Source organism: Emys orbicularis, chromosome 6, assembly GCF_028017835.1.
Source record: "Emys orbicularis isolate rEmyOrb1 chromosome 6, rEmyOrb1.hap1, whole genome shotgun sequence".
NCBI classification, from domain to species: domain Eukaryota; kingdom Metazoa; phylum Chordata; order Testudines; family Emydidae; genus Emys; species Emys orbicularis.
Genome location: NC_088688.1, coordinates 107,087,367 through 107,159,455, shown reverse-complemented (window position 1 = coordinate 107,159,455; position 72,089 = coordinate 107,087,367). Strand labels below are relative to the sequence as shown.

General features: G+C 40.4%; 2 protein-coding genes across 2 annotated transcripts; one reads left to right on the top strand and one right to left on the bottom strand.

Annotated features, from left to right (window-relative positions):
• The first annotated feature begins 5,082 nt into the window (after positions 1-5,082).
• LOC135879957 (bone morphogenetic protein 2-like) lies at positions 5,083-15,020 on the top strand. The gene is made up of 4 exons (XM_065406001.1): positions 5,083-5,350; positions 11,504-12,101; positions 13,430-13,510; positions 14,894-15,020. Exons 1-4 carry the CDS (start codon positions 5,083-5,085, stop codon positions 15,018-15,020), a joined length of 1,074 nt encoding a protein of 357 aa, XP_065262073.1.
• Positions 15,021-29,793: 14,773 nt separating this feature from the next.
• TTC39B (tetratricopeptide repeat domain 39B) lies at positions 29,794-66,994 on the bottom strand. The gene is made up of 16 exons (XM_065406315.1): positions 66,863-66,994; positions 64,861-64,937; positions 62,024-62,091; positions 59,754-59,818; positions 59,494-59,599; positions 56,153-56,218; positions 54,136-54,244; positions 52,958-53,025; positions 52,804-52,863; positions 52,229-52,390; positions 51,281-51,372; positions 50,592-50,712; positions 49,523-49,634; positions 39,441-39,558; positions 31,063-31,179; positions 29,794-29,890 (listed from the first exon to the last, which is right to left on the bottom strand). The coding sequence occupies exons 1-16, from the start codon at positions 66,979-66,981 to the stop codon at positions 29,794-29,796; spliced, it is 1,557 nt and encodes a 518-aa protein (XP_065262387.1). The 5' UTR covers positions 66,982-66,994.
• Positions 66,995-72,089: the final 5,095 nt, after the last annotated feature.

The following is a 72,089-nucleotide window of genomic DNA, read 5'->3' as shown; positions in this document are numbered from 1 at the left end:
GAACCCATATGTGGTATCAAATAACTACAACCCATACTTAATGGAGACCACATCCTGAAAGAAATATTTCCTGAACCCCCACTTCTGGCCTTTGAACAACCCTCAAGCCTCTTCAAGCTCATCATCAGAAGCAAGCTCCCCACAGATTAGGACACAACAACTCAAAGCAGCACCAGACCCTGCCAGAACAGATACAAAACCTGCAGACGTATCTCCACTACTACAATGATCAACACCCCTCACAACACGCTTTTCAAGATCCATGGATCCTACACATGCCTATCACAATATTTGGTGTACCTCATCCAGTATACTAAATGCCCCAACAACAACTATATGAGTAAAACCAAACAATCACTATGGTCTGAAATGAACTCACACAGGAAAATGATAAAAGACAAAAACACCCTGTTACCTGTGAGTGAACACTTTTCATACATCAGTCCCTCTATATCTGATCTATCAGTCCTCATCCTCAAAGGAAACCTGCAGAACGCTTTCAAAAGTTGAACCTGGGAGCTTAAATTCATAACTCAGCTAGACACTAAAAATCGTGGACTGATCAGAGACACTGGATTTATGGCTTATTACAACAATCTGTAACCCACTAACCCAGAAGTAGTCAATTCTTTTTTGTCAAGGTCCACATTTCTTGGTCAAGGTATTGTCAAGGTCTGGACTCCAGAGAAAATAAAATAATAATAATAGTGATAATAAAATAATAATAAGTAAATAACAAAAATTTGGGATCCATTCAAAAGCGCCTGGTGGTCTGGATTTGGCCCATGGTCCATCTACAGACTACCCTTACAATAACCCTTTCTTTCTGGCCTATAACTGCAGAGATGTTAAAAGGCCACTCTACCTTGAATGGTCCCTTAGAAATATGTCCTAAGTACTTATGCTAAACAATCTGTTCCACCTTGTATTTAACTGTGATGCTCAGAGTAACTTTACCAGACTTGAAGAAGAGCTCTGTGTGGCTTGAAAGCTTGTCTCTCTCTCCCAACAGAAGTTGGTCCAATAAAATATATTACCTCACCCACCTTGTCCCTCTAATATTCTGGGATCAACACAACTACAACTACACTGCATTGTATAAAAGTTTCATTTGCCTGTGTTTGAGATTGTCCTACATAATTCACTTGAGACTTTACCACAGGAGTATTATATCCATTCTAAACTCATACTGATCAGACCTTTATACCACACCAGAAGATATTCTCTCTATACATAGACACAAATGTACACTAGACAAAAATATGTAGATCTATTTGAAAATATTAATATACATTTATTTTTATGGATCAGTAAAGTTTTCAAATGTTAGAGTCTATCTGAGTGACTGTCCATCATTCCCTCTCCTGCTTCCAGTCAGGAGTAGATAGCTGGGCAGCAGCAGTTCACTGGCAAATATTCAGCATTTCCCCAAATTACCAGCATGTGTGAAGGTGAATCTAATATTTAGCCCTGGGCTCAGAACCCAGTGGCACTGCTGAGCTGGTTCAAAAGACTATTTGCATCACCGCCTTTCCCCTCTCCCCCCAGCAATGAGCACCCAGCAGCAGACATTGGACTGCCACTTGGTTTTTGAAAAGTCTATTGCCTAGTAATATACTCTGTTAGCAGTGGCCAATATCTGTGATCCATGAAATTTACAGTATATAAAGAACGCAGAACACACCTTTCTAAGTGAAAGTGATGCTTCAGGATGGAATGGAACCTGGGACCTCTGGATCTAAACATGGGGTTCTCTATTGCCTGATCTGAAAGTCCCAGCTTTATTAGCTCAAAGGCTGTATACAGGCAGATTCATGAACCTCTGCGGTGTCCAGACGGCCACCCAAGTGAATGCATAGGAAGGTGCATTATATGTTTGGCAGATATAAAATCCAGATTTGACTTAAGCAAAATAAAAATAGAAATGTTTTTAACAATAAATAATTTGTATTAGTAAAAGATGCTGTGGATGGAATACAGAACTCAGTCCAAGTTACTAGGACTACTTGATATTTTTAGCTCAAACAGACATGATTAGCCACACAGAATCTGATGGCAATTTCACACCACCTTCCACGCACACAGTATTATTTCTGCCTTATGCTTAGTTTCCCCAAACCTTTCCCTCAAATTCTTTCTTTCCCCTGCAAACAATATTTACCAATTTCTTTATTAGTTTTGTCAGTTAACAGCCTGTGTAAGTTGCAAACAGAATGTGGCTTTGGTTCTTCTTACATTCGATTAGCACATGTACAGCATCTATTCATATTCTGTTCTCTTTGGGAGCAAGCCAGTTTGTGAAAGTTCAGCATGTGCCTGCTTCTCCTTTCTTTGCTGTAAGGGCTTTCATATGCCTCCCTTCCTCTTAGTGTTCTTAAAGGAACCCTTTATCCCACCCTTACTGAACAGGCCTTTCCCATGTTTAAGCTGAAATTGTAGATTGCACCCTTGATTTGGGTGAAATCTACAGCTGGATTTGTAGAGGTCCTGCTCAAGGCCACCTGTTCCATCTGAGCCCTGTGGTGAGCCTGGGTGCTATGTATACTACTTGGCTGCACACTAGGTCCTTCACGCCCCCTACATAGATGGAGGGCTCCATGTTATCTCAGAATAGATCAGTGCAGAAGGGATAATGTGGGTCAGAGTCAAATGGGACCACAGGATCTGCATGTACATGAAACAAGTAGACCAAAACACTGTCACAGGGAGTGCAAATGGACAGTGGCTAGTGCACAGACTGGAAGAATGGTTGTAGCCAAGTTACTATTGAGTTACTCCCAGCCAAACAGGATTTACTCCTACTGTAAGAGCTGATATACCTACTGCTTGGTACCCTGTTTGCAATGGTTTATTAAGGCCCTGTTTACTGAAAATCTGTCTGAGAAATCCTATTAAGATCAGCCCCTAATCTAATAGCAGTGGTCTTTAAAATACTGTAGTCAGTGCTAAGTAATTAAATAGATTTGTACACAGTGTAATTATTTGGTTTTTTTCCTGGTGGGCTAAATCAAGGAAAAGTATATTTTGTTTCTAAAGTGCATTTACAAACAATCTAAAATTGGAAGTAATTTGTCATCGAATGTTCTATAAAAACAGGCACTTCTCCAGCTGGTCTAGTGCTTCATTACATCATAATTTTTGCAGGCCATTTTTTTATTTCTTCTTTCTAAAACAACTTTGCTAATTCCCTTCAATCTTGTAGGAGGCAGCCAGATGCAGTGCACAGAGTAGTTGTCCTAGAGTCAAGACAGCCAAATTCTTTTCTTGCTCCTACCATTGATTCACTCTATCACTATGGTCAAGTCACTTAAAGACAAATTTTCCAAAGTAGCCCCTAATTCTGAGTCCTGTTTTTGGGTCCCCAACTTGAAACACCTAAGGGTTGATTTTCAGAGGTACTTGCACATTCAGCTCCCTATTTTGAGGTCTCAAGTGGGACTTACGTGGTACAGACCCTCTCCACAGGGGGTGAATTTCACTCTCCATGTGTCCTACTTCAAGCTACCCCTAAATGGCCATATTCTAAATAGAGATGGATCCTAACTGTGGTCATTCTGCAAAAGGCCTGCAAAGTACTTAACCTTATTTTTACTACTGTTAAAATGGCTAACCTACAAGAGCAAGGTGAATGCTTCAAAAAAAGTCAGTGAAATTGAAATTTGAATTTTTAGTCATAGAGGTTTTCACTGTGTTCCCTTCTCTTCCATGTTTGCATTTCACAAAGATTCAGGAATGATCACATAAGCAGCCAATTTTAAGTCAATGTTGCAGACTATTAATAAAAAGCTAACGCTAGTTTTGTAGATGCAAATATTTGCACCAGACGTCCCATTCTAAATTATGGCCATCCAGTCAAAGAGCAGAAGTGTATCACATGTCCTAGACATCTAATCAAAACAGCTCAGTTTGAATTTCAGATATGGAATATTTACAGACCAAGCCACAGACCAAGAATTTGTTTCAGAAATTATTTGGCAAATTACTTTGAAGAGCAAATAACTTTGAAATAATGAAGAAAATCATGGACAATTTGTAAACAGAAAAAGTCACAAAATGCATCTGTTTGATTTATCGCTCCGGCTCCAGGAGATGCCCCAAGGTGTGTGTGCTGACTTACTGTTTGTGAACAAGCCGCACAAATTGTGAAAAGTGAAATTCTCATTTAAAAAAATCCTCTTAAATGTTTAATCTAGGTTGTTAGCAAAACAATTAAATACATGTGGTTTGATGAAGTTTATTGTTCAAAATTCTTTGGCCCCTCCTTCCCCCCTACTCCCCCTCCCACCAAAAAAGCCTGAGAGAAAAGTTATGTTATACTGAAACTAGAGGAGAGTAAATAGGGAATGGAATGGCTCAGGGGCTAAGTCAAGGGCCTTTTACTCTTGGGACAATAATTCGAGTACCCGCTCTAGTGCAAAGTGAAATCGATTGAGTGGTCTGAGGTTCTGACCCCCAGTGGGTAGCAGCTAGCTGTACAAACAATGCATAATATTCTGGAAGGATTTAGGACAACTGGCAGTTTGTGCTCACTAAAGACATAGGACTGAGGTGGAATGCAGAATAAACCACTTCTTATGTGTGCAGCGGGTGGTCTTCCCAAGTCAAGGTTAATGTCATTTGTGCAGGGAGTGTGGGAAAGCATGCATTACTGCTACCGTTGCCACAAACGGCCTGTGAATAGATTAAGGGACTTCCGTTTCCATAACAACAAGTCACTTAATCTAAATGAACAAAACTGTATTTAAAAAACAGAAACAAAAATTCTATACATCATCTTCACAACATACAAAATGCCTTTGTCCCAAGAACAAACCAGGGAGAAAGAAAGAGAGGTAATGTGTGTGTGTGTGTGTGTAGTAAATACACATCCTCCGAATGAAGTCTTCTAGGGCTTTCTGTTTACCAGTAATTAGTTTTCAGGACAGTGCCAATGGCACCAAGTCCTTGCAACTAATTAACTGCAGTTTTCTGTCTGAGTATTATTACCCCTCTGCAATTATAGCTAGAAGACAAAACACCAGGAGCCAGCAAAAGGCTACATTCTGTTTTTTCTCTAAAACTTTGTTTACTCACAGACCCACCATGAGCATTGTTTCTCTGTTTTTAGGACTCATCTGTGGATTGCTGTTGATGTTTTGTTCTCACTGCCCAGGGGCAGGGAAATGCCAGCTTATCTGGGGAACAGATGAACAGTTAAGCAAGGCCATCCTGGAAATGCTACATATCAATAAGTTATCCATACCTCTCAGGACCAAGCCTCATCACTACATGAAGTTAGTCTATCATCTACGAAACCCACCAGCCTTAAACAGCGAAGGGACTCTTGTGCAGAGTTTCAGGAGCATCCAAGGTAGGAAACTGACCACTATTTATTTGTGATTTACATCATATCTTGAATAACTTTAAACATTACCATGATAAACAATTCCTAAGGGGAAAAAAATATTGCCAGTTTGAAATGTTTTCCTTTTAAAAACAGGTTATCCAATAGATTTTCTTTTTTTTTTCTCTTATCATTAATGACATTGCTTTTATAAACCTATTACTTTACCGTTTCAATATCTGCTTTATACATTTTATAACACACAGCATTTGTTTTGAGAGATCTCTATGCAGTCTCCTAGGCCAGCGTTAAATAAAAAGGATCAGTTTCTTTCAAGTGACTGCTTTGAGGACAGAGCAGTTTAGAAATGAGAAGCTACCTTAACTCCCAACCAACTAAACTTCAGTCACCAGTTGAAACTACCTGCACATGTCAGTCTTATGGAGACTATCGCCAAGACAAACCACATCAAAAAAAGTCCTTACTCACATTACTAATAACAGTTGATATTTTTAAAAATGAGTTTTTAAAAATCTAATTTGTCACCATTTATCCAGTCTGTTTACGTTATGCTTGTCATGCTGCTTGGGCAGTGAAACCAGAATGGCCTGTGTATATTTATAATATAACTATTAAGGCTGATGGTTCAGAAGTCTGGAGATTTCATGCAAGTGACTTAACACCCTAATTTGCACACTTGGTGACTATATCTAATCTTGTTACATGAAAGACAGCAAATAGCATGATTACCAGACAGAAGTCTGGCAAGGTTGCAGCATTAAAAAAAAGTTTCAGGAATACAGGAATTGCCTCAGAGTGGTTCTGGCATCTCCCTGGGTCCGTGTCTAGATAATTCTGGGGCTTATTTGGCTGCTCCTTGTCCTGGTCCAAGTAAAGGTCTGTGGTTGGGGTTACCACTACTCCTTGGTACTGGCTGCTGCTTGCCCTGTGCTGGGAAGGGGAACTAGATGCTTCCTGCCATCAACTGGGGGATGCTCTGGTTGGGATGCTGGCCCTTAGCTGAGTCTCGCTCTGGCTGCTCCTTGTCCCTTGCTTCCAACCTATAGGGCGTGGAGGGTGGCTTAACCCCCGGCTGTGGCTCCTGCTTCCTGTTACAGCTTACAGGCCCCTGTACACGGAGATACTGTGCAGTGCTCTACCCATCTATCACTCTAGCTATAAGTCTATAGCCATGGTGGATTATGCTGTAGGCTAAGTTTCTAGGGTTAGAGTCCTGGAGGACTCCAGGCAGAAATCCTATGCAGAGAAGCCCTAACCACAGAGACACGGCTGAGAGTGTCTCCTAGGGTCGCTAAATTAGGATTGATCTCCTGGGCTAAACAGAAACATAGCGCTACCTTGAACGGGTAGGCTGGAGTGGGGCTAGCTCCCACACTACAAGTGCCAATGTCCTAAAAGGGCACGGACATCTAGCATGGAGGTGGGGGTAGGCTCCAGGTCTCCTGCACACATGTTGTTGTCAGCAGTGGGTGGCAGGAGACAGCAAGCACTGCTCCATTTTAGAGCAGCTGTTAAAAGCACCGCTGAGCATCCTGTGCCTCATTGTTCTGGGGTATTGTGCCCTGAACCCAGGGCCGGCTCTGGCTTTTTTGCCGCCCCAGGCAAAAAAGCCTCCGGCCACCCCCCCCCACCCCGTGGGGGGGGGGCGAAGCGGGGGGGGGGGCGGCGAGCCCCGGCGGGGGGGGGGGAGGGCGCCGGAGGGGAGGGCGGCCGGAGCCCTGGGAGGAGGGCGACGAGCCCCGGCGGGGGCTCGGCTCTCCCCCCCCCCGGCGGCCAGAGCGCCGGGGGCAGGGCGGCGAGCCCCGGCGGGGGCAGGGCGGTGAGCCCCGGCGGGGGCTTGGCTCTCCCCCCGGCGGCCAGAGCGCAGGGCGCGGGGGGGGGGGAGGGCGGCGAGCCCGGCTGTGGCCCCGCTCTCCCCGGCGGCCCGAGCGCCGCGCCGCCCCCCTCCAGGTGCCGCCCCAAGCACCAGCTTGGTTGCCTGGTGCCTGGAGCCGGCCCTGCCTGAACCGGTAAGGGGCCTCAGGCACCCTCTGCAGCATTTATTTACCTAGATGAGGTCTGGGTGAATAATCGAAGACAGGTGGGAACCAGCTGAACTTTACCTGAGTTATCACATACCTGGGGAAAGAGAAATGGGATATTTACAGTGCCACGTCTTGGGCCTCCGCATGGATGGGTGAATGACATGGATGAGAGCAAAAGGTGCATTATCTGGCAAGGAGAGTCACACATCAGCCACAGTCTTCCACATAGTGATTGGTGTGGGCCCTCTTCAGTTTTGGACCTGGCCAAACCAACTAGTCTGGGTCCAGATAGTGCATCGGTCCTAGAAACTGGGTGGGCTTCTTCTAATCTGTGGTATTAGACTGGTGACCTATAAAAGGACATCCTTTGTGCTGGATGAGGCTGAACATAGTGTCTACAGTGTAAGGCTAAGGTCCTGTCCACACCAGGAGCAGAACTGGGCTCTGAAGCTATTTATTTCCCACAAAATCTCTTCCATTTCTGCTGTTGTATCCTAGAAGTTAACTAACTAACACTCCAACAGTCCATCCCCATCCTGATCAGGGTCCAGTACACTGGTCAGTCCTGGGAGAATGCATTTTGAGTAGGGCTGTCAAGCGATTAAAAAAATTAATCGCGATTAAAAAAAATTAATTGTGACTAATCACACTGTTAAACAACAATAGAATACCATTTATTTTAAATATTTTGATGTTTACTAGATTTTCAAATATATTAATTTCAATTACAACACAGAATACAAAGTGTACAGTGCTCATTTTATATTTATTTTTGATTACAAATATTTGCCGGCAATTGATAGCCTGCTGGGCGGCTGCTGCACAGGGAACTTAGGGAGCGGGGAGCTGATGGGGGGGCTGCTGGTCCACCCTCATTCCAAGCACCCACCAGCTAGCTCCAACGGGCTGCTCTTCCTGCAAGCAGTGGACAAAGCAGGTGGCTGCCAAACAACGTTATAAGGGAGCATTGCACAACTTTAAATGAGCACGTTCTCTAATTGATCAGCAACGTAGCAACGAAACAACGTTAACCTTGATGACTTTAAGTGAGGAGTTACTTGTATGAGGTGAACTGAAAAATACTTTTGTTTATCATTTTTACATACATATATTTCTAATAAAAAATAATAATATAAAGTGAGCACTGTGCACTTTGTATTCTGTGTTGTAATTGAAATAAATATTGAAAATATAGAAAAACATCCACAAATATTTAATAAATTTCAATTAGTATTCTATTATTATAAGTGCGATTAATCATGATTATTTTTTTGAGTTAATCACATGAGATTAATTGCGATTAATTGACAGTCCTAATTTTAAACAATGTGTCTTTTGACTTTCCATGTCCAACTACCAATAAGCTGCCTACTTATTTAATGTTGATAAATGCAAAGTAATGCACATTGGAAAGCATAATCCCAACTATACATATAAAATGATGGGGTCTAAATTAGCTGTTACCACTCAAGAAAGAGATCTTGTATGAGGTGAACTGAAAAATACTTTTGTTTATCATTTTTACATACATATATTTCTAATAAAAAATAATAATATAAAGTGAGCACTGTGCACTTTGTATTCTGTGTTGTAATTGAAATAAATATTGAAAATATAGAAAAACATCCACAAATATTTAATAAATTTCAATTAGTATTCTATTATTATAAGTGCGATTAATCATGATTATTTTTTTTGAGTTAATCACATGAGATTAATTGCGATTAATTGACAGTCCTAATTTTAAACAATGTGTCTTTTGACTTTCCATGTCCAACTACCAATAAGCTGCCTACTTATTTAATGTTGATAAATGCAAAGTAATGCACATTGGAAAGCATAATCCCAACTATACATATAAAATGATGGGGTCTAAATTAGCTGTTACCACTCAAGAAAGAGATCTTGGCATCATTGTGGATAGTTCTCTGAAAACATGCACTCAATGTGCAGCAGCAGTCAAAAAAGCAAACAGAATGCTGTGAATAATTAAGAAAGGGATAGATAATAGGACAGAAAATATCATGTTGCCTCTATATAAATCCATGGTACGCCCACATCTTGAATACTGTGTACAGATGTGGTTGCTCCATCTCAAAAAAGATATATTGGAATTGGAAAAGGTTCAGGAAAGGAGAGATTAATAAGACTGGGACTTTTCAGCTTGGAAAAGAGACGGCTAAGGGGAGATATGATTGAGGTCTATAAAATCATGACTGGTGTAGAAAAAGTAGATAAGGAAGTGTTGTTTACTACTTCTCAGAACACAAGAACTAGGGGTCACCAAATGAAATTAATAGGCAACAGGTTTAAAACAAATACAAGGAAGTATTTCTTCACACAATGCACAGTTAATCTGTGGAACTCCTTGCCATAGGATGTTGTGAAGGCTAAGAGTATAACAGAGTCAAAAAAGAACTAGATACATTCATGGAGGATAGGTCCATCAATGGCTATTAGCCAGGATAGGCAGGAATGGTGTCCCCAGCCTCTGTTTGCCAGAAGCTGGGAATGAGAAACAGGGGATGGATCACTTGATGATTACCTGTTCTGTTCATTCCCTCTGGGGCACCTGACACTGGATATTGTCGGAAGACAGGATACTGGGCTAGATGGATCTTTGGTCTGACCTTAGGGACATTCTTATGTTATGTACTTTTAATTGGCAATCAGATAAGAAACAAATATTCTCCCCCATCTAGGATGATTTATTTAGTGCCAAACTCAGCCTGCAGATGTGTGTGCCAGTTGTATTGATCTTGATGGAGCTGGTGTGCACATAGTTGAGTGTGGAATCTGGTTCTCAGGAACCTAAGGCACAGATCCCATAACATCCAGTTTGTAAGCAACAAGATCATCTTAGCTTATCTTAAACAAATAAGCGTATGAAATAAAACAGAGAAGAAAAACTATTAGCAAGCAAGAGAGTTGCAGGGAAAATAGACAGAAGAGTTTAGTGAAACCCACTAGGGACCTTAGACCTTGGCTGACATCCAAAGTACTGTCTTAAATGAAATAAAAATTAGGCATACATGGTTGGACATGGTTGGAAATCTCTGTTAAAAAAATAATAAAAGAAGCCAAACCTGAGCTGGCAGCAAAACCTGGCTGCACATCTCCCTCCAGAAAGGTTGAACCAGTGAGATCATTAACAAGGTAAGATCACTACAGCAATGCCATCTTTCATTAAAGGCCTGTAAACATTTCTGTTTTATCAATTGAGTGTCAGGGAGGTACAATTCAACCATTAAAAACAACAAAATATGCTCCAAGTTGAAACTTAAGCCCATGCAAACAAATTTGTGTCTTCAAACCATTCTTTTAATAGATGTGTTTACAAATATTCACAAAGGTCATACTAAAGTTACTAAAAAGAAATAAAATATCCTCTGGAAATTTACTGATTTCAAGGTCACAGTATGTTTCTAACTAAATACAGATTTCTTATTTCAAGTTACATCTTGCATCAATATTTTTAAAGTTTTACAAGGGTAAGGCCAGATTCAGTGGTACACCCTGACTTTAAGCCACTCCAGTGCCTTAAAACAGGTTTGTGGTGACTTACTGTCATGAGAACAGTGCAAATCAACCAGAGTATACTGGGGTACCTGGCCCTTGGATTTCATAATATAGTTTTATGCTGTTCCAGCACCCTTCAATAATTAATTGGTTCTGTAAAATGCACCTATTGAGAACTTCTAGGTACACACACAGAAAGAAAATCACAGTTTAAAGTAACTGAACTGACACAATGTCAACAAAAAAACCCCAAAACTCATGATACAACAAAAGTCAGTCCTCTCTCCCTTAAACCAGAAACTCATCTCCCCTCCCTGCTCTTTCCCAAAAGCGCCTCTTTCAGCAAATCAGCCTCCTAGTGAGGCAAAACATAAATGGGTCTTTCACAATGCCCTGAATATCAACAAACTTGGGTTCTGTTGAACTATTGAGGAAAGAAAATTCCAGAGCCAAAGGCCCTCATCCTCTCCTTCATCTCCCTCCTTGCCCTCCCATCTACCCACCCTCTCTGCTTCACTGAAACCGTGATCACAACCACTGCCTCAGTTTCCCCTTCAGGTTCCTTGTCTACATGTTCCATGCCTGAAATAAAATTGTACATTAATTGTTCTCCTAGATCCAGATTTTGGCATTCCAGGATGGCTGTGGTTTAATATTTCTTACCTGAAACCTTCCATGAGGCTTGCAGAATTAGTTCTTCTCAGGAAGACTCTACACCCAGAATCGCTGACAGTAAATGTTACTGTGCACAGCATCTCCGTGGTCCAGGGAAATATCACAGAAAGCGAAGCCTTAGATGAGAAAGTGCTGACGTTAGATGAGCTACCACCATCTGGTTATGATGTCTTTAACATTTCAGCCATTTTGAATGAGACCACCTCAGATGTAATAGGCTTTCAGCTACGATTCACGGACGACAGTGGCAGCTTGGTTCTCCATGAAGCTCTGACTAAGAGCCTGTACTGTTTGAACAGATGCACCCGGAGTGAGCCCTTACTGGTGGCTTATCGCTTCCTGGTGACTGAGCTATATGGTGGAAGTAAACAGCAGGACACTAGAGAATGCCAACACTGCGCTACAGAGAGAAGGAGAAACTTGCCAGAAGATTCCAGGCTACAACAGTGCAGCCTTCACCAACACTATGTGAACTTTCAGACAATGCAACTGAGCCACTGGATTCTGGAGCCTCCTGGCTTCTTCACAAGTTTTTGCAAGTAGCTACTTTTTAAATCTCTTCCATGATGTAGGAATGTGCAAGAGTTCTAGTAACAGTTGGCTCTGGGAAGTTCATTCAAATGATTGGAAAGTCAGTTTGTACCAGGTATGTCCAGCAGCACATTTGCTGGATATACCTGCTACTTTTTGGCATTTAGAGTAGGAATTGGGGGTTAAAATATTACATCTTTTCACCTTGAGAGAACTGGGTTCAGATTTGGTTTATGTCACAATAATTCAGTAATTTGCTCTCAGTGTGGTGCCAAATGTGCAAATATAGATATCTTAATGAACCCACTATTTAGTAGGGTTGTCAGTGTTTAGAAACCAAACACTGGAACGGCATGGGTGCGACAGCAGTGAAGTTCTGATACGGCTTTAGGAAAGCATCCACCTACGGTACTAGCTGAAACACAAATACAGTACATGGTATGATTTACTCAAATGGCATAATTTCTGAGATATACTGTGGTTAATGTAGCCACAAAGTGACCTGTTTTATAGAGTGGCTGGACATACCAGTCTTGTCTTTGCTTTTCTGCAGTAAATCTGTTAAAACTCTTCCCTAGGCACATGCATTGTCCTGCAGCAGCAAAAGGGATCAATGAGGCCTAATACTAATCCTGTTCATTGTACTCGCAGAAGTATATTGGAAGATAAGAAAAGCAGAAGCTGCCCCTCAGATTTAAAAAGAGTATCACAGACTATGCTTAAGCACCTAAATGTAGTCAGATGTCCCATTTTATCTGTCCTTAGTCAAAAGACCAAGTGGGTTCACTTCTGTTAACTCAGAATGATTTAGCTGTTCTTATGTATCTAATCCTAGGCCAATATATGAGCAATGTAGCATAGTTTGTCATAACTGACACACAGCTGATGTATATTCTTGTGAGGCAAATTCTTCCACTTCAAGGCAGCTGGGGAGAGGGAGGGGGGGTATGAGGTACGAGTCACTGGTCAGTCCAATGGAAAGAATTTGACTTTAGGGATGAATGGTACTTGAGCCTTTATTCTACACTTTCAAAAAGTTATTCTCTTACACTTACAAATGCTATTTATAAGATTACTTCAGTAAGACAATAATGTCCTCTATTTGGTATATTGGCTAAAACCCTTGAATCATATTATTGAATCTCATTTTATAAAAATACATTCAGTTGCAGCAGAATCTAATATTTTTAAATATTACTTTTAAAAAACCAGCTATGTATTTGTGGATAATCTAAGCACTACACCCAGATGTACAGACACTTTCCCCCCCAACCTATGTATTATATAATTATTTTAAACATTAGCTTTAATAACATTTTTAACTCTTTTCTTTAAGAGGAGAATGCTCCGACGAAGAATCTGGAGAGCTCTCTGAAGTACAGCGGGGTGTAATAAATAAAACAGAAAACAGGATGAGGTAATATATTAAATAGGACATAGATACCTATATCCTTAATAAAAACAACACAGAGCCCAGTTCTACAGCTGCTGTGTGGAAGCAAGTCTCACTGAAATTAAGAATTGGGCTTATGACATTTACAAATACCAGTCTGCTTGAATACAGTAGCACAACACAGGGAGCAAAAGTGTTAACTGGCCTCAGAAATAGCTTTTACCTCCAGCTGGGATTTTCAAAGGGGCCCAAGACAGACAAGTGCCCAGCTATTGAAAGTTAATTGAAATTGGACACCTAACACCCATAGTTTCTTTTCAAAAACCCAGGCTTCAATATTGATCATTCAGAAAATACTTGACATGTTCAGACAAACATTACTGAGAGCTGGAAAGAACCAGCAATGCAACTGGATTTTTTTTTTTTATAAAGTAGTGAGAAACATATTTGAGCTATCCTTAAGTGAAGTGCCATTCACAGTAGAAATGGGCACAAACTTCTGAAAGTTTGGGGAGGCTCAGACCACATTTTGGGGTGTGTGGATCTGGGGGGGTTTGTTCAGGTCCAGTTCTAATTCACACATAGGAGCCGACTTCCTGATTTCCTGGGGGGGTGGTGCTCTGTCCTAGACCCCACCCCCATTCCACCCTTTCCCCCAAGGCCCCACCTCTTCCCGCCCCCTCTTCCGAGGGTGCCCCATAGAGAACTGGTGCCTCCCCATACTGGGAGGGACATGATCTAAAGAGGAAGTCATGTGTTCCCCCCCACACACACACGTTCCACCACTCTCCCTGGCAGGAGGGGCCACCATGCTCTCCCCGCCACATGTTACCTGCGGGGGAGGTGGCGCTCTGTCCTCGCGCTGTGCCTGCCCACCCACGCCACTCTCCCTGGCAGGGGAGAGCCATTTCTAATGCCGGCCCTTCCCGGTTGCTCTGTAGCCCAGCAGCTGCCTGAGAGAGCTGGGATGGGGAGGTGGCTTTCACTCCCTGCCCAGGCTCAGCTGCCAGGGACCGCAGCTGAGCAAGCCAGAAACCTGCCGGGGGAGGGAGGGGGTTCTGACTCGCCAGCCTGTGATTTGGGGGTTTTTTGGGGGGGGGGGGGGGAGCGGGGGAACAATTCATAACTTTCCTTGCTTCTCCAACTGGCAGACCTTATTTTTTTTAAAATAGGTCCTGTACAGTAATGTGTGCACCTGAAGTATCTCAGGCCAGCTCCTTAGCAGGTGTAACTGGCATAGCGCCACTGATGGAGTTACACCAATTTAGAGGCCAGATTTTTAGCTGGTGTAATTGCTTGTTTCAGCTCTATAATTTGATATGGCAAATTTGGATCAATATAGTATTTTGAGATTATTTCCTCCCCAAATAAAACTAATTTCAGATTTGTTTGGTTTTTTGCTTGCAGTTCCCACTGTGTGCCCCAGAAGCGATCCTCCATTAATGTGATGTACTTATCTCATTCAGAAGATCTTGTGATTGAAAGGCTGAAGGATCTGCAAGTAGAAAGTTGTGCATGTAATCAGATGTTTTGATAAAGTCTAGGTCTCTAGTCATCCCTAAAGATTTGAAGTCTTTGTCACTACAGAACGGGAACTTTATAGATTATACGGTTACATTTTTGCACCCTGAATCTTTGAGATGCCCTGTTCCACGGTAAAGAGCCAGTTAGATGTGTAGATATCACAGTCTGTACAGCAGATGATAACCAACAAACCAAATGTATCAAAGAATGGCTTGAGGTTGCATATAAATTACAGCTAAATGGTTTAACCAAGGAGATCTTCAAACTCACAATACAACATTGTCGCTACATCATATTCAGATTACCTTTTGCCTGGATTACTGTGGTATGCAATTGAGAATAAATATATTCCTGGTTACCTTCATCAGTATTTTTTCCAGGTGGAAGAAAAGGAGAATGTTCAGGGTTTTTCCACATTACATTTGAAAACCTCATTATGTATGGGGAAGCAACCACTATCCCATGAATAATTGAAAGATGCCAGGGTACAGCATGTTTTAATATAAAGTGTCATTGTTAAAGTACATCCTTATCACAGGGCCCCCTTTGCAGTGTTGTGCCTTACAGCAGCCACTTAGCTTCAGTTTCCCAGCTGAGCTGCTGCTGCACCCAGCCGAGCCGACAACACCTTCTGCAGCAGAAAGGCTGAGCCCTGAAGCAAGATCACTTACAGTTCTACCCCTTCTGGCAAACAAGCATGAGCAACACAAACTTTTAAACTCTTCCTGTTTCTCCAGGGGAATCTGCTAAACACTATTCTCCCCTGTCCCTAGTCCACCTTCTCTCCCACAGCAAACGCAGCAGCCACCTCCCTTCCCTCCTACCTTCTAGCCCTAACTACTCTCCTCTGCTACAGGTGCCTCAATTTAGGCTGATTGAGCCTTTAGTAGGCCATTAATTCTGTCCAGTGATTTACATGTATAGATTCCCCAGACTATAGGGCCCAAAACTGCATCATTTAACACACTGGGAACTCTTCCTAAGAATTGAGTCTATTCCTTGATAGGTAACTAGTTATTAACTCAGTTGGCAACACTGCTTTTCTCATGGTTGATTTTCATAATTAAACTGTGACATGTCCTAGATGTGCTAACAACGTATACTGTGTATCAGACTTTGTTTAGATAAAATACCTTAAAGTGTTAAGAAAAAGGAGTGGATTTTTTTTGGTGGGGGGTGTCACTTAACTATCAGGATAATATTCCTATTCATTCTAGAGTTCACTATAATCCTTTGTAACTAGTTACACATGATATTTTTACAAAAACAGGAAAGAAACCTGGGGACAATGTGGCTGTTGTTTTTCCTTTGTCATACCTGTAGCTCCTCTGAGAATAGAAAGGTATTTTTTAAATTAAAGGTTGATTTAGAAAACAAATATCGTCTGATTGGTGTCTGTGCAAGACTGCAAATGACATTTTAGAGATCTGAATGCTGAAGAACCCAGGCAGACTTTTTTTTTTTTAAAAAAAACATTCAACTTGTAAATCAGAAGTTAATCATTTTCAGGAGTATAAGGAGATGGTTAAAATGAATGCAGCCATAATAAAATAATTTTATATTTATATAGTGCCTTTCATCCTAAAGGATTCACTAACAGTTTACAAACTATGGGTCTTAAGCACACAAGTAATTTTACTCACATGTGCAATATCATTGAGGTCAATTGACCAAACAACAACAATCTTACAGAAAAGACAAAAGGGTCCCCCTCCTTTGTTAGATGCTGTAAGCAAATTTAAAAAACATGAAAACTCATTCACACTGACCTATAAATAAAATGCATGCCCGGCTATAAAACTTTTGGCTATCCAATATATTGCTGCAGATTATAACTCCTTTGTTCTGTACAAATGAAAAAACCTGAATGTTTACATTTATAGAGAGATATGGTTTACAATAACAACATTCAAACAAAATATTGCTTTTTGGGATGGAGACAATTTATTATATGTTAAACTTTAAAAATACAATGTACTGTAATTACATCAGTTTGTATAGGTGTATTCAAGTTAAAAATAAAAGCTACTAGAGACTAGAATAAAAATTAAATGTCAAGACCCAAATAAGTATTTCTTTACAGATGACAGATACAATTTAACACAAAATGAGTTTGAAGTATTGTGGATATAAACAACATAATAAATGTAAAACATGGCTAATGTTTTATACTACTATTTGTAGGAGAGACTTATTTGATTGTTGAACTGATAGAATATTCTAACATCAACCTTTCTCTAGTTTTTGCTACTGGATTAAGAGATTTTTCTATTTAAATTGCTGCTAGTGACATCAATATACTAAAACATATATGTATTTTAAAATATCTAAATGGCGTTAATTTTTCTAGCCGTTCTGTTTAATTCTGCAAACCTATATTCATTTTTTGGGAAGAGGGTGGAGCATAAAAAGGGGAAAGCACAGGATAAGATGTTTAACATTCCATGACTGTCTTACAAAGGCCACTTTCTAAGGGGCCATTTACACTGGAGAGATGTATACTGACTGCAGTTGGTGTTTATAAAATCACATCGATTAGGCCTGCTCTGAGCAGGGTTACATGATAATGTTAAAAATGCTAGTTGCAGCCAGCAGCCCATCCACATTAAGACTTCCAGTATAGCTAACACCAGTGAAGCTGAACCAATGTTAGCAGGTGGGAAATTTTATCCACTGTAGATGGCCCCTACTTGCAGATCTAAATTTTACAGAGAGGGTGACAGGCAAGTGATAGGGAGGGGCTTACTGTGTACATTAATCTGCATGCATAGGTCCCAATCCACAGCCTGAACTAAACAAGGTATCTTTTTAAAAACAAACATGCCAATTCCTGCCAAAAATATAATCAAGTTACCAACAAATCGTGAAGAAAATTGTTTTTAAATTAAATTTTCATTTTAATTAGAGAAAAACTAAGATCATTTCTAATTATACTTTTCTTAAAGTATTTTTCTGAAAGAGGAACCGTCTCTTTCTGCAAGCTCTTCCTCTTTGTGCTCTGGGTGGCTTAGTGCAAAGTCTCCTCACCTTGTAGGGTCTTTAGAGTTCCTTGTGCTCAGATGAGTTTAGGGAACCTTTAATGGCCCGTCACACGTTTAGCCCTGATTTTACAAGGAGGTCCACACAGGCACAGAAGTCTCCTCAGGCTGAACTCCTTGCAGGCCTTAGAGGGACAATAAAATAGCCCTTCAGGAAATCCTAGTTGGAAATGCCCCTAGAGAAGGGGCAGGCTTACCTATCTATCACCAACAAAGCCCCACTAGCCTTTCCCCACAGTTGTCAAGAGACAACTCTCAAAACAAGTTAGGGATCTGTGGGCTTTTAGAGTCCAGAACACATTTTGGTCGCTTCTAGATTATTTAGATGGCTATAAGTACCACAGCAGCTGTTCTTGCTTTCCTTTCATTTGTCCCATATAGAAGCACAATCCTGTTATTCACAACCCCCTCCCTGTACCAACAGGCCATGGCTTCCCCAATCTAGCTATGTTGGTAGAAGACCTACTTTCATCTGCTGTTTTTAAGAGGCAGGAGGTAGATACCTGCTTTCCTCTTTGAATTGCATCTTTTCCTCTTGCCCAGAAATACCCACTACTCTCCTCTCTCATTTCTCTTTTATGTCCCCTTCTCCTTCCCTTTTGAGGTTTTTCCCATCCTTTGTCACTGTTCTCTTTGGCCCCATGTGCTGAGGTTCTACCAGCTCTCACTTCCTGACATCAATACCTGGGTGTTACAGTAATATCTACCCAAATATTTGCGCCCTTCTGTTTCTGCCCTCTCATTTCTCTCTACTTCCACCCCACTTCCTTTCACCACTGTGTCCTCATTTTCTCCCTTTTTCTTTTTGCCCCCTCCACGGTGTTCCCTTTCTTCCCTCCTAAATTGGGCTATCTGCTGCAACTGGCAAGGGCCAAAGGACGGTTCCCTCTGCCACTGCAGTGAGGCATAGGAACCAACAGTGGACAGTGAGAGCTAGGAAGAGGATGAGACATCTTCTGAAGCCTCCAGTACAGCCTTGTAAGCAGACACATAAATTCTGAATACTCAAAGAGGCAGATAACTGGGACTCTGTCAAAACTCAGGAGAGGTCCAGCCAAATTGAGGCAGGTAGCAAATATGCTTCTCTGGAGAAGGGAACTCAGGTGATGGCCATTTCTTTCCCTGCTATCCCTGAGCCACTTGGCCAAAAAGCTCAGTGGCAACTAATTTATTTCCACTGACTTTTAACTCTCCTGGGGAGAGCCAACAATGGGTTGTTTATCTCGCCTCTCATCCCTTTTCTTGGGCAGCAGGTTTAGAACTCAGGTACTGAATCAGGGAGAGCAAGGACAGCGCTGGTGGTCTCCACAGCTGTCTGGAGCATTCCCTATTGTTCTCAATGGAGTATCAAAAGTATCTCAAGAGCAGCTTTTGTGAACAGAGTGGTTAAAATCACGCATTCAGTGGATATCCGGTAGAAGAAATATATTTTAGGAGTGGAGGAAGAAACTCAAAGAAATTTTGAATGGGTTTGGAGTCATTTTAAGGAAATAAGTACATTACATTTGCATATATTCAAAATCTACAAAGCACTACCAGGCTATGATTGACCCAGGCTTTGTATTGGGACACCAGGGCATTCTCTAGAGGCAAATGACTCTTAACCATGCAACTCAAGAAGGAGGCAGGCAAACATGGACCAAACACAGAATGGAGCAAGGTAGCCTTTTAAGCTTTGTCTGCATGAGGAAATGTTACCCTAAAAAAATTACTACTAGCAGTTGAACTGGTGTTAACAGCTGCACACAGCCTTAGACTCTCCTTTTGTATCTGAAATATATCTAAAGCATCACTTAAATGTGCAGGCAGGCCTCCCTTCAAAATCAATGGGAGCTGTGTACATACATCCAAAGGCAGGGGCGGCTCTATGTTTTTTGCCGTCCCAAGCATGGCAGTCAGGCGGCCTTCGGCGGCATGCCTGCGGGCGGTCCGCGGATTCAGTGGCGTTTCTGCGGGTGATCTGCCGGTCCCGCGGCTTCGGCGGACCCGCCGCCGAATTGCCGCTGAAACCGCGGGACCGGCAGACCTCCCGCAGGCACGCCGCCGAAGGCCGCCTGACTGCTGCCCTCACAGCAACCAGCAGGCCGCCCCCCGCAGCTTGCTGCCCCAGGCACACGCTTGCTGCGCTGGTGCCTGGAGCCGCCCCACTGTCCAAAGGCAGGAGAGGTAATTGGCATAATTGCTGTGGTGTCAGCATTGAGCAGAAAGGATTTGAGGTCTATTATAGAGTGAACATGAAAACATTAACATCAGTATCACATGCTCTGCTACAAGACATATATCAAATAGTTCTTAAAATAAATCACAGGTTTAATTCAGGTTGGTTTGAAAAAAGTGCATTCTTTACACAAAAATATAAAAGTCAGAATAAACGGACACTTTCACCTAAAAATTTACCTAAAGCATCACAGTTGGTATGTGCACGGAGTGTGATGACACATGGCCAGATTCTGATCAAAATTAGATTGACATGGATCCAGAAATGCCACTTATTTCAATGCAGCTATTCCTCATTTACACAAATGTAACTGAGATGTGAAGCCAGTCTATTTATTGTTAGAAATATCCTGAGTCTTTATGTCACTAACTTCTCTTCCAAGGAGAAGACCTCCGAAGTCTCTGCTGTTCAGCAACAATACTCACTATACCTGTTATAAATTCTTCTGTTCACAAATAAACATCAATGAATAAATAGATTTTTAGCAAATTTGTTTTCCTGTCTCCCCAAGTAAATTGACTAGAAGGTTAATTATAAAATCTCAGTAATAGATAATTGCATAATACAGTCTTTCATTGCTTGTTTCTCCATCCACTTTGTCTAAAATCTGCTAAAGTATTTGAATTGCCATTAAGAATCAAGTCAGAAAGTATACTATTTATTAGTATATTAAATAGTGCCCTGTTTTACAAATTACTATCAATTGTAGATATTGCCCCATTAATCCCATTACAAATATAACTTCATTCAGCCTTCCTCTCTCCACATAACTCTGATTAAGAATCCAGTTTAAAACACCTACTGTACGGAAGACTAGCAACAAAAGCCCCTTATTTTATGAGAATAATGCTATATTATTATTAATTCAACAATTGTGCAAGTGACGTTTATATAGAGGCAAACCCCAAAACTACAGAATCCTTGTGAAATATAAAAGTGAAAAGAGAACTTGCTTGGAAAATGGAAAACTTAATAGGCTGTCGGCAAAATACAAGGGAAACCACTTTCCCCTATGGCTTTCACAGGAATCAGTACCTGAACTTTATTTGCATGTCAATTTGTATTCTACGCATAGAGATCAAATGTAAATAATTTTTAAATTCCCTGTCTGACCAAACCTATGGAATAATGGATGCTTCATGAAAAATAAAACCCCTGAAATCTATTTCTGAAGTGAAGAGTGGCAAGGGGAAAAGGAAGTTTTTAATATTATCACATACAAAAAGAATGCAAATTGATCTGAAGTGACCTGGAATTGAATTAGAAAAAAGTTTGGAAAAGGCCTTTTACAACAACTGTTCTGGATATAGAATTTTTACATAAGCTACTTTAAACCATGTGTAGGCACCTCTGCACTAGGATGAATGTTATCCATAGAAAATAGCATATTTTTAACTGAAGCTGGGGTCTGCACATACCAATGAATGATCATTGCACTGAAATGTTTATCTTGTTTTTAAGAGAACATTCCCTTTAAAAAATTTTGAAACCTTTTTTTGGCTAGGGGAGACATGCAGCAGCTCATCTTTTTAAAAATATGAATGTGTTAAAGAAAAACTGCAATTGTATGACTAATAATTCGTTACTCTTCTATAGCACCTTTAATTCCTAGCATCTCACAGTGCTTTAAAAACATCACTCAATTAAGCCTCAACAAGCAAATTCAACCCCATTTTACAGACAGGAACTATCTGACTCCCATCCCAAGGCATCTGAGCATCTTACAATCTTTAATGTATTTATTCTCACAACATCCCTGTGTAATAGGGAAATGCTATTATCCCTATTTTACAGATGAGAAGCTGAGGCACAGAGAGACTCAGTGATTTGGCCAAGGTGACATAGGAAGTCTGTGGCAAAGCAATGACTTATAAATAAATAGCTTCCAAGAGTATGAGGGATCATTGTGATCTAGTCTGACCTTCTGTATAACACAGGCCACAGAACTTCCTCAGAATAATTCCTGCAGTATATCTTTTAGAAAAACATCCAATCTTGATTTTAAAATTGCCAGTGATGGAGAATCCGATCAATCCTTGCTAAACTGTTCCAATGGTTAACTACCCTCACTGTTAAAAATGTATTCCTTATTTCCAGTCTGAATTTGTCTAGCTCCAACCTACAGCCATTGCATCATGTTATACTTTTCTCTGCTAGACTGAAGAGTTCATTATTAAATATTTGTTCCCTACATAGGTATTTATAGACTATTAAGCAAGTCACCCCTTAACCTTCTCTTTGTTAGTCTAAATTGATTGAGCTCCTTGAGTCTATTACTATAAGCTGTGTTATCTAATCGTTTAATCATTCTTGTGGCTCTTCTCTGAGCCCTCTCAAATTTATTAACATCCATCTTGAACCAGTATTGGTGCACCAGTGCTAAATACAGAGGTAAAATAATCTATTTGTACTTAAGAATCCCATTTATGCATCCAAAGATAGCACTGCTCATTTGCCCACAGCATTGCATTGGGAGTTAATGTTTAGCTGATTATCCATCATAACTGCCACCTCTTTTTTCAGAGTCACTGTTTCCCAGGATAGAGTTCCCCATCCTGTAAATATGGCCTACATTCTTTGTTCCTAGATGTATACATTTACATTTAGCTGTATTGTTTGCTTGTGCCCAGTTTATCAAGTGATCCAGATCCCTTGCTCTGAATCAGTGACCTGTCCTCTTCATTATTTACCATCTCCCAATTTTATGTCATCTGCAACCTATATTACTGATGTTTTTATGTTTTCTTCCAGGTCATTGATAAATATTGTAAAAGTGCAGGGCCAAGAACTAATCCCTGTGGTACTCCACTTGAAACACATCCGCTCACTAATTCCCCATTTATGATTACATGTTGAGATCTATCAGTTAGCCAGCTTTTAGTCCTTTTAATGTGTGCTATGTAGGTCTGTCAAGCAATTAAAAACATTAATTGCTATTAATTGCACGATTAAACAATTAATCACGATTAATCGTGCTGTTAAACAATAATATAATACCATTTATTTAAATATTTTTCTATGTTTTCTATATTTTCAAATATATTGATTTCAATTACAACACAGACCACAAAGTGTACAGTGCTCAATTTGTATTTATTTTTGATTACAAATATTTGCACTATAAAAAACAAAAAAAATAGTATTTTTCAGTTCATCTAATACAAGTACTGCAGTGCAATCTCTTTATCATGAAAGTTGAATTTACAAATGTAGAATTATGTACAAAAATAACTGCACTAAAAAATAAAACAATGTAAAACTTTAGAGCCTACAAGTCCACTAAGTCCTATTTCTTGGTCAGCCAATCGCTCAAACAAGTTTGCATACATTTGCAGGAGATCATACTGCCCGCTTCCTGTTTATAATGTCATCTGAAAGTGAGAACAGGAGTTTGCATGGCACTGTTGTAGCCAGCGTTGCAAGATATTTATGTGCCAGATGTGCTAAAGATTGATATGTTCCTTCATGCTTCAATCACTATTCCAGAGTACATGCGGCCATGCTGATGGGTTCTGCTCGATAACAATCCAAAGCAGTGCAGACCAACACATGTTCATTTTCATTATCGGAGTCAGATGCCACCAGCAGATGGCTGATTTCTTTTGGGGCGGTTCAGGTTCTGTAGTTTCCACATCAGAGTGTTGCTCTTTTATGACTTCTGAAAACATGCTCCACACCTTGCCCCTCTCAGATTTTGGAAGATACTTCAGATGCTTAAAACTTGGGTCGACTGCTGTAGCTATCTTTAGAATCTCACATTGGTACCTTCTTTGAGATTTGTCAAATCTGCAGTGAAAGTGTTCTTAAAACGAACAACATGTGCTGGATCATCATCCAAGACTTCTATAACATGAAATATATGGCAGAATGTGGGTAAAACAGAGCAGAAGACATACAATTCTCCGTCAAGGAGTTTAGTCACAAATTTAATTAATAGAATATTTTTTAACAAGCGTCATCAGTATGGAAGCATGTCCTCTGAAATGGTGGCCGAAGCATGAAGGGACATACAAATGTATAGCATATCTGGCACGTAAATACCTTGCAATGCCGGCTATAAACGTGCCATGCAAATGCCTGTTCTCACTTTCAGGAGACACTGTAAATAAGAAGCAGCAGCATTATCTCCCATAAATGTAATCAAACTTGTTTGTCTTAGCGATTGGCTGAAAAAGAAGCAGGACGAAATTTGCTCTAAAGTTTTACATTGTTTTGTTTTTGAGTGCAACTATGTAACAAAATAAATCTACATTTGTAAGTTGCACTTTCACAATAAAGAGATTGCATTACAGTACTTGTATGCGGTGAATTGAAAAATACAATTTCTTTTGTTTACCATTTTTACAGTGCAAATATTTGTAATAAAAAATATAAAGTGAGCACTGTACATTTTATATTCTGTAATTGAAATCAATATATTTGAAAATGTAGAAGAACATACACAAATATTTAATAAATTTCAGTTCGTATTCTATTAACAGTGCGATTAAAACTGATTAATCACAATTAATTTTTTTAATCGTGATTAATTTTTGAGTTGAGTTAACTGCGATTAATCGACAGCCCTAGTGCTATTTTAATTTTATATAGTTCTAGTTTTTTAATCAAAATGGGTTGTGCAGTACCTAAGTATATTACATCAACACTAATATTTTTATCAACCAAACTAGTCATCTAATCAAAAAAGATACCAAGTTGGTTTTGCAGGATCTATTTTCATAAATCCATGTTGATTGACATTAATTATATTACCCTAGTTTAATTCTTTATTAACTGAGTCCTGTATCAGCTGCTCCATTATCTTGCCAAGGATCAGTGTAGCATTAAAAGGCTTATAATTACCCGATCATCCTGTTTATCTTTTTTTAAGTTTTGGCACAACATTAGCTTTCTTCCAGTCTTCTGGAGCTTCCCCAGTGTTCTAAGAGTTATTGAAAAAGAATATCCTCAGCCAGCTCTTTTAACACTCTTGGACCTGTTGATTTTAAAAAGTCTAACTTTAGTAGCTACTGTTTAACATCATCCTGAGATACTAGTGTATTGGAAAGTGTGTTTATAATCATCATAGGATATGACTACATCATTTCCCCCCCCCAAATATAGACCCAAATGGAGGTGTCCTGAGTCTCAGGTTAGTGCCCTAACCATTGGACCATCCTTCCTCCCACTGAGACACAGTATGCTTAGATGCTGCAATGACTGATGCTCTATCAATGAAAACAGATTAGAGAGATACATATGACATCAGTTGCATTTGTGGCAAAGCTAGAAAGTAAACCCAGATCTGATTCCTAATTTTTATGCCTTCAACATTCTATGATGCTTCCTCTCTTCCTTTCAATGTACGGTAATATAAAAGATATTGTAATTACAAGGAGTAAATCATAACAAAAATATCTTAAACATAATAAGGAACATATAACAGTAGCTGCCATCTTGACACTCTGCTAAGTTAACTAACAAAAATTCTGAAAACTAATAGAACTTACTGGTCTGAAAGTCTCCTGCCTTTCTCTTGCATCCAGATACTGAGTAACATTTCCTATGACTCAAACCATGCCATCAGGGACTACCTGCTAGGAAGTATCATTAAAATCACAGCTGTCACTGAAACACCAGCATTTTGCATAGTTATGGAGATAATGAATCACATTAGGTATAATTTAAAACTTTTGAACATTTATTTTTCTAAAAATATATATTGTTGAAGCCAAATTCTGATTCCATATCTGTGAAAAAGGTACAATTTGGCTATTGTTTGATAAGGCAGGGTTCTAAACGAGTCAGGTGCCTAAATTATGTAGCTATCTAAACTATCATCATTAATCAGTAAAGTTTTCCCTTAATTGCACGTTTCACAGGTATTCTTTGAAATCTAAATCTACAGCAACTGACAGATTAATTCTTTTTAAAGAAGCACTTTGGTTTTTTTACATTCAATATCTCCTCTCCTAAACATGTTTTTTCTCTAGAACATGCACGTTAGTAAGTGGTATTGGTAAGTAGGAGTCGTGAGCCTGAATTGGTGTTTTAATTTTTCAGTGCTGTCTCTGTTCACCAATTTTCTATATTGCTAATGCTCAGCTGTTAGTTTCTAATGCACAACTAATGTCCTGGGCCAAATTCTGCTCTCAGTTGCATCAGTATGAATCTGGAATAACTCCACTGAAGTCAGAATCTGACCTACTATGTCAGTGTGAATTAGTCTATTTCTATATACTTTCAATATCAAAGATACTTCACTGTCTTTCAACATCTTGAACATGTGCAAACCCCAATATTTTCAAAAGCAAATAAATAGCACCACCAGTGCAAATATAAACAATCTTTGTTGAACTATGAAGTATAAGAGTTTACAGAAACAAAGTACATTAACAGTCAAGACCAGTAGAAAAATAGATGCACAGCGTAAGTTGGATTTCTGTTACATATATAGGAAGTGATCATTTTTATCTTTATGCTTGGGTTGGCAAAATGTTCTGAAAACATACAACAAAATCTAATTTTTATATATTCTTCTGGCCATGAGGTATAAATACAGTTGCTGCCGACATACATTACAGCAACATATATAAACATAATTCCTTAATAAGCTTTCTGCTAAAATGTATTTTCTCTTCTTATAGTTTCCATTTAAAAAGTGCTTAAAATTATAATGCAATATATATATAAACAACCCTTCACCGACAGAATGAACACTCAAACAGTAAGTGTAAACACAGTATTTTTACTAATAATTTCAATGCCGAACATTTCCTACTGAAGTGAAACTTTACCTTATTATTTTGTTCATGCTGATTAACTCTCTCTCCTTTAAAAAAATCACACATCTGCTGTCACTTTAAGGATGAAGATTACTTTATTCACAATGCTTCCATTAATGTTGAGCCTAATTGTGTTCTTGGATGTGAGTATATATCTCCTACTAATGTGAATGGAAGCTGTGTCTTTGGAGTACATGGTCAATTTTGCTCAGAGACATTAAGGTCCCAAATCACTATTCAAGAATACCATTGACATGGGCAATTGAGGTGAAGAGCTTGAAAATAATGAGACTAAAACAGTATTATAATGAAGGCCCTACACAGGCTTTTCATCATGATTCTCTTATCAATGAACCTCATAGCCTAACTTGGGGATAATGTACTAAATAACAATGGAATCTCAATAGGCTGCATCGTGCCAACTCAACTGGAAACTACTGTGCTCTGAGCCTCTGCTTCAGTGGCCTGGAAGGGAAGGCATCCTTCCCACCAGCTTTGCTGGAGCTTACATTTACATTTTCTACTATCAATGGGTAAAAATTAACTGTCTAGAATGAAGCTAGGAAGACCTGCTCCCTCGAGATTCTAAAACAAACAAGCTAAGAATTTAGCAAGGGAGAATATGTATACGGGAGTTATATTAGAGGACTAAGGGCATCAAAAGATACAAAATTGTCTTTATATGCCTTTTCTGTGTGTGCATGCAATATGGCTGCCTCCAACAAGAGGCTATTAAAAAAAGAAGCTATTTTAATCAGAAACATCACAAACACAAACAAGGGAAAAAACTTTTGGTCATGTTGACTTGGGAAGGCTTCACTGAAGAAACTGGGGAAGCTGTCTTGTATTCCTGCAACTGATGATATTACTAATGGGATGTGTGTGCCTAATGCTCTGGACCAGGATATATCATATTATTTACTAAACATTTCAAGAAATGTCCTCCATTATCATTTTTAGGGTATGATCTGCAAACACCTACATGTATAGTTTTACTGAATTCTGTGAGTAAAGTTACTCATGTTAGCAGGTTCAGGTTCTAAGGGTCTGAACCGAAGCCCACCGAAGTCAACGGAAGTCTTTCCATTCATTGATTTCAAAAGGCTTTGGATCAGGCCTCACATCTAAGGCCAAGCACTTAGAGCCACACTATTTGCTCAGATAGAGGATTCTTTGCTGTTGCTGCAGCTCTGAAAATTCCTTTGTCAAGAATACATATATTTATGTTTAACTAAAACTTTACTAACAGACTTAGTTCTTTTAAGAAGGTCTACGAGGAGAAAATTACAGCTTACAAAAATCTTCTAGAAAGACTAACTATAAAATTTATATTAAATACTTACTTTTAATTAAACTTCTAAATGAATCTTTCATTGCCATTAAAAACCACTAACTGAAGAGGTGTAAATTTGAACAAAGTTTTTTTCACCTTGGTTATTTTCTTTCCTCTCCCTGACATTAAGTCACATACAGTGACTTTATCTATTTGTATATTCATATACTTTGACTGAAACCCAACAAGAGTGGGAAGGACTCCCTGCAATCACTTATTTGGAATGAAACACAGTATTGCAAGCCAACCATAACTGTGGCTGTGCCTAATTTTGTCTTGAAGGAGATTTGTAAAAATATTTCACTGAAGACAAAATTAGTGTTCTTGAGGTGAATTTAAGTCCTTCATAGTTATTTGGCTGAAAATTATTGTTTCTTTGATACACGAATTTCCGTTTCAGATGTTTGCCCAATATGTGACTGAGGCTACCAACAAGCCAACACATCTGTTACAAGGGCACTAAGGTCCTAATAAGTGCATTGCAGAAAATCAAGTTCCCATGGAATGCTGAAACTATGACATAAAATCATCAAACAGCTTCACTGCAGAAACAATATTAGTTTTCACATTAAAAAAATAAAGTGTTTGAATTAGACTTTATTGCACCAGCAACTGGCTTTTAAAATATACCCCATTCAAGATAAACATTAAATTAATTATTTTATGAAACAAAATATAAGATCTTTCTTTAAAGTATCACACAGAGATATGGTATATGCACCTTAAGTAAGGCTAAGTTTTTGTCACAGATATTTTTAGTAAAAGTCCTGGGCAATAAACAAAAATTCACAGAAGCCCATGACCTGTCCCTGACTTTCACTAAAAATAGTCCTGACAAAAGTGGTAGGTGGGTTCAGTACCCACCCCTCCTGGGGCTCCCGGATCCCCCACTGCTGCAGTCAGTGGGAGCTCTGGGATCCCCGCCGCTGTAGGGAGTGGGAGCTGCGGGGTCCCCTCACACCTGGGTCCCTCGCCACCCATCGTGGCTGGGAGATGCAGGGTCCCCAGCCGCTTGTCATGGCTGGGTAGCTGAGGGGAATCCCCACAGCTGGCCGTGGCTGGGCAGCTCCGGGGGGTCCCTGCTGCTGTGGCTGGGCAGCTTCGGGGGGGTCCCCCGCTGTGCCTGGGCAGCTGCAGGGTACCCCACCAGTTCAGGGGCTGCAGGGGAGGGGCTGGGAGCTCCGACCCGGGGCAGAAAATGTCAGAGATCAATGGAAGTCACAGATTCCGTAACCTCCGTGATATAATCGTAGCTTTAACCATAAGAAAAAACAGCCTAAAAGGATGACAAACATCAAATCACAGATAATAGAAAATATAATAATTAGTTGTTTCTTTTTCATTCTGTCATTTACATGATTTTTTAAAAACATTCGACCAAGATCACGTAGACACTTGAATTCATGGGAAAAGATCACCCTTCGGCTAAGTCAAGGCGTAGAAGCTGGAGTCACTTTCAGGCTGTCAAGGGCTGCATGAATCCTGAAGTGTAACCTGGACTCCATGGAGTATTCTTTGTAGTTGTTTCTGCAAACAACAAAATTACTTCATCAGCCAAAAAAACAAAAACAAAAACACCACCATAAAACCCCATCAATCATTTAATTTCTCTATCCTCTGTTCTCTTCCCTTCGCTTTATATGGTCCTTTTCAACAGCTCTCAGCCCTTTAGAAAAGATGAGTCATGCCCAACATGAAGATGTGAACAAAAAAAACGTAGGGAAAAATAGCATATTAGTACACTGCTGTCAGCTGAAAAAAGTGTGGCCAGCCTCAAAACACAGCACTCAAAGGGTCAGTGTAATTGTACAGAAACCAATCCAAAGTACCCAGCAGGGTACAGGAAATGGCATTATGGGGATCCAAAATCTTTTTAGCTAATGGTGAAATTGATCTCTAGGTCTGAAAGGTTTTTAGGAGGCCGCCACTGACATATACAGTACTTCCAATATCATTTAGACACTGTTAACTTTTTAATAAAAATATTAAGGGGCAAGTGCTGCCTCCAGCATACAGACTGAGTGAATGGGCTGTGCTCTGAGAAGATCTGCTCTCTAGCTCCCTGCTCTGGGGGATTCCTGGGGAGTGGGGAGGTGGGGGGAGAAGAGGCAATGGATAGATACATGTAGCCACAGATCCTGTAGCTGCTCCACCCCATCCTCACTCAGCCCATGGACTCTTCCACTGCAACATATAGGGAGGCCCACTAAGCTGTTCTCTATGTCACACAGAAGGTATGGATCACATACACTGGCTCTCCAACTCTCCCTGCCCTCCATGCAGCAAAGCCACACCTTTTACTTTGTCTCGGGCCCTTGGCACCCATAAAAGTTTGAGTGGGAGGGAGACAGGATTTGCCCTTAATACTGTACCCCATTCAGTGTGGTTCAATTCAGCATACCATGTGTGAAACTTATGGCAGAATAGAAGTACTATATCAAAGAATTGGTACACTTTAAAAATTCAACTCTATTGAAAAACATTTTCTAAGTCTTGAATATAGAGTTATAATAAATAATTTATCATTTTGCCAAGTTGCAAGTGCAGTTTTGTAGAAAATGTAATGTCACTTCAGCTGAATTTTGTAAAATTATTTCAAAAGAGATAGAGAGGAAGAGTGAGCTTCCTTTGTTGCTTGGAGTGCCTCAGTTACTTTGAGTCTTAAAGAGTGCACAGAGACAAACATGAACTCTACTTACTTTGCAGTTTCTATACATCTTATTGCTTTCTCTCTCTGGTCCTGCTGTTTGTATAGAAGTCCCAACTCATACAGAGTGAATGGCACCAAATAGTTATCATATTTTATCTGCTTCTCACTAAGAAACCAGAGAGATATGAAACTGGTTAAATATAAAAAACATGTTGTACTGAAGTTATATGATTATTAATTTAAATGCAGAGTATACTCCCACCTAAATTCATATTCGATCACTTGCCTGATTTCCAAAAGTGCTGAGCATTGAATAGCTTCCATTGACTTTGGTGGGAGTTTCAGTATTTTTTAATATCAGGCAAGCACCTAATAATGGTTTTAGAAACCTAACTTTAGGCTTTAGTTTTGAAAACCAAGGCCCTAGTGGCTAAAATATTTTCTGTGGCTTAGTCAAGACAGCATAGATAGTAGATTCCTCCTCATTCAATCTGATAGGCAAGAAGACTACCAATCGTCATATAGGACTAAAATCAGTGGATTGATCCCTCCAACTAGATCAATTCAAAGATCACCAGGGTTCACCAGCAAATTACATCAGTTGAAACACACAGGCAGAAAACTAGAACTTTAGTGGCACAAAATCCTCTTCACATCTGTGACGGGGTGTACTGGCCCCGCACTGTAGTGGAAGGGGTTAAAGCAGCTGCAGTATAAAAGGGAACAGCCTAGCTCAGTCTGGGCTGGCCGCCAAGGAGGAAGGATGCACCTTGCTGACTCCAGCCGAGGAGCAGCCAGGATCCCAGACCGCGGGAGCAGGAGATGCCGAGGCCCAGGTACTTGCGGATGCCCCAGGAGATTGCAGTCGCCATCTGAGGAGCCCAGAGACTCCGAAGACACCCAACTTCAACTGCAGTAGTCATGGTAGGAGGTAGCCCAGGGAGGGACTAGCTAGTGTCCAGGCAGCAGTCGGTGTGTTGCAGGCAAATTCCCTGCCGACTTAGTGGTGAACCCATTTGTCACTACCAGGGCCCCGGGCTGGGATCCGGTGAAGCAGGGAGGGCCCAGGTCATAGAATCATAGAATATCAGGGTGGGAAGGGACCTCAGGAGGTCATCTAGTCCAACCCCCTGCTCAAAGCAGGACCAATTCCCAACTAAATCATCCCAGCCAGGGCTTTGTCAAGCCTGACCTTAAAAACCTCTAAGGAAGGAGATTCCACCACCTCCCTAGGTAATCCATTCCAGTGCTTCACCACCCTCCTAGTGAAAAAGTTGTTCCTAATATCCAACCTAAACCTCCCCCACTGCAACCTGAGACCATTACTCCTTGTTCTGTCATCTGCTACCACTGAGAACAGTCTAGATCCATCCTCTTTGGAACCCCCTTTCAGGTAGTTGAAAGCAGCTATAAAATCCCCCCTCATTCTTCTCTTCTGCAGACTAAACAATCCCAGTTCCCTCAGCCTCTCCTCATAAGTCATGTACTCCAGCCCCCTAATCATTTTTGTTGCCCTCCACTGGACTCTTTCCAATTTTTCCACATCCTTCTTGTAGTGTGGGGCCCAAATCTGGACACAGTACTCCAGATGAGGCCTCACCAATGTCAAATAGAGGGGAATGATCACGTCCCTCGATTTGCTGGCAATGCCCCTACTTATACAGCCCAAAATGCCATTAGCCTTCTTGGCAACAAGGGCACACTGTTGACTCATATCCAGCTTCTCGTCCACTGTAACCCCTAGGTCCTTTTCTGCAGAACTGCTTCCTAGCCATTCGGTCCCTAGTCTGTAACAGTGAATGGTATTCTTCCTTCCTAAGTGCAGGACTCTGCACTTGTCCTTGTTGAACCTCATCAGGTTTTTTTTGGCCCAATCCTCTAATTTGTCTAGGTCCCTCTGTATCCTATCCCTACCCTCCAGTGTATCTACCACTCTTCTCAGTTTAGTATCATCTGCAAACTTGCTGAGAGTGCAGTCCACACCATCCTCCAGCTCACTAATGAAGATATTGAACAAAACCGGCCCCAGGACCTACCCTTGGGGCACTCCGCTTGATACTGGCTGCCAACTAGACATGGAACCATTGATCACTACCCGTTGGGCCCAATGATCTAGCCAGCTTTCTACCCACCTTATAGTCCATTCATCCAGCCCATACTTCTTTAACTTGCTGGCAAGAATACTGGGGGAGACCGTATCAAAAGCTTTGCTAAAGTCAAGGAATAACACATCCACTGCTTCCCCTCATCCACAGAGCCAGTTATCTCCTCATAGAAGGCAATTAGGTTAGTCAGGCATGACTTTCCCTTGATGAATCCATGCTGATTGTTCCTGATCACTTTCCTCTCCTCTAAGTGCTTCAGAATTGATTCCTTGAGGACCTGCTCCATGATTTTTCCAGGGACTGAGGTGAGGCTGACTGGCCTGTAGTTCCCCAGATCCTCCTCCTTCCCTTTTTTAAAGATGGGAACTTCATTAGCCTTTTTCCAGTCATCCAGGTCCTCCCCCGATCGCCATGAGTTTTCAAAGATAATGGCCAATGGCTCTGCAATCACATCCGCCAACTCCTTTAGCACCCTCGGATGCAGCGCATCCGGCCCCATGGATTTGTGCTCGTCCAGTTTTTCTAAAGGTCCCCCTACCCGAACACCCCTCTTTGGGGGACAGCCCACTGAACCATCTCCCACTGATTCTGGTCATTAGGCCGTGCTTCCCTGCAATCCAGGGGAGTCCTATTGACTCTGGCGGGTAGGCCGCGCATCCCCACAGCCAAGGGGAGTCCTATTGACTCTGGCCGGTAGACCGCGCTTCCCTTCAACCAAGGGGAGTCCTATTGACTCTGGCGGGTAGGCCGCGCATCCCCACAGCCAAGGGGAGTCCTATTGACTCTGGCCATTAGACCGCGCTTCCCTTCAACCAAGGGGAGTCCTATTGACTCTGGCCATTAGACCGCGCTTCCCTTCAACCAAGGGGAGCCCTATTGACTCTGGCCATTAGACCGTGCTTCCCTTCAACCAAGGGGAGCCCTACTGACTCTGGCCGGTGGGCCGCTCTTCCCTGCAGTCCAGGGGAATCATATTAGCTTTAATGGCAGACCTGCTCCACCCTTGCCCCGGTGTACTGGCCCTGCGACAACATCTATCTATCAATAACAAAAGGATTCTTATATGACTACTCTATTGCAATACAAGAAGCAGAGAGAACCCTCTATTCCGCTGCCACCATCAAAGCTGGCTGACAAAATCGTGGCTGGAAGAGCTATTTGGTGTAGTAAACTGGCTAAATCAACTTAAACTGCATACTGCAAACCCTGGACCCAAGGACTGAGCCCTGGAACAATTCTCACCCTATGTTGCAGAAAAGATTTTCTCCTGTGAAATGTTACTCACTGACAGAAGAAACCTGGAAATGGACCAGATGGCACTGATCACTCCACCAGTTCTGACAAAGCTCAGACTCTGAACAGACAATGAAATACTACAAGCCTAAGGAATATTCCAGATACCCACCAGTGAAACACATAAGTGCCCCTCTGTCACAGGTTAGCTGGCCCTTTAAGGGAAGAAGGGCTCAACTTTGTGCATATCATGGAGACATAATTAGAATGACCTACCCCAGCTGCAGGGGATCAGAAGGATGATTAAATAAGCCAACCTGTGAACTTGGTCTGGGGAGAAGGCCCAGGAGATAGGGCAACAGGAGTTCGCCTTCTCTGGGAAGGGTTTGGTAAAGGCAGGATGGAGAGAACCACAGGGAGCAGACCAGGCCTTAGGATATGACCAATAAGAAGCAGGGAGATCCCTGAAGGAAGCTGCTGGAGTCCCCAGGGAAGGTAGGCAGTGGGGAAACCTTCTGGGAAGAAGCAGCCTACAAGAACACTGCAGGGCCCTGGAGTAAGAGCAGAGAACTTCAGTGTAGCCCAAGAGGGGTAGAAAAATTATTTGTTTGGATATTTATTTCCATTAACAGTTAGATTTTTGTTACCTCAAAAGGGGGCTGACCTTAAGAGGTGACCTGGCTGGTGGGCCGGGCCACGGAAGATGCAGACAGAAACAGGCCAGCACATGGCCAAAGAAGTGGTCAATGGGGGCATTAGAGCTGAAGTCTCCTGCAATGCCCCACACTGACGCCAGGGAGTGCAACTGTGCGAGTGCAACTGCTTATACCCTGCTGGTTGGTGAAAGCCAGCAAAGGGCAACTGTGCCCACTACTAATGGAAATCATCAACATTTCCTTACTAAAAAAGGGTTTTGCATTCACCAAAAATGCATTTATTGAAACAATAGAAGAAACTCGAGATTTAATCCCTCAAACCCTTTTAAAGTATCTCTTGGGAGGAGAGGTTAATGGTCTCCTGGCAAGGTTGTACAAACACTTGATAACGTATTGATCCATTTCTGGGAGGAAAAAATTGGGGTACCTCTTCCTCAGAGTCCAAAGCTGCCTTGAGAAAATCCTCTTTCCCCGTCTCTCCCTTGATGGGGCGTGGTTTTGCTTTTCACAGCCCTGGAGTCCATCTCAGCTATTCTCTAATTTTGCTGTTGCTTTGGTGAGAGCCTCTGCCTATATGGATGAGCTCCACTCCCTTTAGGCAAGTTAAACAGCTGTTTAGAAATGGTTTCAACTGCTGCCTTGCTCCACTAAGGTAGTGGAAATTTCCTCTCCATGAGAGCAGTAAGAGAGCAAAAGGACCGCATGGGAAAGGTCTACTTCAAGAGATACAGCTGATATGTGTGGGTGTGTCCCTTTCATTTTTTCCCTTTCTTTTTCCTCTGTCTTCTCTGGATGAGAGACAAACAACATCCTGACATCGCCATGGAGGTTGCCTTCCTTCATGCTGTGAGCAAGGCACCAATCAAATGGAAGCAGCAAAGGAGGGAGCCCTAAAGAATGGGAAAATCCTGGACAGTGACTGGTTATCGGCAAGTGAGGAGAAACCCAGTGTCCTTGTAAACTTAACTACAGAATCAGACATATTATTGTCTGGATAATTCAAAAGTTTAAGAAAATATATTTCTTTTTCATAATGGATGACAATGATCCATAAAGACACATCAGTTAGTCATCATAACACTCCTTTAAGGCATCTAACATATCTTAAGGGCACCAGATAAGTGCAATTTATTATGATTAGCTCACTAAGGGCTAGTCTACACTTACCCGGTAGTTCGACGGCTGCGGATCGAAGTTCCGAGTTCGATTTATCGCGTCTGGTGTGGACGCGATAAATCGAACCAGGAAGTGATCCCCGTCGACTGCGGTACTCCAGCTCGGCGAGAGGAGTACCGCGAAGTCGACGGGGGAGCCTGCCTGCCGCGTGTGGACCGCGGTAAATTCGAAGTAAGGTATGTCGAATTCAGCTACGTTATTCACGTAGCTGAATTTGCGTACCTTACTTCGACTTGGGGGGTAAGTGTAGACCAGGCCTAAGTCATAGAAAATTATAAAAGTCTTTAAAACAGTCCTTCTAGAATAATATACTTTTAAAAATAGCTGCTAATTGTTCTTTGTACTTTATATATTATCAATACGTTCACACTAAAATCACCACTACCACACAAATTCTAAATTCATTTTCCACAGCTTTGATTTATTTTGTACATCTTTACAAAACAAGCAACATAAATGAAAAAAGGAAATCAAATGTACATTCCTCTTCCCCCTTTAACTAACCAAATTTTATTTTATGGAGACTGTTAAGAGATGCTGTAGATCACTGGCTCTCAACCTTTCCAGACTACTGTGTCCCTTTCAGGAGTCTGATTTCTCTTGCGTACCCCCAAGTTACACCTCACTTAAAAATTACTTTGCTTACAAAATCAGACATAAAAATACAAAAAAAAGTGTCACAGCCACACTATTGCTGAAAAATTGCTTACATTCTCATTTTTACCATATAATTATAAAATAAATCAATTGGAATATAAATATTGTACTTGCATTTCAGTGTATAGTATATAGAACAGTATAAACAAGTCATTGTATGAAATTTTAGTTTGTACTAACTTTGCTAGTGTTTTTTATGTAGTCTGTTGTAAAACTAGGTAAATATCTAGATGAGCTGACGTACCCCCTGGAAGACCTCTGTGTACCCCCCCGGCGTACACATATCCCTGGTTGAGAACCACTGCTGACGATTAGAGAGGTCTGCACTTTATAACTAATGTAATGCACACGGGGGTAGGTTCCTATCCAACTTACCAGTTTCCTGGAACTGACCTTCATTGTGTTACATCAGTGGCTTAACTCAAAGCAAAAAATTTTGAGGGAGAACTGTATTTACAAACAGTTCAATATCACACTTTGTACCTAGCTTTTTCTGAGACGACTGCTGTCACAGTATCAAGAGAAGTGCACTTAGAGTGGAACATGGAGAGGGACTACAGAAGTGCCCAGTCAGGTATCCAGCCATCACCTGTCTCTGGGCATGGATCCTTGTCCCACTTCTTCTAACTGGGGATTTTAAGGCTGCATAGCACCTTGCTGTACACTGTGGTATCTCCAACAAACCAATCTGCCTAAAGTCCAGTGCCTGTGCTTTGATTTCTCTCCAAGGTGTACTGCCAGCAGTTACCTGTTTCCACGCAGCTCTTTCTAAGTTAACACACCCACCAGTCTTATAGGGCCCTATTAGGCCAAAAGTCTTTCCAACTCTTCTGCAAGAGTTGGGCCCCCCCCCCCCCCCCCCCTTGAACAGAAGGTCCTGTTTGTTTGCTGAGTTAGAAAGACGGCCCAGAGTCAGTTCAAGATCACCTTTTTATACCAAAACCCCTTTCTTTGTCTCCTAGTCGCTAGAAAACCCAGCTTGAACCAGTATATGCAAACCATTCTACCAATATCGATCTTTTCCTGCAGAAAATTATTTTATTTCAATGAAATCCCATTTTCCAAAGGGAAACTTTTAAATTTTTCAACCAGTCCTAGTCCTAAATCCTGACAGTGTGCCACAAACACTGTACCCAAGAGAGAATTTTAAAGGCTACATTCCTTGAAATTGGTTACAGCATAGAGACAATTACAGTATGCCTTACATACTCTGTCTGTATTCTGAGATATGGTAGCAGAAGGTCAGATGTGACAGACAAAGGTGGCAGAGATATTAGAAGCAAACTTATTCTTTCTTCCTTTCTTAAATGTGATTATTTTTCAATTATCATTTGATCTTTGGTCTTTATTAATTAGAACTGAACAACAAAGATATTTTCTATTTCTGCAAGTATATGTGGGTTTTCAAAACTACTCTTCTACTGCATGATAAAACTCTTTGGGTGAAATCTCTCCATCCCACACACCCTCCTTGAGGAATTCTATTTTATGCAGGATATGACATGAATTTTCTGAAGAGACAGAACTGACTCATCTCCCCAAGTAGTAAGTAGGCCATGGAGTCACAAGTGTAGCCACTCCATAGCTTCAGCCAGCGCTCCTCCATGCCCTTTTGGGGAGCATTTGGACACTAGATCTGCATAAGAGGAACCTTTGTAGGCACTCACTGGCTTGTCTTCAACTGCCCTATCTATGCTGGCCTATTCAGGACCTACACAGAGCCCACATCTATCCCACACAAGGGGTGAAGTGGATCGCAGCAGAGTTTAAGTGGGGTAAAAGCCCTTGTGTGGGCCCTGTACATGTGGGTGAATTTCATCCTGAGGCCTTTTAGATGAGGTAATAAAGTAATGAATGTAGTTTATAAGATGATCTGATATCCTGTTGGACTTCTCATAATTCTGGTTATTATTTGCATTACAGTAGAGTCAGTCTATAGGCACTTAACAAGAATTAGTGCCACATGTTCTGGGTACTGTACCAATATGTACCAAGGGGCATGCAATCTAGCCCAATGATAACACACAAAAGATGAAAGGAACAGACAAATGGCTAAGGGGTGTGAGGGAGCAGATGAGGTAACAGTAATATGAGCCTGTTTTACATAATCAGCACTAACAGTTTCCCACCTGCCTAGCCTTGTGGAAAGAGATAACACTGTTTTAAAAGCCTATTTCTATTCCACAAATTTATTTTTGAGTTTTATTGTTATTTGAAACTCTAACTGAATTTGCAGTTAGCACTTGTGCATTTGCATTCAGTGGGCTAAATTCAGCTATTGGTGTAAATGAGTATAACTCCATTGGATTTGACTGGAGTTTTGTCTTCCTACACCAGGAATTAGAGATATTCTGTAGATTAAGATTTCTTAAATTAAAGTTGCTACCACTTTCACTGGCAAAATTAAGAATCTAATGTTTTCTTCATTTTACTAACTACTAAGAATGTCAGCTCAACGCTTATCCAGACAGATTTTCTTCATTTATAACATTAACAATCAACTGTTTATCATTTGTTACTACTAGCTCATCAGTATTTTATTGTTAACAGTATATAAAGCTAAAATATAAGGTTACTCTAGCTTTATTTTATTTTTTTACCTTTGGATAACTTGATTAAAACACAGTTCAGCTTGCAAGAGTCTTCCTAGGTGTTTCAAACAAAGGCCTTTTAGTAACTGCAGCAAGCACAAATCATCTATAAAATATTCAGTGCGACCTTTAAAACAAAAACACAGACAAATTTCAGAGATATACATGGACATAGAAAGAAAAAGGCTAAAGGGATTAGCAGTAAGGGATATGGCCATACTTTAAAAGTTTTGCCTATCAAATTTTGCAGCCACACAAGAACATACATAATCCTCTATACAAATTTTGAATAGTGCCTAATAAGAATTTGAAGAGCAAATTCCAAGCATATCAATACACTGATTCTGGAAAATAAGAAATCAAAACAGTGGACCTGGTTCTCCACTGTCCTCCATGTTATGAAGTCATTTAAACCTATGCAAAGTAAACACAAAATCTTATCTGATCAAAATGGAAGCATTTTACACACATTTTATACTAGGTACAAGAAACTGTAGAATCAGCCCCACTGTTAATAAGTCTGAAACTCTGCACACACAGCAAGTTACTATGCAGCAATCCAAGGTATCGATCAAGCAAGCTGGTGCACTGTAATGTACCATGTGAACACTGCTACAGTGCAGTGAAAGTCCATGGGTGCGGCCTAACATAGAATCATAGGACTGGAAGGGATCTCGAGAAGTCATCTAGTCCAGTCCCTTGCACTCATGGCAGGACTAAGTATTATCTAGACAATCTCTGACAGGTGTTCGTCCAACTTGCTCTTAAAAATCTTCAATAATGGAGATTCCACAACGCCCCTAGGCAATTTATTCCAGTGCTTAACCACCCTGACAGTTAGGAAGTTTTGCCTAATGTCCAATCTTAACTGCCCTTGCTGCAATTTAAGCCCATTGCTTCTTGTCCTATCCTCAGAGGTTAAGGAGAACAATGTTTCTCCCCCCTCTTTGTAACAACCTTTTATGTATTTGAAAACTGTTATGTCCCTCCTCGGTCTTCTCTTCTCCAGACTGAAAAAAACCAATTGTTTCAATCTTCCCTCATAGGTCATGTTTTCTAGACCTTTAATCATTTTGTTGCTCTTTTCTGGACTCTCTCCAATTTGTCCATATTTTTCCTAAAATGTGGCGCCTAGAACTGGATACAATACTCCATTTGATGCCTAATCAGCACGAAGTAGAGAGGAAGAATTACTTTTTATATCTTGCTTACAATACTCCTGCTAATACATCCCAGAATGTTTCGGGTTTTTTTGCAACAGTGTTACACTGTTGACTCATATGTAGCTTGTGATCCACTATGACCCCCAGATCCCTTTCTGCAGTACTCTTTCCTAGGCAGCCATATCCCATTTTGTATGTGTGCAATTGATTGTTCCTTCCTAAGTGGAGTACTTTGCATTTGTCCTTATTAAATTTCATCCTATTTACTTCAGACCATTTCTCCAGTTTGTTCATATCATTTTAAATGTTAATCTTATCCTCCAAAGCACCTAATTCCTCACAGCTTGGTATCGTCTGCTAACTTTATAAGTTTCAGAGTAGCAGCCGTGTTAGTCTGTATACGCAAAAATTTGTTAGTAACTTTATAAGAGTTATATGCCATTATCAAAATCATTGATTAAGATATTGAACAGAACCAGACCCAGAACTGATCCCTGTGAGACCATATTAGATATACCCTTCCAGTTTGACTGTGAACCACTGATAACTACTCTGTGGGAATGGTTTTCTAGCCAGTTATGCACCCACCTTATAGTAGTTCCATCTAGGTTGTATTTCCTTAGTTTGTTTATGAGAAGGTCATGTGAGACAGTATCAAAAGCCTTACTAAAGTCAAGGTAAAGTCAAGATCTACCACTTTCCTCCTCTCCATAAGGCTTGTTTCCCTATCAAAGAAAGCTATTAAGTTGGTTTGTCATGATTTGTTCTTGACAAATCCATGTTAACTTTACTTATCACCTTATTATCTTCCAGGTGTTTGCAAACTGATTGCTTAATTATTTGCTCCATTATCTTTCTGGGTACTGAAGTTAAGATGACTGAAGTCTGTAATTCCCCAAGTTGTTCTCCTTTCCCTTTTTTATAGATTGGCACTATATTTGCCCTTTTCTAGTCCTCTGGAATCTTTCCCATCTTCCATGACTTTTCAAAGATAATCGCTAATGGCTCAGATATCTTCTCGGTCAACTTCTTGAGTATTCTAGGATGTATTTAATCAGGCCCTGGTGACTTGAAGACCTCTAACTTGTCTAAGTAATTTTTAACTTGTTCTTTCCCTATTTTAGCCTCTGATCCTACCTCATTTTCACTGGCATTCACTATGTTAGACGACCAATAACTATTAACCTTTTTGGTGAAAACTGAAACATACTACTACTTCAAAGCACAGCACGCTATGCTAAGCCACACTCCAGGACATTCACTGTGCTATAGCTGTGTCCACATGAGATGGTACTGTGTGGCAAGCTGGTGTCCTGTAGATTCACACCCTGGCTTGCTGTGCAGTAATTCACCACGTGGATACGTTTTTTCTTAAAATCTCCCACCATTCCAAACTATTGGTGCAACTCTACCAGAGCCAACAACAGGAGTGTTTGTGTATATTGGCTGCCATTGTTTTTACCACCCTCTCCTCTAGAACTCTAAGCAGGGTGAGAAGGTATGGTAGTTAAAATGCTGGAAGTCATTAGTGATCCCACCATTACCACCACTGGAGGAGCTGCATTAGCAGAGTTCCAACAGCAAGTGAATTTAACAAAGAAGATTTATGCACACACAGTGTCTGTGCAACAAAGACATCACATGAAGGAGTTTTGTGAAGTGTTTCAGAAGTAAAGTAATAACAAGTGCAGTCCCCTTTCTTGTTGTGTTGGCTTATAATATTTGTTGGCTGCAGTGAAGAAAAGGAAAGAAAACACACATATGGACAAACAGATGGCTGCACATACATTAATGATTCAGGAAGCAAAACACACTCCTTTCAGATCATCTTGTTTACAACTAATTACCAATTCTCTGAGGTTACATCAATTTTTTAAAAATGGTCTGCCAAATAAAACTATACAAACAGTTCTGAAAACATGGAACACAAAAGCAACTTGAAATATTTTTCACTGTCTTTAAGATTTTTTCTGTCTGCTTTTAAATATTAGTTTGATCCCTTCATAGAATGATGCAAAAGTCCATGATTTTCACTAGTAGGTACATGTAGGTGAGGTGAGATGGCTATTTTGCATTTCTTTGTAAAACTGAGCAGTGATCAAATGTCAAAATCAGGTCGATGTCTCCTACAGGGACTGATTTCTTGCAGTTGCTGGGGGCAGATATTGACCACTGTCAGTCTTCACTGTTTTCTATTTCCTGAGATTTCCTCCCAGAGATAAAAACTAGTAAGTCAAAGTGCTACCATTATAACAGCACCTGAAGATTACATGAAGTTAATACTGACAGTCTGGCAATAAATGGTAGACCGAATCTTCTTGCAGTCTGACAGTATCTACGTGAATTCTATTCTGAGTATATAATAAAGCTGCAAGACCATCACCCAAAATATTTCAGATTTTCTTTTAAATTATGAATACATTATTTTCATTTGGGAAAGAATAAACAGGAATGATGGTGAACTGGTAGAATGTCTCTGCAAGCCATTTCAGAACTTCAGAAATTATATTTTCTTTTTCTCAGTCTGCTCCTTCCTATGAATTTTAGTAAAGTTTTGTTGTACAAACAGAACTGCATACAAATACCCAAATAAAACTTTTATATGTGTTCATGAAACAAAGTACCATGACAGACCAATTATGCGTTTCTTTTCAAGAGACACATTCTCTAATTTAGTTGATTATGAGGGACACATCTTGTCTTATAGCTTAGTGTCCAGGTCTGGATAGTGAACAAAAAAATTGTACAAAAGAACTCTTCATATTAACATCATTTTATCTGCAAATGTCTGTCTTAAATGTATTTGCATTTTGGTTGTAAAGTGGCATGCAACAGTAAATAAATCACTTAAGATCTGAGTGGTGCAAGACTGATTTGGCAGAAGATGAACATTTTGACAATGGATGAAAGCGTAACACTGGGCCACATTCAGACTGGGTGTAAGCAAGTCAAAATGGCTGAATACTTTTACTAGATTTTATTGTTAAAACTTACTAAGCATGTTTTTAATCTTTAAATTTATATAATTTAATTTAAATTTAATAGTTATATTAATTTCCTAATTGTTACAAATTATGAACTTTAATGTCACACTAGCAGATTCATGGAATGTGTCACAGTTGTCTACAATATGCAGAGGGTTCTATTATCCACTGAATGATTCAGGTGACTGTACAGATAAAACAATCCAGGCTACCTGTGTGATTTGCCTGCTTGTCCTTCACCTCATCCCTTATTGGTCAGAGCACTGCTGAGAGCTAGATGCCAACCCTTGCCTTTCACCTGCACAACTCTTACTTCATAGATAACATCCTAGGCTGAGCCAAGACAAGAGGTAAAGAGTGTCATGCTAAGTGTTCCCAGGAGAAAAAGAAGAGACTGAGGCATAATGTTATAAAGTAAGCAATACAGGAGGCAGTTTACCTGGAGAGAAGGCTCAGCACAGGGAAGGAACACCTCAGCTCAGGGAGGGAAAGACATTTTAAAATAATAAGATGCAATTAAAAAACCACAAAAATTGGCAGGATGACTCAAGGGCAGGTGTAAGACTTGAAATTTCTTTTAAATCTTTGTTTAATTGTATATTTCAAGGTGACAAGGTCCCTTTATACACTAACATGCAGTCTACATTTCAAATGTCGGCAAGTCATAACTGGAGACTCTGGAGTCACAGCTCTAAAAGACTTCAGGGAAGCAAAAAATAAAATTATAGTTTCATATGTGCCGTGCTAAATCTGAAAGGTTTATGGTATAATTCCAAATTTTAGGGTTTTATGTCAGTAAAAGAAAAAACAGAGCACAGAATCATAGAAAAGTAGAGCCGAAAGGGACCTTGAGAATTCATCCTGTCCAGCCCCTTGTGTTGAGGCAGGACCAACTAAACCTAGACCATTCCTTGCTGTATGCAGTGTTTTTGTAGCTGTGATAGTCCCAGATATTACAGAGACAAGGTGGGTAAGGTAATATATTTTACTGCACCAACTGGTGAGAGAGAGAAGTGTTTGAGCTTACACAGAGCTCTTCTTCAGGTCTGGGAAATGTACTCAGAGTGCCATACCAAAATACAAGGTGGAACAGATCGTTTAGTAGAAGAAGTTAACACGTATTTCAAGGGACCATTCAAGGTGAAGTGGCCCGTTAACACCCCTGTTAATCCAGTGTCTCTGTTCAGTCCATGTTTTTTAATGTCTAGCAAAGTTATGAATTTAAGCTCCCAGGCTCATCACCTGTGGGTGAACACTTTTCACAAAGCAATCATTCTATATCAGTCCTCATCCTCAAAGGAAACCTGCACAACACTTTCAAAAGACAAGCCTGTGAGCTTAAATTCATAACTTTATTAGACACTAAAAATCATGGACTGCAGAAAGACACTGGATTTACTGGTTATTATAACAATCTATAACTCACTAACAACCACCCCAGCTGCCTTTCCTCCCTATGACTGGAGGGGTGCTAACAGGCCACTTCACCTTGAATGGTCCCTTGGAATATGTGCTACAATCTGGTCTACCTTGTATTTAGCTGTGACTCTCTGAGTACTTTTCCCAGATCTGAAGAAGAGCTCTGTAAGCCTGAAAACTTGTCTCTCTCACCAACAGAAGTTGGTCCAATAAAAGATATTTTGTCCCGCACCTTGTCTCTCTATTGTAGACCATCCCTGACAGATGTTTGTCCAACCTGTTCTTAAAAACCTCCAATGACAGGGATGCCAGACCCTCCTTTGGAAGCCTATTTCAGTGCTTAACTATGCTTATCGTTAGAAAGATTTTCCTAATAAATAACCTAAATTTCCCTTGCTGCAGTTTAAGCCCATTACTTCTTGTCCTACTGTCAGTGGACTTGGAAAACAATAGATCACAGTCCTCTTTAAATCAGCCCCTAACTTATTTGAAGATTGTTATTAGGTCCCCCCTTAATCTTCTTTTCTCAAGACTACACATGCCCAGTTTTTTTATCCTTTCCCCACAGATCAGGTTTTCTAAACCTGTTGTTATTTTTATTGCTCTCCTCTGGCCTCTTACCAATTTATACACATCTTTCCTAAAGTATGGTGCCCAGAATAGGATACAGTACTCCAGCTGAGGCCTCACCAGTGCCAAGTAGAGCAGAACAATTACCTCCTGTGTCTTACATACTACACTCCAGTAAATGCACCCTAGAATATTAGCCTTTTTTTGCAATTGCATCACATTGTTGACTCATTCAGATTGTGATCCACTAAACTGCCAAGATCCTTTTCAGCAATACTACCACTTAGCTAGTTATTCCACATTTTGTAGTTGTGCATTTCATTTTTCCTTCCTAAGTGTAATACTTTGTATTTGTCTTTATTGACTTTCATCTTGTTGATTTCAGACCAGCGCTCCAATTTGTTAAGGTCATTTTGAATTCTAATGCTGTCCTCCAAAGTGCTTGCAACCTCTCCCAGCTTGGTGTCATCTGCAAACTTTCAGAAACATAGTATCCACTCCATTATCCAAGTCATTGATGAAAATATAGAATACATCCGTATACAGGACTGACCCTTGTGGGACCCCACTAGATACATCATCCCAGTTTGAGAGCAAACCATTGATAACTATTCTTTCAGTATAGTCTTTCAACAAGTTTTGCACCCACCTTACAGTAATTCCATCTAGACCACATTTTCCTAATTTGCTTATGAGACTGTCATGTGGGACTGCATGAAAAGGCCTACTAAAATGAAGATATATCACGTCTACTGCTTTCCCCATATCTTTAACCCTATCAAAGAAGAAATTAGATTGGGTTGGGCATGATTTGTTCTTGAGAAATGCATGCTAGCTATTCTTTATAACCCTATTATCCTCCAGGTGTTTACACATTTAAAGTTTAATAATTTGTTCGAGTATCTTTCCAGGTATCAAAGTTAGGCTGACTGTTCTATAATTCGCCAGGTCCTCTTGTTCCCCTTTTTAAAGATAGGTACTAAGTTTGCCCTTCTCTAGTCCTCTGAGACCTCACCTGTTCTCCATGAGTTCTCAAAGATAATTGCTAATGGTCGTGAGATTGCTTCAGCTATTTCTTAACTACCCTAAGATGAATTTCATCAGGCCCTACCTATTTGAATACATCTAACTTATCTAAATAGTCTTTAATCTGTTCTTTCCCTATTTTGGCTTCCATTACTTCCCCTTGCTATTAATATTAATTGTGTTGAATATCTGGTCACCATTAACCCTTTTAGAAAAGACTGAAGCAAAATAGGCATTAAGCACCTCAGCCTTATTGATCATCAGTAATTATCTCTCCTTCCCCACTAGATAACTTACATTTTCCCATGTCTTTCTCTTGCTGTTAATGTATTTAAAGAACCTCCTCTAATTGCATTTTATGTCCCTTGCTAGGTATAACTCATTTTGTGCCTTAGTCTTTCTGATTTTGTCCTTACATATTCGTGCTATTTATTTGTACTCTTGTTTAGCAATTTGTTCATGTTTCCACTTTTTGTGGGATTCCTTTTTGATTTTCAGGTCATTAAAATGTGCCTGATGGAGCCATATTCTTCCTATTTTTCTTTCGCATTGGGAGAGTCTGCACTTGTACATTTAATATTGTCTCCTCTAGAAACTGCCAGCTGTCCTGAACACTCCTTTATCCTCTGGAAACTGCCAGCTGTCCTGAACTCCTTTATCCCTTAGATTTTCTTCCCACGGGACTTATGTAACACTTCTCTAAGGGTACGTCTACACTTACCTCCGGGTCCGACGGCAGGCAATTGATGTTCTGGGATCGACCCCGGAAGTGCTCGCCGTCGACGCCGGTACTCCAGCTCAGCGAGAGGAGTACGCGGCATCGATGGGGGAGCCTGCCTGCCGCGTCTGGACCCGCGGTAAGTTCGGACTAAGGTACTTCGAATTCAGCTACGTTATTAACGTAGCTGAATTTGCGTACCTTAGTCCGAAGTAGGGGGGTAGTGTGGACCAGGCCTAAGTTTGTTAAAGTCTGCTTTTTGAAGTCTATTGTCCTTATTCTGTTGCTCTCACTTCTTCCTTTCCTTAGAATCATGAAATCAATAATTTCATGATCACTTTCACCCAAATTGCCTTCCACCTTCAGATTTACAACCATGGTGATGGGTACTTCCTCCACTTCATTAGAGTTATTTTGTTGAAAATAGAGTATGATATTTAGGGACGGAAACTAGAAAAAAAATCAACTTTCAGGCAGAAAGTCAATGCTTTACTTTGGTTAAACTCAGAGAGAGAGAGAGAGAGGAGAGAGAGAGAGAGAGACGCATGTTTGGGTTTGCTTTGTCTGAAAGAAGTATTTAGAGATGGGATAGTGGACTTGCCTTTAATATTGGTTTCTGACCTGCTGTAGATGGATTTTTGTTTGGGTGTCTTTTCTCTATTCATTAGGGATTAAAAGCTAATAGGAAGAGGTGGTATAATTTCCATTATTATTGATACCATTATTTAGATTATAATTAGAATTAGAATTCGGGTTCACATGCTGTCTACTTACCTCTTTGTTTTTCTTTTCTACCCAGGATAGTCCATTCCTTCCATTTCCTGCTTTCAGACTGTTTTGCCATCTCTCCCTGGTTCTTACCTGTAGCCCAGAGTTCAAAGGACTGTTTATAGTTCTCCAGGTTGGGGCTTCAGTGCTTTTGGCTGCTTTACTGAAGCCTTGGCCTGGCTGGAATTTTATAACTTGAGGTGGAGATATTTTGGCATTATTTTTTTAAATGTAGGAGATTTTATTACTAGCAGTAACTGAGGATCCTGAACACCTCTGAACTCTGAGGGTTTTAAGGTCCAGGTCCAAACTTTGTGACCTTATGTCTTTGTCTAATAATATTATTAGTTAGCACTTTCTATAGTGTTTTATATTTTCAAAACACTGTGCACACATTAACTAATGATATATTACTTAATCACAGACATTTTTACCTGGAGGTGGAGGGGGGGATTTCTATTATAAATTACTGGGAAAAGTGTGGTTAAAATCTTCGTATTAAACAAGAATTTTTTAAAATAGAACATTAATGAAGAAATAAACAAACTTTTTATTTGTTTGAGTAGCTAAGGTTCATGAGAAAACTGATGTGGGGTAATTATATTCTCCATACAATTCATTTTAATACTAGAACTCAATAGAGAGCTGTACTGCTGAGGCAAAACAGCAACGGGTGAAGCTGTGTTGCTTGCCTAACAGGCAAAAGCGTCCATCGGAGGAAACCTGAGTCAGAGAGTGTAAATACAGCCATTAACTTTTGAAGTGCATGTGTTATTTTTATATGCCTTTCTTTTCATCTTATATAATTATTATTAATTTACGAACCAGCTGTTTGAGTCTGAAAGTATTTATTTGAATAGTCACACTTCCAAGAGCCACAAACTCTCTCTACAGTCAATAGCTAAATTTTATTGTCTTTTAGTACTCATGGCAATACTGATAATTTTATCTTTCTTGTGGGTGTGGTAGGCGAATCCATTGATATTGCTGTCATTTACTGTTAGTCAAGAAGTTCCACTCATCATCGGTCAGTGTCCTCCACAATGCAGTTACACTATGGAAGAATGTCTTGAATGAGAGTTAAATATTTTTAGACTTTTCCAGGAAGATCAATTTAGTTCCTTTCCTAGAGATCACTCCTCAGAGATAGAATTCTCTCTCTGAGACCCAACAACATCTTACCAAAATATACCCAAGTTCTCAGTTTTCCATGCTCTCCTTTTGGAGCCAATCTGATTTTGAAAGACATTTTAGAAGTACCAGTAAGTAAAGATACTACTGCGAACCATAATTACAGCAAATATTACATTCCATGAGATCAGCCGGGGAGTTTATATCCAGAGCCAGTTCTTTCCTTGCAAGACACATTAACATGGTACAAAAAACTTAACTGACAAAGTTTCTGAATAGCTTTTTATATTCTTACCCTAAATGACTACTTACTAGTTTGATTCTGTAAAGCAGTTTCTTCTTTCTCAATTGTTATCAGTAAACTTTCTGTGAGGTCAGCCCTTTTGCCTACGATTGCAAATCCATTCCAGACATACATCATTTCCTGCCAAAAGAAACAAGGACAACCCCTTGGATCAATATCTACATTTAACCAGCAGTATAATTTGGATGGCTGCTAATTATGTCTTTTCCAACATACACTATACACTATATATGATTGTAAAGTTAATAAGTGCCAGAATTAAGGTTTCCTGGCCACCTCGTAAATATGGAAAAATAGTACGTGATCATGTAATTAAAGACTTTATCATAATGCATACGCACAAGAGAGGCGAATTAAGGTTGCACAGGCAACATTAATTCTGGCATTTCCTAAGTTATGAGTGCTTGACGTTGCAACCTTAACAATGTTATTTTAACATAGTTTGTGTGTGTAGTTCCCTAGATTTTTTTTAAAAGCAAACTAAAAACCCAGGAATGCCATCATTTGATTCATCAGCAGTGTCAGAATTCTTAGATTCACCATGCAGATTTCCCCTCAATCTGGCCCTTGTTCCCTCTGCATTTGAATCAGTCAGCTTCCTCCTCCACAGTGATTGGGTGCCAGCAAAGGGTCCCTGAGAGTGAGTGTCTGTGCTCTCAGTTTCAGTGACCAACCTGGGGCAGTTATGTGGGGATGGAACATGCTCAATCCAGTCAGACATGGAAGCTGTGAGGGGCTAGAGCATGCCCAGTGAGGGTGGAATCTTCAGAGATTTTAGCTGCTGAATTCTAAGACGTCACTACTGAGCATATTTGAACTGAGATTTTTCAAAGGTTTATAATTTGGCTAGTTTTTGCTGGATTTTCACATGGATGGCAATGGCCACCTCCACAGCCAAATTTGAAATCCTTGCTCCATATCATGATGGTGCTAAAGTTTCTCAAGAGAAAAGATAACCAGAATTCTTTTAACACTGCAAAACAACATATTTTCCCTGAAAGTTTGTTCTTTTTCCTATTTGATATAAGTACTTATTTTGTTATTTAATCCGAACTGAAAGAAGGCAGCTTTCAATACCAGGGCAGGTAGTATAAGCTTCACTGGCTGAGCACCATTATAGCGTCGAGCTTTCCTCACTGCTAACTTTTCTGTTGGGATAGATTTTCCTGCAATTCTTTGTCTTAGACCATCCACTTGTCTGTATGGGGAAAAATAGATAATAAACAAGGTAATAATTATAACATGTTTCTCTATTTCTCACCTAGAAAGCAACATCAAAAAAAAAGTTGTAAAACATATAAATTAAACAAACTAAAATATATGTAAGTGAAAATGCAAAAACAAGAGTGATAATCACTTCATTTAATCTTTAGGTGACGTTTACTTCTTTTCACTAGATTGGCTAACTTTTGTATTAAAAGTTAAAAGCTTAAACCTTTACACCAAGTTTAACACCACTTAACCAATAGATGCTGGCTAAATGTTTGCTAATATCATCCCAATTAAGCAGCTGTCATTGGTATTTACTATGTTTGAGAAAAATCAGTTCCTCAAAAGGTGTTCCAGTTAAACTGATTTCCCAAATAAATGAATCCTGATTAAGCCCATCATAATATATTAGCCCAGAGCTTCAGCCTTTTGTCACTGGTTCTCTAGGCCTTCCACACCTTAACAATGAGCATCCATGTGGGACCGCAGTATGGCACTCAGTGTTGCTATATATGCCCAGCTGCTCTACCCATTTTAGTAAGAATATAAAAGTTTACCTGAACAAAGACACAATATCTTCTCCAGTTGTTTTCACATCCTCATCTGGAAGCATACACAAAATTGCAGCTTTCTGGAATACATATATTGCCTACCCAAAACAAACAAATCCCACCACAACATTATATTAGTATCTGATTTACAATATTAGATCAGAGCATTGGTTTATCGAGCACGGCATCCTTTCAGCAGCAGTGAGGCAGGTGAACAATTGTAAACACACACCCCACCCCCCCAGGTTTCCTTTTTCTTGTGATTTATACCAAATTCCATTTTTATCAAATTCATCAACTATTAACATTGACAAATTAAAATAAACTTTTTTGAGAGAGTTTATTCTTCCAAATATGTAGATTAATTTATTATGTATTTTGTATTATTTGCTTTTGTATACATAATACAGAGATGACAGACCAGCCTATTCCATGGTTTGGGGGTGTTTTGATTCAAGGTTTTTGTTAGGCCCATCTCTAAACATACCATCATGAACCCATATCCTAGCAGGTTGTCTGTCTAAGGAACTTCACTGGAAAGAGCTTCCTATTTTAAACTCATTGACGCTGACTAGCTGTTCAGATGGTATTATTTGATTAACTTTTTAGTAACTTTTAAAATAGGAGTTTAATCAACTAACTTTTGTTCTTGTACATTAGATCTTGATTAAATTAATCCAGTGAACTTTGTTTTTCCCTCTCTCCTCCTTTTTTTTTTGGACTCTGGTGAACATCTGAATTTATATGGTGTTGAAATTCACAAACTCGTTGTTTACTAGTTTACTTCAAATTTGAGAGCAAAATTCTACTTCCATCACAGACTGAACCTACATTTTTAAGGCCAATATTCTTTTGTTTATGGATTTAAATTGGGCTCATTATGGAAACTGAAATGCACCCTTAACTACGGAGTGGCTACTGCCATATCATCATAATGTCCACCTGCCCATTTACCTTAGACCACCTGCTCTCTTTGCAGAGCAGGTCTGCATACCGATATGCTTGAAGCCAGTTCTGCTGGAATGAGTAGCACCACATCAGTTCCCAATAACAGAGATGATGAATCTGTTTCCACTCTTGCTGAGCAGCAATGCATTCTTGGAATTTTGACTGTGCCTACAGTTCATTTCAGTAAAATAGAATAATGACAGAGGGAAATGATAATTTTGCTAATTACAGTACAACATGAGAACTATGGCTACTTAGCTAACTAATGAGCCAAATCCTCTCCCCAGCACCTTGGGCAAATAAATGGGCTAGGTACTGGAGAACTTCACAAAGGCAGGGCAAATTAATTCATCACCCAGACTGTGAAACTGTTCCACCTTAAGGGCTGGAGTAAACTCTATAATATCATCATTTCCCAAACCCAAATGGAGAGAAAACCAGAGAGATCTGTCCAATTAAAATCAATGGGACTACTCAGTTGAGCAAGGCAAGCACTGAATTTGACCCAAAGTGTTACACAATACACAAATCTAGAACTATGCTAATAAAAAAATAATAATAAATGAATAACAATTAATTACCTTTTCAAAATTTCCTTTCAGTATATCTATTCTGGCATCATAAAACAAAATGATGGAACCCTTGAGAGGAAAAGAAAAAGCAAATACATAATCCCTACTTTAATCACAGGAGTATTTATAACTTGTTTTTGTAAAATTTATCAAGAGTACGCACATTTGGAAACTTCTGGAGGTAGGGTTCAAGAAGAGTCTCTGCTTCCTGAAGGTTGGCTTCCCCTATACCTACAATCATCACAAAAGAACCTCAGTCTCACCAGAACAAAGCAGATTTTTACAGATTAATCTCCAAATTACATTACAGTTTCAGTAGATTAGTGAACAGTCTTCAGCTATATAAAAGGAGAAAGTTAATTATTTTATTATATTGAGTTTCATTGAAAAACAAAATCACATCCTGGAACCATTAATAGCCTTCAGGGTAATAAATGTCCCTGGTACAAAAACTTCCTCATTCCCCTCACTTCCTAATTTTCATCTCAATAATCAACAGCAGATGGTACTGGGGCGAAATGACAAATTTCTAAATTTCCTGACAAGTCTAGAAAAATGGGAGGAATATTCACAAATTAAAAGATGCAAATATACATCAGGAACACAGGTAAACCTAAGCTTGACTTTAAGCCTAAGTGACCTGAGCAATTTGATAGGTGCCTGAACTTCCAAGGGCTTCATACCACAGACATTCCTGACCTTCTAACTAGAGTACCATCCCAAATTCCCTGTCTATGGCCTCATCAGGCTCTGCCTTTTGGTTCAGCATCTATCTGGCTTGTATGCCCCAGCAATCTTTGTGAAATGTGTGTGTTTGACAGGTATGAGCTTGAAGATATACTTCATGGGGGGCGGGGGAAGCGAATAAAAATAAAAGGTAATCATCTTTGTGTTTCTTTCTCTCCATCCCTCCTGTCTTCTCCCTTCAGATCTAGGGAGGCCTATAAACAGACAAAAGTGTGTGTGTGTATATACACATGTATCTGTATACACAAACACACAGATATGTATGTATGTATGTATGTATGTATGTGTGTGTGTGTGTGTGTGTGTATACGCACACACACACACACACACACACACACACAGAGGAAGAGGCAAGCAGATAAAAAAAATGTTTAATATAGTAGTACACATTTGTTCCCCTAGCTATTTTTCAATATTTTCAGCATTAAATTACATAATGTCCTAATATAAATTTAATAATCCCTATATTCCATTTTTTTTCTGAACAGTGGGTCAATAGAAATTTACAAAAGAGTATGAAATATTTCACATTTCATATTTCACAATATGTTCACAATGTCACATAATCCAGGAATAATGAATTCCAGTTCTTACCAAGGATTAAAGAGACGTAAGTATGATATACCAACAGGGTAAAAGTACACAGTATGGCCCTCAAACTGCCACCAGAAGCACCTTCCCGCAGCTGATGGAGGCCCAATTTCTATAGGAATCACAAATATGTAGAGATTTAGCTATCAAATAGATTAAGGTGGTAATTTAATAAAAATGATATAATTTTAAGCAGTCAAATTTTAACAGAAATTTCAATCATTTCTTCATTTTTCCTTTTAGGGATACTGATCTCCTAATTTATTACCTGGCCCAAATCCTGAATGACCCACTCTCCCAGAGTAGAACCTGGGAGGAGCAATGGGATTAATCAATGGGACTAGTCCCCTTCTTAAAGTTAAGAATGTGCTTAAATCCACTACTAGAATGGGAACAGAGCACTCAGCACCTTGCAGGATCAAGCCCCAGGTGTCCTTTTCCCTTCTCGGCCCCATCCACTGGCTGGGGACCTCCCCAACATTCCCCTTCACACCTGTACCCCATATGCATTCAGACAGGAATCCAACACACAATGAAATACTCCCGCTTCTCACCTCTATCCCTAGGCAGAAACCTTCCACTCATGTTCACCTTCCTCACTGACACACTGAGGCAGGGACCCTCCTCCTCTCCACCCTTTTGCAGCAATTCCTCCACAGACCCCTGAAATACTCAACCCTCTTCCATCATCAGCTAATATTTTGGGAGGCCCTCACTGAACTGCTACCCTGACAGATCCCACCCCCACTTCTATGCCCCATTTGCAGCAGCTCCCAAGGTCCTCTGAATGCTGAACAGAAGTATTATAATCCATGGAGACCCGGTCAGGGAAGCAGGGAGCTCATTTATATAAAGTCTCTGCCCCACCTGCAGTTTCCACAGCTTCTGACTGTGAAGAGTCTGAGCAGCTGCTCCCTGCCCATGCCATGCCTGCTCGACTCTCTTTGGGAGCAGTCAGGCTAGCTCAGAGCTTCTCCATACAATAAAGGCTCTTAGAATATGAAGTTCAACATCCGTGTGCACAAATTTGAGTTTAACAATTTTGCTTTTTGAACAGGTGTTTGTTTAAAAGGAGTTCTAATGTTTAGATGTTTGGTACAGTGCCTAAATTTTTCTGTAGCTTAACAAGTTGTGATGATAATATCTCAAAAGGGTTCAGCTTTGATTCCTTCTGGATTATTAATTATTATTATTATTCTGATAGGACCCTAGGGTGTACTTTGTCTTTTTATCTGTTGTTGTAAAAAACAATTACCCAGTCATGAATAGCTTACAGCCTCATTTTACCTATGACAAGCAATAGCTGTGGGAAAGGTAACAGTAATACGATCCTATAGTGACTCAGTTGTGTCCCATGCACATCTTGAAATTTAGCTACCTAACATTAATTTTTATATTGTTTATTTAAATCATTTATTGTAGGTAGAAAGGCGGAAGGGAGTTTTAAAAGGAATGTACATGAGGAGAGGATATGTACATAAAGAGCTAGCTGAAGACTTGGAGTACTCTGCCACCTGGGGGGGGAAAGAAGGATTATGAACCCTCCTTATGCCTCTGAGTAGGCCCCATACTCTTGGGATTGGGCACACATGAGTAAGGTAGTGCCGTGCACTCACAAATCCTTCCTCCCAGAGCAGGAGGAGTGGGAAATAGATAGGGCCTGGGCTACACTTCTAATGGCTGGTGTGGAGAACGTAGGAATTTATTGCTGGTTTAGGCCAGCAGAAAATTACTACCCTCTCCTTGAGGGCCATGGGGAAGTAGGAAGGAAACTGAGCCTCAAAGGTACTGTCTCCCAAGGCTAGTCCTGGAGTGGTGGAACTTATGCACTATCATTTGCTCAGTGTGTACCTAGAGGAACAATTTTTACCTATCATTAATATTTTTGATGGGCATTTAAAAGACCAAATGTAAAAAAGCTGACTTAAATGTACTGAACCTTTCACTTTACATATTTAAAATTAACCCCCTCCACACTCCATCGGAGAAAGCACTGACATTTTAAAAACAAATTTAATACCCTATTGCCAGAAAACCCAATAAATTCTAGAAGTCGGAGAATCCTTCCTGGTAAAAGGGACAGCATCTGCAATATCAAACAAAGAGAAAAAAATGCGAGTTTAATGAGATATACAAACTTTATGTGCAATATTCGAAAGAAAACAAATTCTAAAACCTGCTATAAATCTACAACCAACAAAAGTAGCACCAAATGCCATTTCAATTAGCATAAAAAAAGTGAAAAATATCAAAATACAAATATAAATACACTTTTAAAAAAATCTTGAAGTATACATGCATCATCAGGTATTGTGCAACCACTTTACGTGTGTGACACCATTTCAGCTCCCACTTGGTCTTGCATCATGGAAGCCACAAGTCTACACCACACCTCCGTGCTTTCTCAAGATGATGACTTCTTATTTCAGGTTGATTAGCAGTGCCAATAAATTGTGTGTTATTTTGGGTGAGGGGGAAATATTTTTATATTGACTACAGTGCCTATATTATTATTTCTATTGTGGTAGCACCAGCATCTAAATATTCCTTTTTTCATTCCTGCTTTAAAAAACATTTTAGCATTCCCAATCAGATGATTTAACACTGTCACCTTGGAAAGTTCTCTTTGTGCCTATTTTGTAAGGATGGAACCAGTTGTACAAAAAGAACACTGCAGGTAAGTGTAACTTTTCATTATGAACATATATACACACACACACACACACACACACACACACACTTCCTTTTCATCAATCTTTGCCCCATATGGAACACAATGGAAAACTTTTAAGGTTAGCAAACAACTTTTTAGTAAACATATCAAAGAAGGTCTAGTTGAAGGCCAGTGCTGGAGAGGATCAGTTCAGTTTATAATTGGTCTGTTTGTCTAGATTAGACTTTTTTTCCCTTCAAATTTCCTACTGGGGAACCTCCACTGATGGTAGCAACAAGGAATGCTAGTATAATCAGGCTGCCACCAGCTGCTGGTATTTTAGGACTCCTTTAAATAGCATTAAATGACATAGTGGTTAACATGAGAGCAACTAGTCTACACTAGTATTCTCACTGTTATTAACATGGGTGGTAATGAAATGATCAAAAATTTGAAATAAATTACTAGTGCAGACACCTAGATTTATAGATTGTAAGGCCAGAAGGCACCATTGTGATCATTTAGGGTATGTCTACACTACGAAATTAAATTGATTTTATAGAAGTCGATTTTTAGAAATTAATTTTATACAGTCGATTGTGTATGTCCTCACTAAGCGCATTAAGTCGGCGGAGTGCGTCCTCACGACCGTGGCTAGCATCGACTTACGGAGCGGTGCACAGTGGGTAGCTATCCCACAGTTCCCGCAGTCTCCACCACCCATTGGAATTCTGGGTTAAGCTCCCAATGCCTGATGGGGCAAAAATATTGTCGCGGGTGGTTTTGGGTACATGTCATCAGTCGCCCCTCCCTCTGTGAAAGCAACGGCTGTCAATCATTTCGCACCTTTTTTCCTGGGTTACCCATGCAGACGCCATACCACGGCAGGCATGGAGCCCACTCAGCTCACCCTCACGCACTTTAAAAGCTCGCTGGCGCGGTTTGCTGACTAGGTCAGCAACCAACATTCCCATTGTTATTGCTGCTTGCTGTGTGCTCCATAATATCTGAGAGTAAGGGGGAAGACGTTTATGGCCGGGTGGGAGGTTGAGGCAAATCGCCTGGCATCCAATTTTGAGCAGCCAGACACCAGGGCAATTAGAAGAGCACAGCAAGGCGCGCTGCGCATCAGAGAGGCTTTGAAAACCAGTTTCATGACTGGCCAGGCTACGGTGTGACAGTTGTGTGTGTTTCTCCTTGATGCAAACCCGCCCCCTTGGTTGATTTTAATTCCCTGTAAGCCAACCACCCTCCCCCCTCCGAAATAAAGTAACTATTGTTTTGAAACCATGCAGTCTTTCTTTATTAATTAAAAAAAATGAGATAACGGACAAGGTGGGTTGGGGAGGAGGGAAGGACACGACCACATTGCTTATTGTAGCCACACTAAAAATCAAACTGTTTGAATGACAGCCTTATGTTGCTTTGGCCATCCTCTGCAGTGGAGTGGCTGGGTGCCCGGAGCCTCCCCCCCGCGTTCTTGGGCGTCTGGGTGAGGAGGCTATGGAACATGGGGAGGAGGGTAGGCGGTTATACAGTGGATGCAGCGGGGGTCTGTGCTCTTGCTGGCTTTCTTCAGCATTGCATCCTGCCTCCGCTCTTCGCGCTCACTTAATTCTTTCCTGGCCTCTGCCACTGAATGCTTCCATGCATTAAGTTGTGCCCTACCAGTGTGGGAGGACTGCATGAGCTCGGAAAACATGTCACTGCGAGTGCATTTTTTTCACCTTCTAATCTGCGATAACCTCAGGGACGGAGATGATAGGAGGAGCGCAGAAACATTCTACGCTCTACGATTCTGGGACTGCATGGTCACCTGTGCTGCTGAGTGCTGCTGAGTTCGCCACGCTGACCAAACACGAAATTACATTCAAAAGTTCCCGGAGCTTTTCCAGTGTACCTGGCTAGTGCATCGGAGTTCAAAGTGCTGTCCAGAGCGGTCACATTGGAGCACTCTGGATAGCTCCCGGAGGCCAGTACCGTCGATTTGCATCCGCACTACCCCAAATTCGACCCAGCAAGGTCGATTTTAGCGCTAATCCCCTCGTCGGGGAGGAGTACAGAAGTCGATTTTAGGAGCCCTTTAAGTCGAGGGAACGGGGTTGGTTGTGCGGCCGCATTCATTTTAAAATCGACCTAACGCGGCTAAATTCGACCTATCCCCGTAGTATAGACCAAGCCTTAGTTTGACCTCCTGATTAACTCACGCCATAGAAATTCCCTAATATGTCACTGCTGCAAAAGGAAGGCACGTAAGGACAGGCTACAACAATAAAAGTATTAAAATACAGATGTCCATACTAGCTTATCTAGTGATGGCTGCAGTATATTGCTTTTATATATTGTTAGAAATAGTATTTTTTCTTTAACAGTAACTTCAGCACACAATGCAGACACAGGAGTTTCTATGTTCAATATGTTTTTTAAAAAATAGATTAGGAAGTCGTAAAAAATAGCAGGCATGCAGGAAGTCACCACTTCTACTGCCACTTTGAATAAAGGTTCCACAAGGTCACCACATGAGCCTGCAAAATCTACCCACTCTGCACTACAAGACTGTCTAATTTCTAAAGTGATGGCACTTTATAGACTAAACTTTCATTTCTGTAAAGTAAATAACCTAATATAGAACATTATGTCCATATAAACTCCAGTAAATTAGATTCGACCTAATGGTCTCTTTACAGGTTGAAAAACTAAAAACATACCAAATTGAATGCTCCTATTCCAAGTTTTACTCCTCCTTCAAACTGATGGTAGGTTTCATTTTTATTTTTGTTGCCCTGAGTCATCTGTAGCACCTGATGACATTCTCTTTTAATTCAGAGAGGAAAAAGAAAATACAAATTAGAGGTGATGACAACAAATGATTAGCGCAGTGTGATTTTTTTTTAAGAATATGGCATTAATGAAATTGCACCTGCTTACCCCAGGGCTAAATGTGACCACACGTAATGTAACAACTTACTTGTATATTTGGTAACTTGTCCTAATTTTGAGGCCACCTTTGATAAAGTTGATCATATTTTCATCCTGGAAAAAAACAATTTTTGTGTGCAAAAATGTGCAATTTGTTTCCCTTTATGAAGTTGTGCATAACATATTTCTAAGAAATTATTTCCTTTTAACTAAATCTTTCTTTTGACAATGACTCTAATAAATATGTAAAATTTAACAAACAGAAAAACATTTTTACAGTAATTAACTTTAGTCTTATAAATGATTATATGGTATATGCTGAATTGTCCAGGAGACATTCTTCTGTGTAATTTGAATGACATGCTTTAAATAAAAAACAAGTTAAAAAGAAGTTAAAATCAACAAAAAATAGGGCTAAGAGAGAAGAAAGCACTTCAGCAACATATTGACTGAAACAAGAAATTCACCACCAGATGGTGCTATAGGAACTTTTTAGAAAGAGTTTCTGAAGTATGCGTTCTAAAATATGTATACATGAGTAGAGAACAGTAGGGATGACATCCCACAGTGTCCCCTAACCAGATGAATTCCACGCGCTGATCAGTAGCAACTCCAACTTGCCTTGGGTTGCTGTAGGACAGCAAAACAACAGATATTTCCCAATACATTATATGTTACTTTCTATAGAAATGTAACTATACCTGCTCTTTATTTTGAATTTTCCCACAGAAAAATTTCATTCTACAAAGGCTTAACATCCAAATTCATTTAGCTTTTTTAAGATTCTCTCTTCAGTTAAATCTACTGATGGGTTGCTGGGTGTTTTGTTTTAGTTTGATTTTTTCTCCTTAATTAATATTTATTTTAAGACCTTGAGCCTGCAAACATTTAGGCACATGCTTAATTTTACACATATGAGTAATCACATTGGAGTTGGGGGAAATGGGAAGAATAGGCTGAAGGAGAAAAAATGAGAGTTTTAAACCACTCCCTCTCCTTAAAGGGTGTGGCCCTTTCAGCCAACTTAACTCATTTTTCTAGTGCAAAAACTATAGTAGTACAAACTAATTTATATTAAACAACGCTAATTAATGTTGGCTTGTGGGTGAAAAAATTGCTTGTGAAATAGCTGCTGAGCGTTCGGAGAAGGGCAGGGGTCCAAATATACCAGATGACGGTAAAAAAAAAAAAAGAGCGCTGCACCTACCCACCCCCAAATATTTTACAACCTCGCCCCTATTATTTTCTCTTCATTTTACTAGGAATTGCTTTTCATTATGGAAAGATAGATTAGGTTTTCACAGACTCACCTACAAGTGGTTTTTACAACAGGCTTGTAAAATTTATGAGCCATTCTCTAACAGTAATAAACCACTTCAGGGTGGGCATTAGTAGGCTACTGATGCAAATCACAGTTGGTGAAGACACTTGGCTTCAGGCTATATGCCTCACAATAAACCCAACGTGAACACAAATAGCTTATGATTGTAATGCATTCCTATAAGGTGGCTAACACTGTTTCAACTGTATGTGGAAAGTGACTTGAACCAAAGAACAAAAAAGGAGATGCTGCTATGTGATCAGCATCAGCTGAAATAGTGCTAGTCAGAAAGGAAGTTCCCATCTGCTTCATCTATGTACAGCAATGGACTGTTGGATAGGTGAATCACAGGAATCTTCCACCCTCCTGATACTCATAAAGTAGTGACCAGTGTCTGGTGTATACTTAACTACGGTGCATCAGTGTCATGAACTGGAATAACAACATGTCTTAGGCTACGTCTTCACTACAGGGGGGGGTCGATTTAAGATACGCAAATTCAGCTACGAGAATAGCTGACGTATCGCAGCCGACTTACCCCGCTGTAGGGACGGTGGCAAAATCGACCTCTGCGGCTTCCCGTCGACGGCGCTTACTCCCACCTTCGCTGGTGGAGTAAGAGCGTCGATTTGGGGATCGATTGTCGCGTCCGACGGGACGCGATAAATCGATCCCCGAGAGGTCGATTTCTACCCGCCGATTCAGGCGGGTAGTGTAGACCTAGCCTTAGACCACAGGACAAAGGGATTAGGGTGAGCAGATACATAGATATATTTTAAATAATATATCTAAATGGAAAACAAATTGTAGGGTAGGATATCATATGTTGCATTTTCAGTTATTTCCTATTAAATAAACATTTATTCATTGCATAGCCTTTTTTGTGTGTGCAAAACATTACATCTTTTGTGAGTGGAGTGCTCTTGTTGGATGATTACTTGCATTTTCTGCTAACCTGCACATTCACAGAGAGATCTGAAGTGAAGAACAGACATTACCTGTACAAATGTGAGTGCTGCTTTCTGTAGCAAACATTCAGCATAACAGATTTCTGCATGCATTTCCTCTATTAAAAAAGAAAGAAAAAAGAAAAGGAACAAAGGAAGCCTTAAATTATTTATTGCAGACACAGTATTTTTGTTTACATTCAAATGCAGTATTTGTCAATCAATGGAACTAAAACAATTTTGACAACAAAATAATTTGTTTTGTTGTTGTTAACTTTCAAACCACTCAAAAACCTGTCAAAAAAACTAGATGAAAAGCTAGCTAAAATCAGTCTTCTATGTCACCTGTCTTCAGCCAACAACCTAGACCCCTTCCAATTAGGCTTCAGTCCAGCACACAGTATTCAGACATCACTCGTTGCTCTGGTATGGTATGATACCTCTGCAGGGTATGTATGTTCATTCTCATCCTATAGCATTTGATACTGTTCAGCAAATTGTCCTGTACTCCCTCCAAGAGACTGCAGGTTGGGGTGGGCTGGCGGGGTGCTGAAGGAGAGGGAGGTTGAGGGGCCCCAAGGATGGACGGGGGGGGTGGGCTGGAGGAGAGAGGAGGATTGAGCGGACCCTACAGGTGGAGGGATAGACTCTGGAGGGATGGGGCTAGCCCCACTATTTCAGCACTGACTTGCCCTGTGTGGCAACTGCCAACTTGTACTGCAATAGTGAGCTGTAGAAAAATGGCATCCTTAAAAATTAGGAGACCATCGTGATCATTTTCATGTATAATGTCTGCCATCAGTCACCATTTGAGCCCACTTCTCCATCATCACTACATCAACTAACTCATTAAATGGAAAACAAGTGGGCATGAATAAAGAAAGATTCAATCATTAGAAGTCCCTTATCTTACCTACAATCTGATTACAAGACAGACATTTCATAAAATTAAATTTTAAACAGTACAGAATTATTAAAATTGAAAGAAGCAAAATTCTTACACATGCACTTAGATCCCATGGTAGTAGATTCCTTAGAAAGGCAACAAATAGAGATACTTCACTGCAGTATGTGTACTCCATTTATTACATAAATGAAAAATAATAAATCTCTATTTGTCTCTATTCCCAATATTTTATTATACTGCAATAGTTATACAGTCAAAAATTACAAAAACACTTACTATAAGTGAAAGTGTCAGAAGCTCAGAATATTTCATAAATCAGAACTGTTCTTTAAAATACTATTCCTTGTAAATCCTGTACATTTATGATCAAATATAAATTTCTCCTTTTTTGATACAATTTTTAATATGTTCAGGGAAATAAACAAGGCCGCTTGGATTTTAAATGAAGGTAACATCTATCAAATGGTGAGTGCTGTATTATATGCTGAATCTTTGGAACGTATAACTCAGGGGTAGGCAACCTATGGCACGGGTGCCAAAGCCGGCACGCAAGCTGATTTTCAGTGGCACTCACACTGCCCAGGTCCTGGCCACTGGTCCGGGGGGGCTCTGCATTTTAATTTAATTTTAAATGAAGCTTCTTAAACATTTAAAAAACCTTATTTACTTTACATACAACAATAGTTTAGTTCTATATTACAGACTTATAGAAAGAGATCTTCTAAAAATGTTAAAATGTATTACTGGCACGCGAAACCTTAAATTAGAGTGAATAAATGAAGACTTGGCACACCACTTCTGAAAGATTGCCGACCTCTGGTATAACTCAAAACAGGCTCTACTTCAAGCAACTAGGTATTTAAGAATGTAAACCAAAATTACAGTGAGGAAAATTAAATAATGTATTGACTCTACACACTGAGTGAACACACTATTATTTAGATTAAGTGACAATTTGGCTTTTGGTGATATTCAAGCACATACACCAGGCATGAAACTCAAAATGGACTTTTTATTGGTTTATGGAGACATAGGGCCATCTGTTTCCCTTAACAGTCAAAATTCATACTTCAGATGTAAATCTCAAACCTACTGAAAGTTCAGGGGTATTTGATTCAACAAAATTTCTATGATAACATGTACTTTAAAGGCTGAGGTGTAAACCATCTACCAGAAAAATGAGCTGTACAAGTTGAGTTGCATGTCATTTATTTCTATGAAAAAACTGTAGCAACCAGCAAAGGACAGGATACAAATATCCATAAAAAGCAGCCAAAAAAACCTGACACCTTTCTGTGTTGAGGATCACTGTGCTATTTCATATATAGCTTTTGTAGCAGCGGGCCACAGCTTTTAGCCAAGGAGAATGCTTAAATTAAGTTTGTGCGGTGTGAGATAAAGCAATTAAGAGAGTTGTTACAGTGCATGCAGTTAAACATTTTCAGGGCCATCACATGATTTGCTGAAGTACCACCTTCCAAAGGCCTTATTTCCGGAAATGATGAAAAGCAACAGGAACACAATATTACAATTGCCAGTAATATACACACATATTAAAAACTCAAACTCATAACCCTTGAAATTATCAGATGTTATTCCAAAACTTTTGGAAACTGAACCCCACTTCAGGAAAATTAAACTCATCACTTTCCCCTTCAACCCAACCATACATTGTCAAAGGCAGATCCATCTCAATTTATGCATCTCTAGGGCCTCTCTAGTATAATCATTAGCACCCCCCATTTTGTGAAATGCTGCATTAGAGGAACGTGTGTACATCAAAATATCCACCTTGAATGAGTATCTTTTTGTTATTAGAGGTGTCCCCAGTATTTGGATACGAGGGGGAAAACTTCACCTATACCATCTTTTCTTTATTAAGAAGGTCACTTAAATCACAAAACTGCATCTATTTGTATGTTGTTTTTCACAAAATGGTTATTCAGATATGTTTTCAGAAAATGCCTCTTATTTCTCTTACCTTCACTCAGCTGATCCATTGACTGTTTAGAAACCAGACTGGACAAAGACTCTACCACTGTGCTTCTTTTCCTGAATCTATGTCGGCCAGCCATGGGAGAACAAAAACAACATAGGATAAGTGAATTTCAACAGCCATTCACATTTATCTCAATACACTGTGATTATTAACACCCCCAAACTTTAGAGAGAGAGATTTATAATCATTCTTTAAAAAAAGGAATGTTACTTACTACAGGGCTACAGTTTAGTATATATCCCCATTCTTGACATACACAGAAGCCTAGGAGCCCATGCAACCTTAATTTGCCCCCCTTGGTGTATATAATTACATGATCATACACATTTTTTTCCACAGGACCGTCTCCTTCTTCAATGCACAGAATGGAAAATGCTCTGGGGATGAATCAGGGTGTTGTAATAGAGAAGGTGTAGAATGCTCTGGGGATGAATCAGGGTGTTGTAATAGAGAAGGGTGTAGTTAAGGTCTGGATTTTGAACAAATGGATTTTAATTTTGCATGCCTCAGTTTCTGAGTGCCCAATCTGAGATACCAATAGGGGCCTGATTTTCAGACATGCTGAGCACATGTAGCCCCCAATGAATTCAGCTGGAGGGGTGGACACTGAACACATTTGAAAAACAGGTACACCTCTACCCCGATATAACACGGCCCGGTATAACATGAATTTGCATATAACGCGGTAAAGCAGTGCTCCGGGGGGGCGGGGCTACGCACTCCGGCGGATCAAAGTAAGTTCGATAGAACGCGGTTTCACCTATAACGCAGTAAGATTTTTTGGCTCCCGAGGACAGCGTTATATCAGGGTAGAGGTGTATTAGGTATCTAAAGCTGGGAACTCCAAACTGAGAACCTTTGAAAATTAAGGCCTATTTGTACAATATGATGCAAGTGCTGACATACACAACAAAAGCAGACACCTTCCTTGGTAATTCTTGCTTCCTACAATTTTTCCCCAATGAAGACTGCCTTCTTATGGGAACACGTTTCTCATCATGCCTTTCTGTGGGTTTGCCCTTTAAATTTGGCAAAGACGAGAAGCTGCAGCCCTAGACTGGATGTTTTGCAACTAGCTGTTGTAAATGTAAATGTAAACCTGATATGTTTCTCCCAGTTTGCTTTTTCCTATTGCTGAGAGTATTAAACACTGTCACACACCAAGTTGACAAATCAAGTCCATGGCAAAGGCAGAAATAGAGGCTACATTTCTTGATTGTTAGTGCTATGCCCTAACTATAGGGCCACAATGTCTCAATAGGGTCAGCAAAGAACATAAATTCAGAAGATTTTAATCTGAAGATGTATCAACCTCTTGTCTAGATATTTTGCAAGATCCACCTCCCTTGCAAAAATTCCAGTAGAGGACAGCTTTGCTCAGGTTATTTCAGTCCTCTCACTTCCAGTCAAAACCAGGAAGCAAAGAAAGGCACAAAATAGGTTAACTGGAGGGGGAGTGTGCACATATGTTTACTGTAAAGGAAACAAAATGTTTGAAATTTCAAGACCAAAAAGGTTGGTTCATTTTTGGGTGAAGGTTCAGGTCAAAATATTTGGTCCATCTATGAATACAACAATACAAGAGGATAGGATATCCACAATGACACCAGGAAAAGCACTGAATACCGTATTTTCAAACAATCAGAAAACAAGGGCTGCATGAAATCCTGTGCCCAAATTGCATACGGAATTACTGTAACTGCATGTAGAAACTGCCTATTTGCTTGTCTACGTGGCTAGTTAGACACTTAATTAACATTTGAGTTTACAAATACCTGATCTCAATTGAGTCTTCAGGATCTACCACAATACCTAGTTCCATAATATGCTTTGTTCTGTCCTACCCAACTTAATCTCCCATCATGCTTGCTCCATTTTGGAACGATGGTCAAGTACTGATTTGGTGCTGACAAAGTAGAAACTTGACACATATGAATGCCTATTGTATTTAATATCTGTCAAAATGTAAATTACTCAGGCTTACCTTTGGCAGGTGTGTAAAGCTTCCTTCATTGTAGAAATCCCCATTTGGATATCCTGGTGCTCGAAGGTCATAGCAGCCTGCATAACTAAAATAGTGCTATAGCCAAGGGCATGGTACATGCTGTCTTTAGACCTGGGGCAAACATACAGATCTTATGCATTTTAGCCAAACTAACAAATTAAAAAAAATACATCCATATTCTTCAGCACCAAAAAGTAGAGTTATGTTTGCCCAATGGTGTTTTCTGCCCTTCCAGAACAGTGTAACCAGCAAAAACAACTTCTGAAAACCAGACAATACACAGTAAACACAACTTTAACTCTGGCCTTCCTGGAGATGGCAAATGCCATCCACCTGCAGCAACTGGTGGGGGAACTTGATGGGGCAGTGAAAGAGGACAGTCCAGTAGCAAAGGAGGGAGACACTCGCCAGGGGATAATAGGTAGCTCCTTCCCTGCGAGTCTCTGGCACCCACCGGCTGGCTGGGGGAGAAGGGTATTGATTGGCCAGCATTCATTCCCTAGCTCCCAAGATTTTGCTCAGCGTAGAGACCAGGTGGAGCCTCTTTTGGCTCTGTTCCAGCAGCCCACCCTACCCACCCAAACTAGGAGTGGGAACCCAGTCTGACAGATGCTGAGGATCTAGCAGATCACCTGTTTAGGGCATCAGGAAGGATTTTTTTCTCCCATGAGTCAAATGGCAGAGGACCAGGGAATTATTTGCCTTCCTCACAGCACCTTCAAGCCACAGCAAGTTAAGTAGGAATGCACATGGTACCTAACTAAGGTGCTGGGTGGTGTTTATTTGTCGCAACTGCAGCCGGTTTCCAGTGCAGTTAAGAAAATCAAACGAACGGTTCCCAGAGGTAAAAGATCTGGGATGTTGATGATGGGCTTTGGGCTCATGTGATAGGGTGAGCCCTTGTGGCCTTTGTGGGCCAAGGTCAGACCTTGTGGCCCTTGCAGTACAAGATCCCCATCCTGATGCACCCTCTGATCCTCGTGGAGGAGGGGTGTGTGCTTGGACTCAGAGAGAGCAGAGTCCTGGAGTAAGGCTAAGGAGAGCGTACCCTGCATTATGGATTATACAGTAAGGAGCCCTGTAGCCCTGGCTCTAGTTATGGGTTACATGGTAAGTAACTCCTGCATTGGAACCCTATAACTCCTGCATTGGAACCAATTAAATGTCTGGTATAGGGGAGTTAGGGTGATGGACAGGTAGCGTCCCTCTCCTGTGTTAAAATTTAATAAAAGTTGTAGCCTGTGCAGTCCATGCATGTGTCTGTCCTCATTTTGCTGCTGTATCCACATCAATAGCCACTAGGAACTATCAGCATGCATTCCACCTGCAGTAATTGTGTTAAATATAGCCGTACTGAATAGAAGCATTAGTTTGGAGAAGCTTGGCAAAGCTGAGATTGCGATATCTGGGAGACCCTTCCTCTCAGAGGGGGGGTCTGAGAGCCTCATTGTCCTCCCGTGTGTGATCAAAGGGAAGAGGTGTATGCATACCTGGAGAGATCCAGTAAGCCTCAATTCAGCACAGAGTGCTGTTATATCAGTAGCATTGTACAGGGACCTCTTTGCCATGGAGATTATTAGCAGTGAGGTGGTATATGAGAGTACTCTCTGGGTTTAATGTTGGGTAAATTAAAGTATATTGTCACATGTAATTCTGTGGTAAGAGTGAAGGGGCTGTAAAAGAGGATGAAATGGTTGTAATATATAGCAAGTTAGTTTCTGTGGGGCTGGCTCACTGTTTGAGTGTAGGACAGGTGTACGTAGCTCCTGTACAGAACAGCTCACCTAAACAAAAATTTTGCCTTAGCAAAGAGAGGACATTAAATTCTGGTCATGTACCCTATTTCCTGAGTGATGTGTACTATCTGAAAGTGCGAGAATGTGTATTACAGGAGTATTAGGGCATTGCTCAAAGAGGGCTCAGTTAAGGCTGTGTTGGTATCTGTAGCGGGGCGGCTGCCCCACTCCAGGAGAAAATGGGTTAAAGTAGGCCAGAGAGGCTGTGCAGATGGGCAGCCAATCAGGGCCAGGCTGAGCCCTATATAAAGGCTGCAGCACAGAGAAGAGGGGAGTCTCCCCCTGACCAGCAAGGGAGGAGGACTGTCTCCTGGTAGAAGGAGCGGCACCCTGGACAGAGCAGTGCTGGGCAGGGTTTCTGGGCAGGGTAGCAAGGCAGTGGGAGCTCTGGCTGACCCTGCCAGACTGCAGGTCTTGAAACAAGGGCTGAGTGGGTGCTAGGGCTATGGGGAAGTGGCCCAGGGAAGAGACGCAGTGATGGAGAGTGAGACACCATAAGAGTAGGGCGCCCTGCTGATAGATAGAGCTAATTCCTGGAGCAACCAGCAGGAGGCGCCACGGTGGAGAGCACAACCCATTACAGTATCTAAATTAACTCGTTATTTCCTGGTTTTCAGAAGTTTGAGTTTTGCTGAACATGAAGTTCTGGAAGGGCACAAGACAAACAGGCAAACTTACCTCTGCTTTAACAAAGTTTTTTGCCAGTGAATCTCCCACTGTTTTGAACAGAAAAGGAATTTTCGTGGGAGTTTTTGTTCATTTGCTGTTACTTTTGTAGGAGTTAGGCTGTTGTAGTCTAAAGGTAAAGGATGATATGTGATTCCTACGCATTCCTCCCCACTCCTGTACAATTTGCTATCGTGGAAGGGTGATGATGGTTATGCTTTGAAATGTTTGGAGTTGCCAACAGGACAGGGAGAGAACTCACAGACATGGACTATTACCCAAAATCTTGGCAGCTTTATTCCACATTGGTTACAGTAGTGGCTCTCAACCTTTCCAGACTATTGTCAGGAATTCTGATTTCTCTTGCGTACTCTCAAAAGTACACCTCCCTTAAAATCTACTTGCTTACAAATTCAGACATCAAAATACAAAAGTGTCACAACACACTATCACTGAAAAATTGCTTACTTTCACATTTTTGCCATATAATTATAAATCAATTGGAATATAAATATTGTACTTACATTTCAGTGTATAGTATATAGAGCAGTATAAGCAAGTCATTGTCTACATGAAATTTTAGTTTGTACTGGCTTCGCTAGTGCTTTTTCTGTAGCCTGTTGTAAAACTAGGCAAATACCTAGATGAGTTGATGAACGCTGGAAGACCTCTGCATACCCACAGGGGTACAGGTACCCTTGGTGGAGAACTACTGGGTTACAGTAACTATAAGCATGCGAGAGAAGACCAGTGTATCTCTCTTGTTCTTCGTCTCCCTCCCCCACCATCCTCTGCAACATATAGGTGCCACATCAATATTTTCATAACCCTCCCTCTCCCATCCTATTAAGCCGTTAGCACATAAAAGTTGTTCCTTGTGCCCAGCACCTTCGGCTGCTGCATACATATATCACAGGCTGCAGCTTATTAGGGAGTCACACACTTCTTTGGTTATAAAGGTTGAGCTATACACCCAGCCAGGCCCTGTGCCCTCACTATGCTCCCCCCAGCAGAGCCCTTCCCCTATTCTGGCCAGGCCTCCCCAGTCATGCCCTCAGCCCACCCAGTCCTCCCTGACTCCAAGCCAGCCCCCACCCACTCCACCACACATAGGGGCAGCATGTACTTTCACTTTGTATTTTCTAGTTTTTTGGATGTTTAAATCTGTGTTACTTTCAGGAGCCTCTCAGATCTCAGCTTGGGGTGGGGGGAGTGGTGAGTGGGGCTCAGATTCCTCCTGGAAGAACAGAGACCCCCAGATCCTGGCACACATACATGGAGATTGGCTCAGATTCTCTCCCATAGAGCCAGGGCACCCCCAGAACCTGGCTTCCTTTTGGGGAGAGGGAAGGGAGAGGGACTCAAGTAGCAAAATGCCCAGGAATCACTCATATCTGCACAGAGCATGTGTAATTTATTATTTTTCAGAAAACAGTTACCTGTACCTGTTAGCTATACAAATTAGCAGGGCACATTTCCAGAAAACAAAACAACCCTTAAGAGAGGTCAATTGTTGACATATGCATACAGTTCAATCTCCGATTTCTGCTAAGGATAGGATTAAAATTTACAGTGCAGGTGCAACTCAGCTTCAGTGACCACAGTATGTCGCACTGAACCACCAAATTACTGACACAACTGGCTGCCGGCAAACCCTCTTGTATAGTCTTGCTACACATGTACATCCAATCGTTTTGGGGTGAGAGAGTGTTTGGCACATACCATTCTAGAGAGCAAAACTCTCTCTTTAATAAGGTTTTAAATATTGCGTTCCCAAAAGGGGCAACAGGTGCCATGCATTAACTAAGATAAATGTCAAGCAACTGAGATCAGTTGGAGGACAGAGTCATGGGTTGAGCCCTAGCTATGTGCAAAAATTTACAAGAACTCGTTGATTTTGTAAAATGCTGGTTTTTGCCGGGGACTGTATCTCAGGAACCCCTTGGTCAGATGACCCCAAATTTGGATCACCAATCCTATCCATACCCTCATGGGGTGCAGCAAATTTCAAGATAACCTGAGTAAGCATGCAGATTTTAGAGCACTCAAGAATCATCCTTTAAACAGAAAGCAGTTCCAACTTTAACTATATTTTACATGCATGCACTCACTCACTCATATATAAACAAAAACATCCCCCATTTCTTTCAAATATTCCTTTCTAGTCCAAAGATTTTTCCTATTATCATTAAGGAAGGACCTATGTGGTAAAACATCATACTACAGGAATATACTTATTTAATAGAGAAAATCTTTCTACTAAATTAAGCCTTATTAATTGTACTTTCATGCTGGTTTTCTTGATGGGAGGAGGTGACAGGGAGAACTAGAAGGAAAGTAACTTTTTCAAAAGTTGGAGTTAAAGCTAAATCCTGCCCATTGCTGTGTTGTAAAGGGAGAAGAGCGGCTAATCTCCAACTGCCAGGTAGCACATATACCACCATCAGGGAAGTATCAAAGTGCACTCCACAGCATTCCTCTATCCTGGCCTATTTTTTGAAAAAAAGCCATATTTTGCAACAAGCCTTTTGTAGCAGATACAAGATGACAGAATTTCTGCTCTCCTCCCTTCCTCCACTGCACCTGCAAGGACTTGATTTAGGCCTTAGAATTACAACTAAAATAAAACAAAGTCCATGGGTTGACTGACAGGGTTTGTGACTTCAGTATGTTTAAACAGAAACAGTATATACTGTCTGGGGCAGCAATGCAGAATTGCTTTGGTCAGGAGAGACAAAATGGAA

Bases quoted from the DNA above. Each gene is read 5' to 3' on its own strand.
- LOC135879957 (XM_065406001.1), top strand. From the start codon at position 5,083: ATGAGCATTGTTTCTCTGTTTTTAGGACTCATCTGTGGATTGCTGTTG. The intron at 5,351-11,503 runs GTAGGAAACTGA...TTGTTCTCCTAG, and splicing joins GAGTTTCAGGAGCATCCAAG to ATCCAGATTTTGGCATTCCA. The intron at 13,511-14,893 runs GTAATATATTAA...TTTTGCTTGCAG, and splicing joins AAAACAGAAAACAGGATGAG to TTCCCACTGTGTGCCCCAGA.
- TTC39B (XM_065406315.1), bottom strand. From the start codon at position 66,981: ATGTACCATGCCCTTGGCTATAGCACTATTTTAGTTATGCAGGCTGCT. The intron at 59,819-62,023 runs GTAATGTCTGTT...GTTTTTTTCCAG, and splicing joins CAGCACTCACATTTGTACAG to GATGAAAATATGATCAACTT. The intron at 29,891-31,062 runs GTAAGTAGAGTT...TGTTGTTTGCAG, and splicing joins AGATGTATAGAAACTGCAAA to AAACAACTACAAAGAATACT.